This window comes from Agelaius phoeniceus, chromosome 35 (assembly GCF_051311805.1).
Source record: "Agelaius phoeniceus isolate bAgePho1 chromosome 35, bAgePho1.hap1, whole genome shotgun sequence".
NCBI lineage: Eukaryota > Metazoa > Chordata > Aves > Passeriformes > Icteridae > Agelaius > Agelaius phoeniceus.
In genome coordinates, this window is record NC_135299.1 from 3101063 (window position 1) to 3162010 (window position 60948).

The following is a 60948-nucleotide window of genomic DNA, read 5'->3' on the forward strand; positions in this document are numbered from 1 at the left end:
AAGAAATAACTGGAATGTGTGAAACTAAGGCTTGAAATTCCTTTGTACTCTTCAAACAAACCCTGTGCCCCTGCTTTCCCATGGAAGTCGTGGTCTTACCTGGGAGCAGCTGCAGAGGTGGGAACATTCTGGGGCTGGGAGTGGGTTTCAACAGCAGGCTCGGAATGGGGGGGTTCGGCTCCGGGGCAGGAAGCAGCTCCAGCGGGAGGTTTGTGTCTAAAAGCACCACCCAGGAAAGCCCCCGGAGCTGAGCCACTCAGCTGGAGCACGGCAAGGCAAGCAGCGCCTTCCCCTGCCAGCACAAAGCCTTGGAATCATCTCGGCATCCCTGCTTGTCGCTTTGCCATTGAGGGAAAACCTTCCCAGCGCTGTTTCTCAGCTTGGGAGTGCTCCCTCTCCCCGTCCAAACAATTCCCTGCATATCCCTCCCCCAGCTGGCGAGTGCAGCTTGTCAGTGAATAATCAGCTGTCTCATTAACGAGTCTCATTAACGTCAAAACTCAGCGAGCACCTTCCCAGTGCCGCGGTGCCAATCCAGAGGAGGGGCAAGAATTATGTTTACCTCTGGAAGCAGAGCCTGTTCTTTCACCTGCCCAGGAATCCAGGAGAGTTGAGCCCGTGGTGCTCCCTCCCACCTACTCCTCCCTCACTCCCCAGATTCTTATGAAATGGAAAACAAAACGTCTTCCCACAGGCAGTTTCCCCATTCCCCAATTCCTCTGTCATTGTGGCTCACTCCAGGGCTCTCCTACATCCTAAAATTCAACCTTAATTTTCCATAGGTGAAAGGGCTCTCTCTAATGTCCAATTAATTCCTCACCCACCCAGAAGGGATCATTTTAAACCCAAAGCCCACATAATGCACAGGTGTCCTGTGTCCCAGCAGAAAATCCTTAAATCATTCCCCTTTTGAGAAGCTGGAGAGGTTAGAAAAAGGGGGAAAAGGGAGTTAGAAAACCATAAATTTTAAATTTTACATAACTTGGGAAAACATCTCTGGTTAAACACCTTCAGGTGTAGTTTGTTTGGTTTTGGTTGGTTTTTTTTTTTTGGGTGTTTTTTTGTTTTGGTTTGGTTTTTTTTTGGGGGGGGGTTTGTTGTTGTTGTTTGTTTGTTTGTTTGTTTTTATGAGGAGGGGAGAGAGGCAAAGAAAAGGGTTGGGAAATTCTGTGCCAAAATGCAACCAGCTCATTCCTCCCATATTCTGCTCCTGATGAACTTTTTATATGAATTTTATGAAATTTCTTCGATAAACTGCAATCAAACAACGAGCAGTGCAGGGTTTCTGTGCCACCACGAAATCCCCCTGCAAGAGTCAGTTTAGAGTAATTTTAGAAGATTTGGCCTTGTCAATGTCTGCTGCTCAGAGCCTTCCCATCTCCCACTCCTCCCTGTCTCAGTTTGAGAAGAGGGGGAGCACTGGAGCATTGGGAGAGATCCCAAAGCAACACCTTGGGAGGTTTCCCATGATTAACAGCCAACAGAGACCAGAAGGTGGGGCTGGTTTCACCTGGCCATGCACACCACCATCCCAACCAGCTAAAGAGCAGAAAGACAATTTGGGGTCAAAAGTGGTTCCCCAGGAGCATCTCCCCCCACTCCATGTACTGAGAGCATTTTAGGCAGTCCCTGGAGATGCCAGAAGAGCAGGAATGCTCCAAGAGGTTTTTAAAACCAAGGAAGATGGATCCCAAGGATCAGAGCTAAACTTTTGGAAAGGCTCATTCCAGATGAGGGCAAGCAGTCAGGCTTTATCTATAACCCCTGTCTGGAGCAGCTGGCAGAGCCACCAGGCCAGGAGTCACCAAGGATGTGATTGGAGAAGCTCCCAAGCCAAGGTTTGGGCTGGGTCAGCCCAAGAGATGGGAGTGCCCCACTTTTGGGGAGGTCCTGTGCCTGCACCTTGACGCTGTCCATGTCTGAGTGGAGCTGCTGGAGCAGGTGGTTCATCTCTGAGATCCCCACCCTGGTGTTCTGGAGGTCACCCCCGTGCCAGCCGGCCGAGAGCTGCAGCTCCTGGTACTGGGTGGGCAGGGAGGTGGCACAGGGGACAGGCAGAGACTGACCCTGCTCTGATCCTCTCTTCACCAGGACTTGCCACACTCATCCCCTTGAGCTTCCTCCTTCTGTGTCCTTCTGCTCCTCCATCTCTCATTATCAAAGCAGCATTTTCCCAGAGAGCCTTGAAGAATCGTGGAAGGTTGGAGAAGACCTTTAAGATCATGAAGTCCAACTGCCAAACATCTCCAAGGAACTATCTGAACTCTTCTCCGAATCCACTTCATTTTACACCTTTCTCCCCTGTCCTTGCTGTTTGCTGTCTCCAGTATAACTCAGCCTTTGGGAAATGCTAAACAAAAATCTCCCTGTTTGTTTGCACCTCCTCCCCCTGCTCTGGTACCAGGACTGAGCCTCAGCACGGCTCCAGTTGGTGATGTCCTCATACTGTGCCTTGACCTTGCTGATGATGCTGGTCAGGTCCAAGCTCTGGCTGCTGTCCAAGGACAGCACCAGCGAGGGGTCAGAGATCTGGGTCTGCATCTGGGACAGCTGCTGGAAGTCAAACAAATTCATTTTCTGTCCCAAATGTTTTGCTGTTTGTTTGTCCTGAGCTGAGGTGTAGAAGAGAGTTGGGGAGGAGCTGCAGCACTGATGTGAGAGATGCTACTCGCTTCCAAACATTTAGCAAGATTTATTAAACCTTTTCAAAAATACAACAGAAGACTGACTAGAGAAAATATAATGGAGCCAGGAGCAGCAGAGGATTTTCCCCACCATGTGCTCACCCACACAATGGAGGTTTCAACTTTTAACCCTTTAGCCCCTCCCAAAGTTCTGTCCCTCGACTCCTTCTTCGCTGTCCAGTGGTGGAGTTCACGTCCTTAAATCTTGATTGGAGGTCAGCTGTTGCCATGGTAACAACCTGACCCTCCCAAATGTCCCAAACCCAGGCTGTCCCCTGAGACCAATGCAAGGGGGGTAAAACATAACCATAAATCTATAAAACTTCTCTTAACATATATACATGATATTTAACCTTTAATTGTGAGAGTCAACCATTGCATTACTCATCTATCACACTGACCAGCTCTTGGGCTCTTTGAGCCTCTGGAGACTGGGAAAATGGGGCAACTGGGAAATTGGGGATACTCTTACTGCTTCGTAGAGGGCTCACAGGAAGTTTATCTCATCTGCCAGGGCATCCACCTTGGTCCCCTGATCCACCTTGTTCACACAGGCAGCATCCATATCCTGGAATGGTGACAACGAAGGTTGGACCAGACCTTCTCTGGGTCACTGGGTGAAGTCTTTGTATCTAACACAAACCTTTGGAGTTTCAGATTAAATTAAGATCTGAAATTTCATATTAAATCAGAAATGGAGTATTTCTTGATCTCTGAGCCATTAAGCAGAGCCAAGAGTGAAGTGATTTCTCATCTCCACCTTTTTTTTGGGAGGGGAAGAGGGAGGGTGTCCATGGATCCAAACAATGTCACACCACTGAATTTCCCTTTTCCTGCCAGACAGATATTTTGTACAATACTTGAAACAGCAGAAGCTTCTTACTGTGTCTCCTGCGGGTGAAACCAGAGGGCTGTGGATGCTGGGATTGGACACAGAATGGCTGAGGACTGGCAGAGCATCTGGTGAAGGGACAAGGTCTGAATGACCCAGAGCTGATCTGGGGGACACTCCTGAGTTTGGGATGAGGGACCTGAAACAAGGAGGAATTACAGCCCAGCACTGCTACACAGGTGCTTCTGCTTCCTGGGATGACTCCACCTGTGCCCTGTGCCCTGGGCCTGGCATTGCTGGATACAAAGGGTGATTTGAATGTGCTTTGCCTTTCCAAAGCTGTCCCTGCTTTGGTGGTGGTGCCTCCTCACCTTGAACACAACAAAGTTGTTCTCTGCTGTCGTGTGCTTGTTGATCTTCTGGCAGCTCTGGGGAGGGAGAGCTCAGAATCCCTTCAGAGCCTCCACCCTGTGCAAACCCCCTCTTCACACAAGGAGAGACCAAAGGGTCTCATTCTGCAGGCGTTTACCAACAATCCACAGATTTTTGGAGGGAGCAGTGCTGGAACAGAGTCCTTGATGGAGCTTCATTGTTTCTACTTCTATGTCACTGATTATGATGGAAAAGGCAGCACCCCTGGGCTGGAGGGTGGGAGGGGCTGTCTAGAAAAGCTGAAGGTCCTCATCAAAGGCACCTTTTATGCCATGAATGGGAGCCTTGTGCTCCCGAAATGTTCTGGGTGGAGCCGGGGGTGAGCTCATTGCCACACCTGGTTAGTCAGGAGAGCCGGGATCTGCGGGATGGCCGGGGCTGGGAGAGTCCAGGCCACACTCTTGGGAAAGGTCAAAACCCAGCGGGAGCCTGGACCCATGCCCAGATCCCATGGAATGCTTAAATGGAGGAGATGAAAGAGAGAAAGAGAGGAGTTCAAAGGAAGGAGGCTGTGCAGGTAATAAACCATTGGCCTCTCCTGGCCCTTTCATGGGGGAAGATTTATTCCCATCAGGAATATCCATCCCTGAAAATAATTTCCATAAGCAGAGCCCCAGCTTTGCATCCATTTGTGGGTCTCGAAGCTCTTGGCCACGTAGAAGAGAAAATTTAATGTCTGTTTTCCAGTTGCTGGATTAATGTTTGGCCCAGAGGAATCAGAGGTTTGGGTTGGAAGGGACCTTAAAGATCATGTCATTCCAATTCCCATATTAGGAAGAAAATTTGGGATTCAAAAGTTTAAAATTGTTAAAGGTGGGAAGAACAAATTCCTTGGAATCGGGGCAGGAGCCCAAAGTCCTTTTGTAGGTGTAGATGCAAGAGGATGGTCCCTGCCAGCAATGTGTGTGATATCATTGAGCTTCAGCCCAGAATCCACTGATCCCAAAGGAATATTTCCCACTTTGTCAGACACAAGCAGAGCTCTAAAGTCTAAACTGCTTCTCTGATGTGACCATTGACTGGCCAAGGATTTCATGTGCGTGCTGATTTCCCTCCCCAGGGCAGTCAAGGATGTTTCAATGCTGCTTTGGGGCTGGAAGGAACCTTTCCTGTTGGGAAAGGTGGCACAGAGTGGCAGGCACATGATCTCCTGGGAAAGGAGATCAGAGGGTTCAGGCAGGATGCATGTGCCCTTGTTGGGAGCTGGGATGAGCACCTCAGTCCCACATCTCATTTTTCTGGTTCCACACTGACAGTTTAAGCTTCTCATTTATTCACATCCATGCCCAGCAGATCCCTCATGGCCATGGGAGCAGACACAAATACTGGATGGATGTTTTCCTGAAGTGCAAAGAGTGGAGGAGAGAGAGGGAACTCCTGCTCCCAAGAACCCAAAGAGTTGCTGAGCTGAAACTCGGGCCCAGGATCCTGATGACTTTCCATGGGGTGGGAGGTAACTCCTCACTTTCCAAAGTGCTCAAACTATCCAATACATTGAACAAAATTTGATTTAATTTTAAACTAAAAGAGGAGAGATTTAGATGGGATATTGGGAAGAAATTCCTCCCTCTGAGGGTGGGGAGGCCCTGGAATGGATTTCCCAGAGCAGCTGTGGCTGCCCCTGCATCCCTGGAACTGTCCAAGCCCAGTTGGATGGGGCTTAGAGCAGCCTGGGAGAGTGGAAGGTGTCCCTGCCATTGGCAGGGGTGGGATGGGATGAGCTTTGAGGTCCCTTCAACCCAAACCATTCTGGGATCTTGTGATTCCATGGATGCTGCTGGCTGGGGTGGCTCCACACTGGGCTTCTCAGCTGACAAGCACTGAGATGCAGCTCCAAGCAATTCAAACAAAACACAGAGCTCCAGGGAGAGCTTGGAGCCCCTTTCAGTGCCCAAAGGGGCAAAGGGATAGGGGGACAGGACACAGGGAATGGCTTCCCACCTAGAGGGAGGGATAGATGGTATATTGGGAAGGGATTCCTCCACGTGAGGGTGGGGAGGCCCTGGAATGGATTTCCCTAGGAGCTGTTGCTGCCCCATCCTTGTTACTGTCCAAGGCCAGGTTGGATGGGACTTGGAGCAGCCTGGGATAGTGGGAGGTGTCCCTGCCCATGGCAGGGGGTGGGATGAGATGATTTTTCATGCCTCTTCCCACCCAAACCTTTCCATGATTCGGAGGTCACGTTTTTTGGGCTGTCTTGGGCCTTTTTACTGACGCAGGAAGAACAGAGTGAAGTAAAACTGGACAGATCTTGCTGTGGGTGTTGCCTACCTGACCTTGAAGTCCTCCCCCATGTCCTGCATGGCCTTGAGCTCAGAGCTGAGTTGCAGCCTCTTCCCTCCCAGAGCCTCCAGCTGCTGCCTCGTACTGCGGATGTACAACTCAAACATGGGCTCCAGATTATTCTACACAATTTTCTGGCCTTTCAAGAGGCTCCATTTGGTCTCCAGAACTTTGTTCTGTTACTCCAGGAACGTGAAAGCCATCAGAACAATATAAATATAAATATAAATATAAATATAAATATAAATATAAATATAAATATAAATATAAATATAAATATAAATATAAATAATTCAGGATCCTCAACTCAAAACTTGCCTTGCTTTTCATGAAATGGAAGTTTAATATGGTGGGGGTTGTAAATGTTTTCTGTAATTTAAAGCATGATTTGATGGGCATGTCACCAAAAGATCATTGGTGAGAAGATTTGGGAGCCAGGAGAAATACTCAGCTGCAAGGAAACCTGGAGAAATAATTTGTTCCACACTCGGGTTGTCAAAAAGATCTATATGGACAGTCTGCATATGGAACAAAGTCCTGCACAACTTTGTTTAATGATTTAGAATTAAATTAACTGTGTTAATGATTTAGAATTAAATTTCTAATGTTAAGAGCTTCTTGACTCCATCTCCAGGTAATGCCAGAGCTGGAGGAGAACATGCCTCACCTTGTTGATGAAGGAGGCAAATTAGCTTTTGAAGGATTTAATTTGGTCCTTGTCCTCCTGCTGCACCTGCTGCACATTGGGGTCAATCTTGGTTCAGGGGCACCAAGAGGCACTGGTCGACCATTGTAGCCACAGTTCTCTTCACAGAGAAAAGCAAGGCACAATTCTTCCCAAGAATATTTCTGGGTTTCACATTCTCTGAACCTCAGAGAAAGGGAAAAAAATTCTTATCATTTGCTGTGCCTGTATTTGTGCAAAAGTAGAATGCAATATGGAGATTGTTCACCCAAAGTGATGGTGTTTTGTTTCCTTGGCCTGTCAGTGTGTGTGTGTGTCAGGACTGTTGGATGACAGTCATGAAATTCAGTGCAGTGTGTGCAGTTGGGTGCAGAGTTAAGTGCTTGGCAGAATCAGTTTTAGATGTATAGAATACTATAGTATAAGAAAATAATTAATTAGCCTTCTGATAAGATGGAGTCCTCCTCATCATTCCTCCTTTGTTGGGGTTCCCAATGCAGCTATAGACCATGACCTTCTGGATCCCTCCAGGGCCACATCCAAGCCCTGCTCCTCCAGCTCTGCCTCCTGCCCTGGGGCTGTATCCTGGTCTGGCAGTCCCAGGCCCTCCCCTCATGGCCATCCTCATGCTCACCCAAGGCTGTGAGGGCTCCTCTGGCCCTTCCCGTGCCTCCAGCAGGGCTGTGGGACACGTGGGACTCACGGAGCTGCAGCTGCTCCGCTGGACAGGCACCGTGGAGGAGCAGCACCAACTCCAAGAGACCCAGCACTGAAAGAGGACAGTGAGGTGAGGTAGCAGAGGAGCAGGAATATTTGGGAGTTGGGATCAGGAGTCTTCTCAGCCTTTTATGCTTTTGGAGAGCTGAGCTTGACCACAGCTCAAAGGAGTGAGCTCATGGCTTTGGTATCTGGCACCCAGTCACCCCCACAGCTCTAATGCCACAGGCTGGCAGAGACAGCTCGTAAAACTTTCTAACCCGTATTTTCTAAGCTGTTTTTCAAAGAGAATATTACTGGTGGGGAAAAAAAAAAAAAAATCCATTTCCATTCCACAAGTTGCCTTTGGGCTTGGTTAAAATGGTTCCTGTTTAGTTTAAAGCTGATAAGACTGAAATTGCTGCAAGAGGGAATCCAGAGATGGGGAAAATGCCAGTTTGATGTGCTTTGCTAAAGAAAAATCCTGACTCTGCCCCCAGATTTCCAGCCATTGTGGGGTAGTGATAACCTGTGCTGATCCAGGCAAGAACTTCCTGTCTTGGTCTGTACTCCTGAGCTTTCCAGGTAGAACTTCACCTGCACTAAGGTGTTGCTGGTAAAGGTAGGGATTTCAGAGACACCAGTGCCTTTCTGGGACCCCAGAATTCTGAAATGAGAATTCTGAAAGTCCAGAGTCCCCTGAGAGAAAACAGCCTGAGGTGTGAAAGTCCTGTTCATCAGATGAGTCACAGAATGTCCTGGGCTGGAAGGCACCCACAGGGACCATAAAATCCAACCTCTGTCCCTGCACAGACACCCCAAAATCCCACCCTATGCCAAAGGGCATTGTCTAAATGCTTCTGGAGCTCTAGCAGCCTTAAAGCTGTGACCATTTGTAGTGGTTTTCTTTCACCAATTTGAGATTTCCTGGCCAATGCACCAATTAATGTGGTGGGTCTAGCACTGGCCAGTGGACCTACTGAATATACTCATTCATTTCCTTCTGCAAGAGAGATTAGGAGGAAGGCAAAGCAAGCTCATAACTTTAAAAGGGCATAAAGAAAGCTTTATTAACAGTAATTAAAAGAAAGAATAATAAGAATCAGAGTAAAATCTTTAGAACACTTCTCCTCCCCCCTACAACTTTTTCTTTCCTACTAACAATGTACAGAAACAATTTAGTCAGTTTATCACTTCTAGAACAGGATTTATCACTTCTAGAACAGTCTTTCTTCAGTTCACTTAGGGAGAGAAGTTCCTCTTGGTAATGTTGTGGAGACTTCTCCACAAGGAAACAGTTCTCTCATGACCTTTAATTTCCACAGATAGCAGCCCTTTGGGAATCTGCAATCGTGAAGTCCCTCCCATCTTTCACGGCTTTCACACTCTGTGTTTATGGGTCATGTCAACTTACCGGGTTCTATTTCAAGGATGAGCTGTTCAAGAGCAAAGGTTCTCTCTATCTATCTCTGAGATCATCTTCATCACTGAGAACAGAGGTCTTCTTCTTTCCATGGGGCAGAGGGTCTTCATCACTCTTCCCTCTCTCTCTGTTCAGACTTCTCATGGAATCACAGATACTTCAACATCTGCTTACTTTAGCATTGAGGCTTTTGTTCATATCTACAATTTGAACACTTTATGTCATCATACTTTTTCAATGAGTTACAGGGAAGAAGAGTCTGATGTATCAATTACATATTTCTCCATAGCTTTACAAAGGATTTCAGCTCCAAGATCAAGGCATCTCCTCATCCCTCCTATCTGGGGCTTGACTCTTTTTTCACTGACCTTAGTGTCTTCATGTTGTTCCTTTACATGTTCTCACTCTGTTCTTTTCTCTCACCCAAGGGAGGATCGATGTCTGTACGTCTCATCTGTGTACTGAAAGAGTTAATATCTCACCCAGGCCTGCAGATGGCTGTGTGATTTCTGCTGGATAGCGGTGGAGCTGTTTAAGGTAGAGGATTTCTTTGGTGGCCATGCTGGGGAGAGGGCCAGGATCTCAGCAGCCAGGCCAGAACACAGCAGCAGCACAGCCAGGGGCTGAGGGCTTCTCCCCATGCCCAGGGGTTGCAGATGAACCCCAGTGATGGTAGAATCCTGGTCGAGCTGGCCCGGCCCAGGGCTGCTCCTGGGGCCCAGGGACCCCAGCTCAGCCTGGGCTGGTGGCAGGGCAGGGCTTAGTAGCAACCAGATGTCAGCAACCACAGCCATGGCCCAGCCTGGCCTCCCCTCCCCTGCCCGGTGGTTGCAGGTGAACCCCAACGGTGGTAGAATCTTGGCCAGCCAGCTGGGCCTGGGGCTGCTCCTGGGATCTGCTGGATCCAGCTCAGCCTGGGCTGGCAACAAGGCAGGGCTTAGTAGCACCACATGTTAGGAACCTCAGCCATGGCCCGGCCTCAGCCCTGCAGCCTCCCCTCCCCTGCCTGGTGGTTGCAGGTGAAACTCAATGCAGCAGAATCTTGGCCGAGCTGGCCCAGCCCAGGGCTGCTCCTGGGGCTCAGTGGACCCCAGCTCAGGCTGGCCTGGCAGCAGGGCAGGGTTTAGTAGCACCACATTAGGAACCTCAGCCATGGCCCGGCCTCAGCCCTGCAGCCTCCCCTCCCCTGCCTGGTGGTTGCAGGTGAATCTCAATGGCAGCAGAATCTTGGCTGAGCCAGCCCAGCCTGGGGCTCAGCAGACCCCAGGTCAGCCTGGGCTGGCAGCAGGGCCGGGCTTAGTAGCGGCAAGATGTTCGCAACCGCAGCCATGGCCTGGCCCAGCCTCAGCCCCACAGCCTCCCCTCTCTGCCTGGCTCCGTGGGCTCCCCAGGAAGGGGTCCAGCCCCACGGCAGAGCCCGCTCAGCCCAGCCCGGTCGAGACAAGGGTCTGGGCTGGCCTTGTTACCTGTTCTCAGGCTGGAAGAGAAAAGAGAATTCTGAGGATTTTTCATTTTCAACCTGTGTGTTTACAGAGGCATGGTCAGCTTTCTAGCAATTTAACAAAGTGTCAATATCCAGAACGACCCACTGATTGATTTTATCAGGCACAGAGGAAGCTCTCAGCAGGTCTTCTCAAAAAACCCCACTTCCGTAGTAGTTCCAATGATAAAACCAGCACACCATTCCCTGGGGAGCCTGTTCAGTGCCCCACCACCCTCTGGGGACAAGCCTTTCCTGATATCCAGCCTAGACCTCCACTGGCACAGCTCCAACCGTTCCCTGCATCCTGTCTCTAGTCCCCAGAGCAGAGATCGGAGCTGTCCCTCAGGATGAAGCTGCAGCCCCCGCGGTCTCCTCTTTTCCAAGGCAGACAAGCCAACCCTCAGCTGCTCCTTATGTGCCCCTGCAGACCCTTCCCCATTCATGTAGCTCTGGATGGAGCTTTGATGCTGGACAGTGCTTAAATAACAAACCAAACTCCAGCTCTGCTGCTGCCAGTGGGATGTGGACTGGAGAGCCTGGAGAAAGATGGGCAGGTACTGAAGAGGACAAGCCACTTCCTTTCCAGTGCCCTGAGGGTCTTTCACTGTCTCACAACCTGCTCTGGGTACATTATTCCTCCCAAAAGGGGTTACTTTGGGGGTTTAATGGGTGTTTTCCATTTCTAATTATGGTAATGGCAGTGGAGGTGTTTTATCAGTCCCTGCAGATGTGTGTGCAGATCAGATGAGCTGCAGCAATCTTCTTGGGAAAACCAGATTTTTATCCCTCCATGAGTCATCCCATTTGATTACAGAGGTTTGGGCACAACTACTGTGACATAAAGGGCTGAGATATCATAATGTAGGAATTAAGACAGAAGAACTTTCTCTTGTGCCAAGTAGGAAGTGTACATATCTTCCCATCCTCATGGAAATAGAACATCCAAATGTTTTATTCCGTTGGATATGAGGTCCATGGACTTGGAGAGGAAGGAGGTGTCTCAACTTCCATGTGCCTTTTTTACCTTCAAAGCAGCAAAGTTACTGTGCTGCACTAGCCACAAAGCCACCCTTTGCCACAAGGTAAGTGAAAAGAATTGGAATTGAAAAGAGGATGCGACATAGTTAATTCCACATGCCTTTTATTAGACAAACCCTGGGAAATGAGGAATGTTGAGGGTCACAGGACAAACAGGAGCACAGCATCTTTTATATAACTAATGACACATGGGTTTGATTCCTAAATCTTTTGAAGGAGCTGGATGAGGACTGGACCCAAGAGAAGCCTCAGCGCTGGTGGCACTGGGGCCTGGAGTCAGTGCCTCAGTAATATCCCCTGGTGGAAGAGCCGGTGGAGATGGACTTGAAGCTGGAGCCGCTGCCTCCAACCATGCAAGAGCCACCGGTGCCGTATCCACTTCCAGAGATGGAGCCTACTCCCATTCCAGCACAGACCACACCTCCAGGCCCACCACTGGAGCTCAGGCAGTTCATGCCTCCATATCCCGTTCCTGAAGTGCTTCTGGTCACAGCTGCCAGGGGAAAACACCATCATGAGAGGAATCCACAGGCAGTGGATGAGTGGGATAGGTTCTGAGCAGGGGTGGGAGGTAGATATAGAAAGTGCCAAATGTCTCTAAAAGTTACTTACAGATGTTCACTGAGCCAGCACCTTCCCCAGAGAGCCTGTCAGGGAGCAAAAGAGAGCCAGTGAGACTTCAAAGGGAACCCGTGAGCAGGACCTGCTCACAAAGGCAGGAAAATTTCCTTTGAATATTTTTGAAAGGTGTGAAGTTCGTATGAAAGGCTGCTGTTCCCAAACAGCTTCTCTTCACAGGCACTCACTGGCCTTTAAGCAGTTTCAGGTCTGAATGTGGATCTAAACCTGACCAGGGTCTTTAACTCCATTGCACCTCTGAAAACTGGGATATAAAATCTCACCCACCTGCACTCCTCACCCTCCAGCAGCTTCTTATAAGTCACGATCTCAATATCCAGGGCCAGCTTGACATTCATGAGCTCCTGGTATTCCCGGAGCTGCCGGGCCAGGTCAGCCTTGGCTTTCTGCAGAGCTGTCTCCAAGTCCTCCAGTTTGTCCCTGGCATCCTTGAGGGCCAACTCCCCACGATGTTCTGCATCACTGATGGCTGTCTGCAATCCAGTGACCTGCAGGGGAAAATCCAGATTTTCAATCCTTATCAAGAGTATAATCTAGCTCTTTGTATCCTGAGGTCCCAATCCCACGTCTGATGTTTGGGTTAACATCAATAGGGTGTGATCTTAACCATCACTGATCCATGAATTGAATTCAATTCATTGAACTGATCCATGTTCTGAGTCAGGTCACAACCTGGATTTACCTCCACAACTCTCAGAATCTCCTTGCGGTGATTGATACTACACTGAGTAACTCTTGGTGATGTCACTGCTCTCATATAAATCCAGTCATGTTCATTCCTGATCCAGCAGAACTCCCTTGGTTGATTTTATTCCCTGGGCAACTCATAGGTGGGGTCACAGCCAGGGTTATGTTTGCTGCCCTTTACCTGTTTTTTCACGCTGTCAATTTCGTGTCGGAGCCGCTGGATGTGGCGGTTGAGCTCTGAGATCTCCTGCTTGGTGTTCCGGAGGTCGTCCCCATGCCTGCCGGCCGTGGCCTGCAGCTCCTCATACTGTCACAGAGAGGGACAACCAGTCAAAGGAAAATAAGCTGGATTTAGAGCCCAAGAGTGTAGGTTTGGGGCTGTTTGCATGTTCAAAAATGTGTGCGTGTTATCAATCCCAAATTAACACTTCTGAATTTCATAGGGTTATTAGATCTGAAGACATTCTGCATTTCAAAATTACAGTGGGACCCTGCTCCCTTGGGGAATTTGGGGATGGGAGAATGGTTTTCCCTTTGCAGAAGCCTCCTGAGGCGCTTACCCTGGACTGGTACCAGGACTCGGCCTCGGCGCGGCTGCGGTTGGCGATCTCCTCGTACTGCGCCTTCACCTCGGCGATGATGCTGTCCATGTCAAGGCTCCGGTTGTTGTCCATGGTCAGGATAACAGAGGTGTCAGAGATCTGGCTCTGTATCTGGGACAACTCCTGCAAAAGCAGCAAATACTCCTGAGAGTCGCAACACAAATGTTGCTTGGAGGATGGAAAGCCCCAGGGTTAGAGGGGAGAGCTGGATGAACAAAAGGATTTTTCCAAGACAGTTTCATGCAGAAATGTGAAATGGAAAAACCATTGAATTATTTAGTGCAACAGAGGGGAAAATAATCAGCCCTGAGGCTCTGGAATGGGAAAGGAAGGCAAGGAGAAGGAGATACGCTCTGGTGCTCACAGCTTCGTAGAGGGCTCTGAGGAAGTCGATCTCCTCTGTGAGCGAATCCAGCCTGGCCTGCAGCTCTGCCTTGTCCAGGTAGGCAGTGTCCACCTCCTAGGAGAGGAAGCACATCATCAGAATGAGGTGAGTTTCAGAGAAGCAGGGGAAAAGCTGGAGAAGGGGTTTCTTGCAGGGCTGGGAGGCCATGCGGGCAGGCACCCACCTTCTTCAGGGTCACAAACTCGATCTCGACATCCGTGCGCTTGTTGAGCTCGTCTTCATATCTGTGGAATGGAGGTGGAGGGGTGGTCTAGGCTTGTTTTAAAATTATTTCATGTTTTCAGGACTAGTCTCTAATTTTTTTTGTACGTACAGCTCAGCACCTTGGTCTTTTTGCTCTGTAATTTTCTGTCTGTTACTTTTCAGCCATATCTTGTATTAACCTCGGACTTTTCTCAGAGGATTAAGTCAGCAAAAAGGATTTTTTCCCTCATTTTCTGCATCTGTTGCAGCCCACCCAGGCCCAGGCAGACCATGAACAGACTCACTTGTTCCTGAAGTCCTCAGCAATGGTCTGCATCTTGCTCAGCTCCCCTCTCAGGTTCTCCTTGTCTGTCGTTAGGCTGCTCAGGTGCCTCCTGAGGTTGTTCAGGTAGGTCTCAAAGAGGGGCTCAATGTTCTTTCTCACCGTTTTGTTCCCCTGTTCTTGCAGAAGGGCCCACTTGGTCTCCAGGACCTTGTTTTGTTGTTCAAGGAATCGGACCTGGAGAGAGAAGGATGTTTTAGGATGGTTTTCCTTGGAGATGTGAGGCACATCCTGCAAGGATTTACTTGCTGGAAGGTGGGAGGTCTCAGCCCTTCAGTTGACAAATTAAAACTCCTGCTCTCTCCCAACTCTGCTTCCTTACATCCAGCACCACCCCTTTGTCCCTGTTTTCTGGTCTCACTGCAGCATTCCTGAAACATGTAAATGGTCTCAAAGCTGGAAATCCTCAGGATTTGTTCCCAGGCTGCTGGGACTTTAGAATGCTGGCAGTACAAGAGAAGCAAAATTGTGGCTAAAGATATAATTCACCCTTGTTTGTGCTTCCCCACCAACGAATCACCACAGCATAACCAGGAATCTCAGGTCTCACCTTGTCGATGAAGGAGGCAAATTTATTGTTGAGGGTTTGAATCTGATCCTTCTCATTCTTACGGATACTCTGGATATGGGGGTCAATCTGCAGGTTGAGTGGCTTCAGAAGGCTCTGGTTGACTGACACTTCATGGATGCCCCCAGCTGGGACAGCAGGGAATCCAGGGCCACCACCAAACCCAAAAGGACCAGCAGCTGCCCCACCAAACCCCCAGGAGATCCCAGAGCCAGCACCAAAACCTGCGGGTCCGTAGGAGACACCACCTCTTCCAGCTATGGAGATCCTCTGGCATTCACCAAGGTTGTAGAGGCTCCTGCTTCCAAAGCCTCCAGTGAGCCTTCCATAGGCAGTGGTGGGCCCACAGCTCCCAGCTTGGAGTGCAGGGCGCAGGCAGAGGCTGGAGCTGCTGGCGTTTGGGATGAAGGCAGAAGCAGTGCTGAAGTTCCTTCTGGCCTGGCTCCTCACGGTGCACTGGCGGGACATGGCTGCCAGGAGTGATCCAAGGAATAAAGGAATGAGAGGAAGTGGCTGGAGGTGAAGCTGTGCTCCCCCAGCCTGGGACTGGCCCTTTATACCCTCCTGAGGTGGGGATGGCTCCGGTGTGGTGCTTATCCCACTGATTAACTGGGCCCGGCACACCCACAGTGAGTTCACCATGAGCATCTACAGAGCTTTCAAAAAAGGGCAGAGGTTGCATTTTTTTTGTGTTGAAATATCTGAGAAAACCTCAATAGTGGCTTCTCATCTCCTCTTTGCAGCCACCCCTTTCCCACTCCCTCCTTCCACGGCTGCAGGAGATGGTTCCTTGTTGGGCAAATGCTTGCTCATCTCCAGTCCATGGATGAATCAACTCAGGTTGTGTAAGGTTAATTTATTTGATTTTGGAACACTGGTTCCTGGTGGAGGGTCTGAGCTCTGAGAAGTCTCTGATCATGGGTTGTGGTGCTGAGCAAACTCCAGAGGGGCAACAGCACTTCAGTTCCCAACCTGATGGGAACTGTTCTCTTGTTCTCGTGCCTAAAGAAGAATTCTTTAAAGCACAACTGGTACAGGAGGGAAAGAGGTGATGGAGGGAGGGCCAGGAGGGTGATGGGGGAGTCTTGGAAAACCCACCCCCAAAAAACAGCTGGGGAATGGGAAGGATGTGGAGGGAATTTTATGAACGGTGTTCTCAGACCTTTTCTTTCTGTGAAAACTGTCCACATTCCACAGAATCATCAGGGTTGGAAGAGACCTTCAGGAAGACCCAGTCCAGCTGCCAGCCCAGCACTACCATGGTCACCCTAAACCATGTGCCCAAATGTGCCAAATCACCCTGATTTGGACTGACAATAGATGGTGACATATCAGAACCTGCTCCAGAAGGGAGTTTCCATCATCTGTGATGCCACAAACCCTGACTCGGCAATTTCTCAGGGCTTCACCTGTGCAGATTTTTGATCTGTTTCCTGACTCATGGGACGACCTTGTCTCTACATGGAGCTACCAGGCTGCCCTCCCCACGCCTGTTGTTTTTCCCCTCTTACTCACCAGGGAATTCAGTGCTGAGGACGTTGCTCACAGAGGCCTCTCTTCACTCCTACCCCCTGTGGCTTCCAGGAAAAGCCAAACAGGACATTTCCCTGGTGAAGGACACGGCGGCGTCTCGGCTCTGGCACACAGGGGATTGTCCTAGAGCAGGCGAGATGCCCCCAAGGATCTGCAGCCTTGTCTGGAGGGTATTGCTCCTTCCCTGGTGCCTTGTCTGGGTGCCCAGGGGTGGGCATGCTTTTCCCAGCCCCTGCAGCCCCTGGGGCTTGTCAGGGGCTCAGCTGAGCACCCACTCCTTGGAGGAGGTGGCAGCCCTCCCATGGAGCATTTCTGGGAATCCATTGTGGATGTGACAGCCTGGTCAGAGAGTGAGAAAACTAAGTAAGTTTCCCAGAATCAGCCAGAAAGACTTAAGGAAGTTGAAAATAAACACATGATAACTTATTATTATAAATAACCTGCAGGTTATTTTCCTACACTCTGTTTTCTTGTTTTTCTCAAAGATTATTTATAAGAAGGGCATCTTGTTCATTAACCAGCCAAGTGAAATATATTAATTAAATAACCAATCAAGTCCACCTAAATCAAAATTTATTTTAAAAAGCAGTCCAAAATAAACCACACGTTATACCAATCAGCCTTCTGGTGAGCCTGTGTCATTTCTTACTCAACAGTGACAATCCATAGCTTTCCTCAGTCATGTCCAGGCACAGGGATGTGCCACAGGTGTTTGCAGGTGCATCTTTCAGGAGCTTGTCCTGGCACATGTGGCAGCTGAACAAAAGAGTCAATGTGACCAGAAGGTCTCAGGAGGGAAATGGGAAGTTTTCCATCATCTCTTTTTGCCTTTCAGCCAAACTTTTTTATTTTTATTTCTATTTTTCTTTCTGTTCTTGTAACATTTGCATTACACACCCTGGAATGACAATAACTGTCTTGGGAGTGTTTCAGCTCCTGTGTGTTACAACAAGCAGCCGTTTTTAAGAGAGAGGAGCTCCTGTGATTGAGCCTCAGGCTGTCCTAAAGAACTCTGTAAAATCCTTATGGGCACCAACCTGCAATCAGCTCCCTCCATACACTGCAAATCCAGGCCCCTGAGTGCCAGCACCATCCATGTCATTATGACTAAGGCTTTAATCTGGGCTGGGCTGAAATTACTGGGGATCATCTTCTCCTGCTGGAATACCAGCCCCAGGTCATGGCTGCAATCTGATGGGATGCAGGAGGTGACAGCCTGGAGACCAGGGCCCTGCTCTTCAGCAAGGACAGCTGTAGGTTGGTTGAGTATCCAGAAGTGTGATGCCCTGGAAGAACAAATATTCTGACCCTGGAATTTCCTGGACTGGATGACAGGCTTTGTACTCTCTGTGCTGTGACCCAGGTGTGGATGCAGTGGGCAGCAGCTCCTGATGTCCCTGTTGAACGTGAGACCAAATGTTGGTGCCACAGGTGATGGAAACTCCCTCCTGGGCCAGATTCTGATATTTCCTGATTAGGGTGGTTTGGCACATTTGGGTTTAGGGTGGTCATGGTAGTGCTGGGCTGGCAGCTGGACTGGGTCCTCCTGAAGGTCTCTTCCAACCTTGATGATGCTGTGGAACATGGACACAGTTTTCACAGAAAGAAAGGTCTGGGAAATTCCCTCCACATCCTTCCCACTCCCGATGTTTTTTGGTGGTGGGTTCTCCAAGACTCCTGCTAATGCCCCATGTAGTGACCCCTCACAACATGAGGGACTGGAGCATGTCCAGAGGTGGGAATGGAGCTGGGGCTGGAACACCAGGGAAGGGTCTGGAGAGCTCCTGAGGGAGCTGAGGGGGCTCAGCCTGGAGAAAAGGAGGCTCAGGGGGACCTTGTGGCTCTGCACAACCCCTGACAGGAGGGGGCAGCCAGGGCAGAGTCAGGCTCTGCTCCAAGGGAACAACAGGACAAGAGAGAGGAGCCTCAGACTGTGCCAGGGGAGGTTTAGGTTGGACATCAGGGGAAATTTCTCCATGGGCATTGGCAGGGGCTGCCTAGGGAGGTTTGGAGTCCCCATCCTGGAGGTGTCCAAGGAAGAACTGGATGTGGCACTTGGTGCTCTGGGCTGGGTTACAAGGTGGGGATTGCACAGGTTGGATTCCATGATCTGGGAGGGCTTTTCCAACCTCAGCGATTCTGGGATTACACAGCCCCATATCCTTGTGGTTAGAGAGGGTGTGTTTGGGCAGCAGAAGGAAAGCCATTGGCTGACCTGGCCCAGGCTGCTGTTCTGAGGGAGGGAGGATATTGCTCCTTCCCTGGAGGCTGCTCAGGGAGGTGGTAGAGCAGGAGTGGGGACCCACAACCAAGCCTGCAAGATTTCAGGAAGGAGATTTCTTCAGGGATACACATGCAGAGCACAGGGCATCCTAGAAAATTATGGGAAACTACTGGTCCTGAAGGAAACTCTGAATCAGTCTGTCATTCCAGCACTGCCAGTTCCCTTCTATTTCCCCAAATCCATGAGTATTTTCTTAGGAGGGCCCCTCTACTCATTACTTGAACCTATTAAAATCCTGGGAGTGAGGGCTGGCACCTTTTTTCCAGTCAAAACTGTTAATTCAAGTGACCTTCCAGCAGTGAGATCTGTCACTGTAGATGTTTCTCTGCTTTTACTTCTCCATTAATTTCTCCCAATTAGTCAGAACCACATCTGAAAGCCCTACACCTCCCCAGTTTTTTCCTCCACCTTCTCAAAGCAAGACCTTGTCTCCAACATATCCTATGAACCTGAAGAAACACTGGATCTTGAAGACTTTCACTTTTCAACAGTGAAATAAATCCCTTTCTTGGGTTTTTTAATAGCTGCTGGATTAGTGATATTTAATTCCGTGTAGGGCCATATCTGGTTCATAATTCTTACTGACCAGAGTGTGGACCTGATCCTGCCCCTCTGTGTGGTATGGGGGGAAGGAACATCAGCACCAGGACCCTGAGCCAAGGAGGGCTCTCAGCCTGCTCAGGCAGATGTTGGCACTGCTGGCTCCAAGGCGTGGGTGACACCAGGGGTTTGGGATGGATGATTCACCTGAACAGGCCAGGGGGTTGCTCTGGCTCCCCTGGGAGTTAATTCCCTCTTGTTTGAGGTTTGTGCAAGTACATCACACACCTGGCACTGGGATCCCACCCCCAGGATCCAGGCTCTTGGATGCTTGATGGGCTGGGAGCTGGAAGTAAATGAAGCTCAGACCTTTTCCCCTATGCCTGACTCCTGCCTTGGCGTGTCCTGGTGTTTGGCTTCCAGGTGTTTTCCTTGCACAGTGGGGAGGGAATGTCGAAATCAGCACCAAACCTCCCTCTGAGGTTCTGCTGGGCTGGGATGTTCTGGCTGCTGACAGTGAAATTCAGTAAATCTGAGTGAGGAGCAAAAATCTGAGCCTTTAACTGGTCAGGGCCTGAGGGAAAGTTCTTGTTACCTGTGTTTGCATGTGCTCTTGCACCTCTTTAATTAATAGGACTACAAAATAGAATAAATTACATGTGCATTTTTATTAGACAAACTCCAGAAAGTGAAGAGAGACAAACAGTCATGGGACACATTTTATATACAAAATCCGGCCAAAAAATTGCTGAGCTGGAGCAAGCGAGCTGCAAATTTAACCCAGTGAGACTCAGGTTCAGGGCTGAGCCCAACAGGATGTGTGCAAGACAACACAGCTGAGAGAGAGTTCCTAAAGTAAGGCTCCTGTGGGACAGGACTTGGGGTGCAGGTGGCCCTGGTTGTGCTCACCCCACCACGCTCCAGTAAAGGACCAGTTTTGGTGTTTTATGGTGCGTGGCGGTGACTGGAGGGAGAATTTTAGCTCCTGTAACTTCTTCTGGTGGAGGAGCTGGAGACAAACTTCATGCTGGAGCTGCTGCCAGCTCCGAGGGTGGTGCTGCTCACCCCGGGAACGCCCCCACAGTTGAAGCTGTTCCCCAAATTGCAGATCCCCCCTCCCATGCTGAGGTTGCTCCCTCCTCCATATCCCGATCCCACTGTTGTTCTGGTGACGGCTGCAAAGAGGAGAAGGAAATGTTTCAGTATCTCCAGGCATTGGCTTCTTGGTGTAGAGACACAGGTATGTTTAAATAAGGTAATTCTTATATTTTAGAGACTTACAGATATTCACTGGGACCCCATCTCCAGCCAGCCTGTTCAGGGATAGAACACAAGGAAGAGGATTAGAAGTCTGTTGATACTGGGTGGGGGGGATCAATAAGATACCTTTCCCAGAGGCCTTTGGGGTGAAAAATAAAATCACAGCATAATTCACGGATTATTGTTATTTCCTTTATCTGGGAAAATCCCCCCACTCTGTGCCCCCTGTTTAGCATTCCAGAAATGCTGAGCTTCTCCTGTGCCATTCCCAGACCCAGGGCTGGATGTTTCCCACCCACCTGCACTCCTCGCCCTCCAGCAGCTTCCTGTAGGTCGCAATCTCAATGTCCAGGGCCAGCTTGACGTTCATGAGCTCCTGGTACTCCCGGAGCTGCCGGGCCAGGTCAGCCTTGGCCTGTTGCAGAGCATCCTCCAGCTCGGCCAGTTTGGCCCTGGCGTCCTTGAGGGTCAGCTCCCCACGCTCCTCAGCATCGGCGATGGCAGCTTTCAGGTTTGCACACTATGGAACAGAAAGCTCTGCTCAAAGTCCCCACCCCAGACCCAGGTTTTTCTTTACCTCCCCTGCAATCACAAGGTTTTATCCCAGCACCATCAGCTCCACCAGTTTTAGTGACAGTTTTCTTTTTGAATGAAAAAGGGTCAAACTGAGCAGAACTGCTCAGGTTGCTCCAACCCTTTCCTTCCTTTCCCTTGTAAGTCTGGGGGTAAATTGGTTAAAAGTAGGGTTTGCTGCCCTTTACCTGTTTTTTCACGCTGTCAATCTCAGATCGGAGCCTCTGGACGTGGCGGTTGAGCTCTGAGATCTCCTGCTTGGTGTTCCGGAGGTCGTCCCCATGCCTGCCAGCTGTGGCCTGCAGCTCCTCATACTGTCACAGAGAGAAACAACCAATCAAAGGAAAATTCACCATTTTTGGAGTTACCAGGAGCCTGAGAGTCCCTCCTCCAGCCCAGATCAACAGCTGGGAAGGTTTTCTTGGAAGAGCTGGTCTTTATCTGTTCCAGACAAGATATGAAGATAAGAGCATGGAAACCCCAGATCGTTCACCTTGGTCTGGTACCAGGACTCGGCCTCGGCGCGGCTCCGGTTGGCGATGTCCTCATACTGAGCCTTGACCTCAGAGATGATGCTGTCCAGGTCCAGGTTCCGGTTGTTGTCCATGGTGAGAACCACAGAGGTGTCGGAGATCTGGGTCTGCATCTGGGATAGCTCCTGCAAAGACAACAGGGAATGAGGTAATCCCCTTGGGAGATGCCTTTTCACCCTTCCAGGTGAGCTGCAGACCTGGGAGAGGCTGTTACAGATTGTTATCTGAACAGCTCAGGTGTTGGTGCAACTCAACAGAGGGGAAGGATTTAGCATCTCCCGGAGGGAGAGAAGTCTTCACTGAGGGCCGGGATGTTTTGGAGATGGTTGTACTCACTGCTTCATAAAGTGCTCTCAGGAAATTAATTTCTTCACTCAGTGCATCTGCCCTGGCTTGGAGTTCCACCTTGTTCATGTAGGAAGCATCTACATCCTGGGGGATGAGAGATTCTTGGGTGGTTTACACCCCTATCAGTAAATCAGGAACATGCATTGTGATAACAGTCCAGGGGAGAAACCATAAAAAGTGAAGGGGTTGGAATTGTAATGAGTGGATTTGTGACTGAGTGGGTGATCAGACCTCTACAGTGAGCCATCCCACAGTGCCCTGGAATTTGCTCTCACCTTCTTCAGCGTCACAAATTCGTTCTCTGCAATGGTCCTTCTGTTGATCTCATCTTCATACCTAAAGGAGGACGGCACAGGGAGTTTTTGTTTGGGCAGGTAACAGAAAGATTTGAGTTTGCTGAAATGAATTTCCTTCAGAGCATTTTGCATACAATGCTCTTTTCCCTCAATGAGACACCAGGAGCTGAACCAGTTAAAACAAGTACATCAAAACAATTCTAACAAATCCATTATTTTTTACTTATTTCTGGCCATTAGTCATCCTCCTTCTGCTGTTTTAAGCAAATGAAATGTGCTGCTCTGAAACTTTCAGACCTACTGTGTAATTTTTCCCTCTCAGTAGGTAATTTAGTTAATAAGTCTTTGATCATGCTCCAAATTATTCCCCAAATGTTGGCGTACTCAAATCTGTTACTCCGTTACTGAGAAAATTTCTCTTTGAGAAAATATCATTGCCCAGAATTCCAGGATCCCAGACTCTCCTGGATCCCCCAGTTGGTTTAAGGATGTTGAGAGGAGAAAGGCTGCACCTGCCCAGGTGAGTAGAGCATTAGCTCAAGACTTACTTCTTCTTGAAGTCCTCGACCAGGTACTGGGTGTTGACAAGTTCTCCCTCCAGCCTCCCCTTGTCGCTCAGCAAGGAGTTCAGCTGCACCCGTAGGTTGTTGATGTAGGTCTCGAAAAGCGGCTCCAGGTTGTTCCTCACTGTTTTCATTCCCTGCTCCTGCAGCAAACTCCACTTCGTTTCCAGCACTTTGTTTTGTTGCTCAAGGAATCGAACCTGGAAGGAGAAATATCCTGAAGGGGCTTTGAAAGAACAGAGACGGGGGAGAATTTCCCTGCAAATGGGAGGGTCTCAGAACTGGCAGAGAGGGTAAAATGCTCCTTCCAGCTGGTTTTCAGAGCCAAATTCTCATCTCTTGGGAGATTTGCCTGCAGGGACCCTGTTCAGTGTTAGAAACTCTGGAACAACCCTTGATTTTCTGGCTTCTCATTCATTGTTTAAATTGAGACCAGGTACAGGGATTTTGTGTGAAAAATGTGAGCAAAATCAAATAAGGAGCAAAGCAGGGCTTGCTCTTTAATTAAAATAACACTGTTAAGGTGCTGCTTCTCCTTCCCTTCTGTAGAGCTCCCCTACCCCACTAAATGTCCAAAATATTGCAGTGTTTTCCTTGCAACCACAGAGGAGCAGCTTGACCAGAGTAGGAGCTGAGCAGATGTTCTTGTGCATCAGTGAAATGTGGTAGACAGACAGATTTGGATGAGATTTTGGTATTTTGAACTAAAAATCCAAACATTTTGGTGACAGATTTAAATGCCTTTGAGAAAATTCAAGCATTGAGAAGCTGCTTCTCCCTTGTGCCAATTACTTGGTCATTTTAGGTGGGTTTCTGGAATTCATTTGATCATCTACAAAGCTGTTCCCAAAGCTCCTGAAATGCTCAGCCTAAAGTCTCCAGAAGGGTGGGATTCTCCTCTGGAGATTTCTTTCCCCACTGCCTGTGAGATGTGGGAGCAGCAAATGAGGAGGAACTCAAACACTGGATGATTAATTCATGGCAACCGCTATGGAACAGGTGCCATTCCCTGGAGCTTCTAGGGCAACTTCCAGTCTTATTTCTCACTTGTATTCCTCCTTGATCAGCTTTTCTCCTCATCAAGCAGAAAAGTGTCCCTGTCAAAAAAATCAGATATTTAGGAAAGCTCAGATCTCACCTTGTCAATGAAGGAGGCGAATTTGTTGTTGAGGGTTTTGATTTGTTCCTTCTCCTCTTTTCGGATCCTTTGGATGTTAGGGTCAATCTCCAAGTTGAGCGGTTTCAGAAGGCTCTGATTGATGGAGACTTCATGGATGCCCCCAGCTGGGAATCCAGGGCCACCCCCAAAGGCCCCGTATCCGTAGCCAAGGTTGGCTGGAACACCAAAGCCGCCCCCGTACACACTCCCGGCGCCACCACCAAACCCTGCCGAGCCATAGAAGCTGCCACCCCTTCCAGCCACGGAGATCTTCTTGCAGCCACCAACATTGTAGAGGCTTTTGCTTCCAAAGCCCCCCCCGACCCTGGCAAAGCCACTGCCAGCATTGCAGCTGCCCAGGCGGGTGACGGAGCAGGAGCTGAAGCTGGTCCGGCACGTGTTGGGGACCATGGCCGAAGCAGCGCTGAAGCCGCTTCTCCCCCTCTGAATCCTCACGGTGGACTGGCGAGACATTGCTGGGGCTTTTTGGATTGGGGTGGATGCTGCAGCTAGAATAAAGGAGCAAAGGTGCTGGCCTGGAGCAAGGAGTAGGAGGGAAAGGAGAGAGGTGAACCTGTGCTCTGCAAGGGCTGGGGAGAGCCCTTTTATGCATGTATGAGCCTGGGATGGGTTGGATGAGGTGGATCATCTTTCTGATGAATTAGGCTTGGCATGTCCAACAGCATTCTGGAGAGTGAACTCACTCTGCACACACGCCCTGCTGAAATAATACAGCCCAGGTTCTCAGCAACAGGGAATTGTTTGGGAATAACTGTCGCCGGTCTTTGTAGACAGCCAGACTCGTCCCCATTTCAAAGCTGGAAAGTGGCGATGAGTCACGCTGGGCACTGGCAGCAAAACACCGCTCAAGTGCCTGTCACTCAACACCTCTGTCATCGGAAAACTTCATCCCTCGGGATTGCTTTCGCCCCTTTTGTTCACAAGCAGGGCTTGGGAAAGTTTCTATCCTTGTGCCTTAGGAGTGGGACCGGTGCCAGTTCCACAGCCAGCCCTGTGGTCAACTGTTTTATCCTGGAGTTTTGGGATATCTTTGTGATAAGATTCTTGTGAAATTTGCCCAGAGAGGTTGTGGACTCCCCATCCCTGGAAGTGTCCAAGGTTGGGTTAGATGGTATTTGGAGCAACCTGGTCTATGGAAGGTGTCCCTGTCCATGGGACTCGATCTTTAAGGTCCCTTCCCATCCAAACTACCCTGTGATTCCATGGACCACGTGCAGCCACCACAGAAATCAGCAGAGTTTTGCTCTCATCCCTAAAAAGCTCAGGTCCCTCTGGAAATCCTGCTTCTCCAGGCTTATCCCACTGTCTTAAAAAATATAATTATGTGAATAAAAATGGAATATTTTGACAACATCTTTTTGTTCCTGTCTGGATTTTGACAGCTGCCACTGAGCTCTGTCACAAACATGTGCTGCCACCTCAGGTTTGTGGGTTTGGACTTTATTTTAGCAAGATGAAAACAAACAAGCAAACAACTCAGAAATATATACATAGGAGGAAAGATTGTGGGAATGGGAACTGCCTTGACTCCACTGGCTCTGTGGAAATGGAGCGCTCCAGGGCTGTTCCCAATGCACACTTAATAAACACAATGCCATTTCCCAAGGATTTAATCAGCTCTTTCAGCACATCTGGAAGTATGATCCTTCCTGCTGAAATCCACTGGAAAGCACAGGATTCCCTCTGACCAGGACCACTCTAGGACATCCTGGGTCTTTTCCACCACAGGTACCAGCACAGCCCTTTGCATTTAACAGGTGGTTTGAGTAAAAAAAAGGGTAAAAATGTAAAAATTAATTCATTTTGATGGACAAAAAGTGCTTGTGGTGTTTTGTGTTGTTCAGGAAAATAGAATTTGTATATAATCTATTTAAACAAAAGGCTGAAGTTGTAAATGGATACCCCTGAGCTGCTTCCCCTTGTGTTGGCTGCAGGCCAGAGCAGCTGCTGCTGCAGCACAGGAAGAATGGAATAATAAGAAATCAATGGAATAATGAGGAATCACCATGGTGGGGGCAATTGTGCTTCCATCTGCCCCTGCTTGGTCACATATCCAGGTGCAGGAAACTCCCAGAAATTTTTTGTGTCCCCGTTGTTTCCCAGCTGAGAGGTGATGTTTGCAATGGAGGTTTTAAATTCAATGTTATTCTTAGGCAGGGCTTGTCAGGTTGGTTATGTGTTTATTGCAAAACTGATATTTTATTGCAAGGAAGGGCTGAATCCTGCAGGTTTTGCACAGTGAGGCCGCATCACTGTGTCTGACTCTGCAGCCCTGGGAGCTGGAGGCAAGCAGATTAGAAGCAAAGTCTGTATCCAAAGGGCATTTTTGAAAGGATTATTGATCAGTCTGGGGGCTTTTCCCACCAACAGACAGATATCAGGACTTGAGGTCATGCAATTCATTCCCACATGCTGGATTCCAGTCCCAGGCAGAAAGATCTCCAACTGAAAGAGGGGAAAATTAGGTTGGTTACTGGGAAGAAATTCCTCCCTGTTAGGGTGGCGAGGGCCTGGCACAGGGTGCCCAGAGAAGCTGTGGCTGCCCCATTCCTGGAAGTGTCCAGGGCCAGGCTGGAGCAGGCTGGGACAGTGGAAGGTGTCCCTGCCCATGGCAGGAGTGGGATGGGCTCTCAAGTCCCTTCCCACCCAAACCACTCCATGACCATAAGACATTCAAAAGCAGCTGGAAGTTGCCAGCACATGGTTCCTTTGGGAATACTCTCTCAGCTCTCTCCATCTCTCCTAGTTCTGAGTACATGAAAGGAGTTTTATTCTAATTTTTCCAGTGGAGATCAGCACCAAAGGGCAGATCCTTCCTCCCCAGGGAGATACACAACGTGGGGAGTCTGGGTGTGCAAGGCAGAGCTCCCCCAGTTCTCCCAGTGGGATGTGTCAGTGCTTTCCCTTTTCCCCTCAGGCTCCCTTTGCATCTGAAACTTGTCTTTTTTTTGGCTAAGGAATCCACTGAGTGCGTTGGAGCCCATGGTTAATAACAGTAGTAATAATGCAGCTCCTCCAAGCAACTGAGAAGGACTTAATTTCTTTCCATTCCATGTTCTGCCAGGGTGGAGGTGATGTGGTCGTCACTCATCTGGAAGGAATTTCAGAGGTAATTACAAAAGGCAGAACTGGGAGCACAAGGAGCTGTAGCTACAGGTTTGGGGTATGGGCTGATGGAAAGGGGGGTCCCCACCCTGCTCTGTTGATGAAACACAGAGTTTCCAGGTAGCTCCTGGGGGTGTGTCTCCCATGCTCCTGCAGCTCCAGACATGGAATGGATTTGCTGCTCTGGTGCAGGGACCTCCTGATACAGAGGTTCCAGAGGATGGTGCTGGAGCTCGCCCGCTGCTCGGGAGCTTTTCCTCCTGATCCCACCTCAGGAGCTGTGTCTGGGCAGGTGCCTCTGGGCCAGAGTCCCTCTGGTGTGAGAGAGGCTGGGCAGGCTCTGGAGCTCCCTTCCCTTCCCCTCCTCATTTCCTTCCACCAGGATGAGCAGTCGCTGCAAGCCCAGAGCAAGAGGCAGGAGAACACTGTACAAAGGCTGTAAACCTGGGAGTAAAGTCTTGGCTGAATTTGCATCTGGCACCATGCTGCTGTCAAGGTAAAAACTTCTCCTTTGAGATTAGGGAGTTCTGCCTCTGTCAGGGCAATAAATGCAACTCCAGCCCCTTTAGTGAGAAATTAGAGCCATTTTCCTGTGGTTTAGTGAGCAGGGATGTCTCCAACAGCTTTTCATCACCTCCTATCCATCCCTCCACTCCCCTGCTCCTGTTCAGAATCCATCTCAGAATCCTTCATCTGATGCAACTTCTCAGGCTGAAATTTTTTGGATGTTCCTCTCTGTGTTTTGTTTGCAAAAATAACTATATTTGTAAAACAAGAGCGTGTCAAAGTACCTTGCATTGGTTCACCTGTGCTACCTAATCTCAGTTTAATTATCAGCAAAGTCAAGGCTGTAATTTAGGTTAATTTCTTAAATTAAAGCCTTTGGGTTAAACTTGGGCTTCCAAGCTAAATTCAAACCCGACTCATTTCGGGCGTAATTTACTATTTCATCCCATGTTAATGAAGACCAGCAAGACTGAGGTTTTTCCACAGGAGACCACTGAACGCACAGCATCCCTGTGCTGTGGGGCCAGGCCCTCTGAGACCTCCTGGGTGGGAGGTGAGTGTCCATGAATCCCATTTCCCGAAGGGATGAATTAGGACGAGCTCCTCAGAAGTTTTCCCATAGGTGTTTCCCTGTGCTGGGTCCTTTGAGCCTGTTCCCAGCAGTATCTGGAGGCCAGTCAGCTCCAACTCCTGGGTGACTTTGAAGTGTAGGTGTGACCTGCTTTCCCCAGATAATTGTTTTCTGTGCCAGCACAGAGACTCTGGGTGTACTCCAGGCTTTGCAGAGAACTTCAGCTCCATCACTGCTGCCTGGCACATGCCTGGGAGGGCTTGTTCTCCCTGGGTCTGCTGCATCTTGAAGGACCTTCAGACTTTTGGAGGGGTCTGGTGCCTCCTTTATCCTGTTCTGGTGCCTGGCTAGTGGCCCCTGAAGGAACCTGGATCCTCCGCGTCTCCTTGTAATGCCTTTGGAGAGTCCCCTGCCCTGGGCTGGGCTCCTGGGGCTGTGACCCCACATGAAAACATGAACTCCAAAGGCTGATGGTGGTCACAGGGTATTTGTCCTATCCCATCCTTTCTCCTGGCCCTGGGGCACATCTTTTCTCTCAGTAAAGAACACAGAGCCCTGGAAATGGTGTTGCTGGGGAGTCCCACAGTTTTGGCAAGCTCTGTGCACATTCCACGTCCCTCAGCTCCATCCTGCTCCTGGCTTGGTTTTCCTTCTGAAGATCCACAGTGCTGGTGTGGAGTTTAATTTCTCCGTGTTAAAACCAACCTGGATCAGCACAAGGAGCTGGGAAGACAAACAAGGATTGTCCATGTGTCCTGTAAAGTGGATCCAGTCACAGGGCAGCGATTCCAGGGGGCCTCATGTTTATTTAACATTCAGTTGTCCCAAGGGATTGGTTCCATTCCTGACCTCCAACTGCTTTGGGCAGTGGGATGTTGCTCCAACTGAGCAGATGGCAGCTGGGAATATTGTTCCACTCTGGATTTGCTGTACCCTGTGTTGCCTTCCCTGCAGGCATTTTGTGTCTTGTTTCATTTACAGCCTGTGCAAATAAACAATTTGCAAATTAAAATAATTTTCTTTGATGGAAATTCGGCTTTTGAGTCAAAAAAGCTGCAAAGTTTCATTTTGGAATTGTTAAGGGGAGTTGGTTCAGTGTTTCAGGACAGGATCATTCCCATAGGAAACACTGAAATTAAATGCTGGGTTTCAGAAAATGTTTCACCTGGTGTTTTGGTGGCAGTTAAAATCACGTGTCACATTTGAATTGTGTGTGTCAAATTTTTCAGGTCTCCGCAAATCAGGAGGATGGAAGTCGAATACAGCTTTTTGCATCTGCTCTGCGAATTCACAAGGAAGATGTGCCAGGATGGGCTCTTAGAACACGTCACTGGAAACAGAAAACACACAGAGCTGCTCAGGGCTTTTTTGGCTGCATCCTCACCCTCAGCGTGCAGGAGACAGACCCAGCACTGGCTCATGGAGGCTCAGGAGCTGTCTGGTGCCATGGGGATGAGTAAGGATTTGGCAAAGATGTTTCATGGAGGGTTCATTGGTGGTGGACTCATGTGTTGACATGGCCAATGGTCCAACGTGTTGTGCAACTTGGGTTAAAACAGAAACCATCAGATTTGACATTTTCAATAATAAAACCCAACAAATTGGGCTGCTCTGCCTCCAACCACCACCTCAGCTCTGGGAGTTTGTCCTCATTCCCTCAAATCATTCTAAGGAACAAGGCCAGTTGCTTGAAAAGTGGATAAAACTCTTCAGTTCATGGAGCCCAACCATTCACCCACCACAGAACCTCCTCTGGTGCAAATGGGCTGTCCCAGCTTTCCCAAGACATCGTTCCATGGCCCTTCCCAGCTGCTGGAGTGGAGCCTCGGGATGTTCATCCCCCCATAGGACCATTGGGCGGGACCATCCCTTTTCCTGCTCTGGGTCCCCACCTGCTGGAGATGCTCGGCGGGCTTGGCCAGGACTCTCACACCTGCACCAGGTGATGGATGAGAGGGTCCCATTGGTGTGAGACCTTGGAGGCTTTTCCCTGGAAAGCGGCTCTGGAATGTTGCATGAGGAGCTTTTTCTGGCAGACCTGGATTACGGCCCCTCTCCTCTCCACCCCTGGCTGGAGGTTGCAGGGATTGAGGGATGGGTTGATGGGCACTGACCATCTCCTTTTGGGACCAGCATTCCCGAAGGGCTGTGGGTCCTTCCTCATCTGCCCCCCTTCTGCCCTGGCTCTTACCTTGACCAAGGTTCTTGTTTGGCCATGGGGGCTGGATTCCCACCTTGCCTGGTGCTGCCCCATTCCTGCCGGGATCCACACCAGGTACTGGTGGGAAGTGGAATCAGGATATGACCATGGAGCCACAGGAGGGAGCCTGGGGCTGGTATGAGATCTCAGCTGAAACTCCCAAACCAGGCAGGTCATGGAAACCTCCCGGGAAGCTGGGTGGGAATTGGGAGACTGAAGTGCAGTGGGCACCTTGGCAGACCTTGGGTTCACTCCAAATGAACCTGAGGCCCTGAAACTGCCCTTGCAGAGGAGCAGCCAGGATGTTTCATGGGATATTTGCACATCCCAGAGAAACTTCAGTGTGCAAACAGTGTGTGTGTGTGTGTGTGTGTGTGTGCAGATTTTGGGTGCCTTGCCCTATGCCTGCCCCTGCAGCTGCTCTTCCCAACTAGGGCAATGCCCACCTGCTCCAAGCCCTTCCTGCTGTGTGCAAGCCTCTCTGTGTCCTTGCCATAGTGCTGATGCCAGAGGTGGGCTCCTCTGATGTACAATTTACTCCTGCTTCTACAAAATAATGGCTGAGCCATGCCCTGCATGAGCCAGCCCATGAATTCCAAATAAACCCTTGGAATCACCTTCCTTTTCCCCACTTCCCTGCACTTCCTCCTCCTGCAGTGACAGGCAGAAAGGGAAACTTTGCAGGTAACCACTGCAGTGAGCTTCATCCAGCTTTTGGCTCTGTTCTGAGACAGCTTTTCCTTCCTGTGCCTCTGTTCTCCATCCATGGAATCATGGAATAGTTTGGGTTGGAAGGGACCTTAAAGTCCATCCAGTTCCACCCACATGCCATGGGCAGGGGCACCTTCCATAGGCCAGGTTGCTCATCTCACCCTCCTTTCTATTTGCCCAACTTGTCCTAGAGCCCAATTCCTAAAACTGAGTTTTGTTTCCTCAAGGAGCCAATCCTGTCTCAGGAGCTGCCCTCAGGGTGTCCCCAGTGCAACACTCACAGCAGGAGGAGGGAAGAACAGCCAAAACCCAGCAGAGTTTAAAAATGACAAATGCTCTTTTATTGGACCTTACAGTAGGTTAGGCAGGGAAGTGAGGAGGCTGCAGCCACAAGGACGAGTAGTTAGAAATCTTATACACACAAAGCAAAAACCTTTCCCACAAGTGCCGGAGAAAACAGAAGGGGCTGGAAGAAACCTTGAATTGCAGACAAAACCTTTGGAGGTTGTAACATGTTTTAGGGGGCAGAGGCTTTTAGAGCCTTTTGGAGATGTTTTCACTGCTGAGGACCTGGGACTGTGGTTCCACAAGGCTGTGATTCACCCTTGGAATGGGATGAACGAAATGGTTGTCCCTGTTGCATAGCACTTCCATTTCCCTTTGAACGCCTGACTTTGAGGAGAGACCAAGGGCTTGCTGACAGAGGGGCACCACGGGGTCCATGCCAGCCAGTGACCTGTTACAACCTGTGCTTCAGCCAAAGGTGCTCCAGATTCTCACAGAGGGGTCCTGGTCCCCCCGCTGCCCCAGAGGTGAAGGACGGAGGAAGGAGAGGCTCTAGCGCAGCTATTTACACCATGATCTGCAGGGCAGGAGGCCGGAATTGCGACAGCCGTGTGCTTGCCAGCCTTATCTGATGGTCTTTTTGCTGGTGGTGGTCTTGGAAACGATCCTGACGCTGCCTCCCGTGCTGGAGCTGACGCCACGGCTGCTCCCAGAGCTGAAGGAGCTGCCTCCGCCATAGCTGAGCCCCCCGCCGAAGCCTCCGCTGCCTCCGAAGCCGCCGCTGCCGCCTCCAAAGCCGCTGCTGCTCATGGTGTAGCTGCTGCTGCCGCCGCCGCCGCCCATGCCGAGCCCCCCGCCCAGGCCCAGGCAGCTCCCGCCGCCGTAGCCCATCCCGCTGGAGCTGCTGACCACAGCTGGAAGGAAGCAGGAACAGCCATGTGAGGGAACAGCTGGGCTCCCGAGGTGGGGAGATCTGCAGTGTCACCCCCTTGGGGAGCAGTGGGTGGGAAGACGTGGAAGGGACACAGATACAAAGAGGTGGAAGGAGGGGGATAGGAAGAGGTGGAAGGGAGGTGATACTCACAGACACTGACAGCTCCGACTCCTTCTCCAGCAAGCCTGTTGGGAAAGGGGAAAGTGAGCAATAATGCCAAAACCTTGTCCATGGGACCATCTAATTAGGAGTGTTACAGGTGAAAGGTGACAGTGCTCATTTTTATCATTATCAGGCACCAATAGCTGGAGAAACAAAACTTTGCCTACCAAGTTCACAATTTCAACCATCTGTCTGTCTGCCCTGGTGCTCCAGCCCCTCGGGAAGAGCTGTTTGACGCCAAGGAGATGGTCCCTGGTCAGCACACAGGAGGTCCACATGTCCTCACCTGCTCTCCTCGCCCTCCAGCAGCTTCCTGTAGGTTGCAATCTCGATGTCCAGGGCCAGCTTGACGTTCATGAGCTCCTGGTACTCCCGGAGCTGCCGGGCCAGGTCAGCCTTGGCTTTCTGCAGAGCATCCTCCAGCTCGGTCAGCTTGGCCTTGGCGTCCTTGAGGGCCATCTCCCCACGCTCCTCAGCCTCAGCAATGGCTGCTTGGAGGTTGGCACACTGGGAGTGGGGAGAACAGGCAGTTGTTTCATTTGGGCTCCCCAAACCACTCTCTCTGTTGCTGGGGGGTTGTGGGCAGTGGCTGGTGGCTCCCAGGATGGCACTGAGGGCTCCTGATGGGATCTGGCTCTTCCTGCTGAGCCTGGCCACCATCACCTCCCACCCACCTCCTCCTGCTCTGCAGGACCATCACTCTCCCACCTGTTTCTTCACACTGTCGATCTCGTTCCGCAGCCTCTGGACCATCCGGTTGATCTCTGAAATCTCAATCTTGGTGTTCCTCAGGTCATCCCCGTGTCTCCCTGCAGAGACCTGGAGCTCCTCGTACTGGAGCAGGGAAAGGAAGAGAGGACTGGTGAGCACTCAGAGATCAAGGAGGGGTGAGGGGACTTCAGGGGACAAAGTGCAGGTCTGGATGAGGATTAAGGGGACAAGATTCCTCTGAAATCTGCTCATGGAATAATGGCACTTGCCCTTAACTCTCAATATCTGCTCAGAAGGCAGTGCCTCATGGCATTGGGGACCTAGGTGTTGTCACCTACAAGAACTTGGAAGGGGAAGTGTTTAAGGCCAGTTCTGCCAGTGACTCTGTGAGCCCAAAGTCAAAACTTTTGAACATCTTGTCCCTGTCTCCCCTCAGCTGATGGGAAATAATTTCTGATCATTTCTGACCACAGAAATCAGTCTGTCACCCCGGTGACCCACCTTGTTCTGGTACCAAGCCTCGGCCTCGGCACGGCTGCGGTTGGCGATGTCCTCGTATTGCGCCTTGACCTCGGCGATGATGCTGTTGAGGTCCAGGTTCCGGTTATTGTCCATGGACAGAACCACGGAGGTGTCGGACACTTGCTGCTGCATCTGGGACAACTCCTGCAGGAGATGCAAAAAATTAATTTAATGGTCTGGTGTCCATGGTGGAAACCGGAGATGAGGTGATTTGGGAGTCCTCCCCGCTAAGATGTTTTCTTGCATTTCCCTTGCTCTGTCTCCATTTTGTAACTTATTTCTGCATTATCATTTCCAAAAGGCTGGGACCACCTTCTCCTCTAGTCCTGTAGAGCCCTGGGTGTGGGACCCACAGGGCAGGACCTGGGGGATCCTCTCCAGGAGCCACTCACCGCCTCATACAAAGCTCTCAGGAAGTTGATTTCCTCTGCCAGCGCATCCGCCTTGCCCTGGAGCTCAACCTTGTTCATGTAGGCACCATCCACGTCCTAAAGAGAAGATACCAATGGTTTCTGATGAAACCAGAACACAAAGGGGCTTCAGGACACCAGTGGGACTGTGTCTGCTTCCAGGTCTATTATTCATGGAATCGTGGAATCATGGAATGATTTGGGTTGGAAGGGACCTGAAAGCTCATCCAATTCTCACCCCTGCCATGGGCAGAGACACTTTCCACAGACCATACTGCTTTGGACTCTTCCAAGCATGGGGCAGCCACAGCTTCCCTGGGCTACCTGTGCCACTGCCAGCAGTTCCTTAGGCTCATTTTTATGTCCCTGTGATCAAGGTATTTTTTAAATGTAATGTTGGACATTGACTGTGAGCCAGAACCAGGTTCTTGGGCAGAAGGCAAAGCTCTGACTCACAAGGATGTGACCAGAGACTGAGTTGAGCTGAGCCACAAGAGACCAGAAAACAGGGCAGCTCTGTTGGCACAGAGAAGGTTGTGCCCATTCCTGGCCTCGGGAGGACCCAACCCAGGATGTGCTGATCTCCCAGCTTGACCCAGCCATGATGGTGCAGGACCCCAGCTCCCACCAAGTCTTGCTTGAACTCTGCAAGGTGTGTTAATTCCCTTTTCTGGCCCGTAATTCCCAACCCAGTCACCTTCTTGAGGACCACGAACTCGTTCTCAGCACCTGTGCGCCGGTTGATCTCATCTTCATATCTGCCAGGATAAAAGAGTGAGGTGGGTTGGTTGGAATGAAGAGGTGGGAGCACCCCATTCCCAAATCATCAGTTGTGGCTCATGGATATATTCCCTACTCCCACATGTTTATCCAGAGCAGACGCAGAGCAAATATTACTGTCTTTGAACTGTGGGACTCCATGGTGTGAGTAGTCTCAGTTAAATTAATATATTTTAATCACTGCCCATAAAGTCAAGCTCATACATAAATGTGCAGATTCAGAGCCCGTTTTGGCAGGAAGCAGGAGCAGCCATTCCCGGTGACCTTCGCTCCAAGCAAAGTTATGCAAAAGACTTTCAACAAAGCTGCACTGCAATGCCTACAAATGTATAATAAAGCAATCATTTGGTATTTGATATTATAATAATGCTAATGGCTCTGAGGAACCCACTGCAGCATTTAATTAAAACAAAAAACTCCATGGTTGTGCAAGAGGGGATCATTACAGCTCTGACAGTGGTTCTGTGGAACTTTCTATGGCTCTGAGCAACATTCTCTCATCAGATAATCAGGGCAGGGCTTGGCTAGAAAGTAGACAAAACATGCAGGCTGTTGAGGCAAAACCTGGCTTTCAAAGGCAGATTTGTGCCAGTCCTCTCACCAATATTGGCAGAGTTTTCCCTGCAGCCGGATCTGTAAGTGGACAAGGGAAGAGGTGGGAATAAGCCAGTGGATGGGGAAAAACTCTAGACTTAAACTGTGTTCTCTTTTCCAAGAGGTAGCTCTGAAATCCAGACTGTAGAATTTATTTGGGGCCTAACCAGTATTTCCAAAAATCCTACAACACATTTCAAGACCTCAAAAGCACCCAAAACCACACTAGCAGCTCTGCCAGTCCCTCCTGTTGGATCTAAGTGTTGTCTTCTCAGCTCCCCTCCCAAAAAATCTGTCTCTTCCCATGCTTAACTACCTAATATTAACATATTCCAGCCCTGCAGGATGATTCTCAAATTTGCAGGCAGGACTGGTTGAAGAAGGGACATATTGTTCTCAGCCAAATAAAAGTCAATGGCCTCACCTAAAAATCCCCCCCAAAAAATCCCTTCCAGGCAGCAGGTGCTGACTGGTGTGTCCTGAGAATGATCCATCCCCCCTGCACTGGATCCCAGCAGGGGGTTAATGCTCTCCCCAGGGAAATTTTCGGTAAAGGGCTGATCATCTTCCAGGTGATGGGAGCTGAGTGAGCCTGAGCACTCCCAGATCACCTGGGACCTCTAGAAAAGCTGGAATTTCCTTCACAGAATGGGAAATGGGGGATTTTGGAGCTGGAAGTTTATTGGCTACATTTCATTCTGGTTTTGCCTGTCTATTATCCTCACAATTTACTAATTTTTCTGTCTCCTGGTATATTATGTCAGGAGACTTCAGGGATCAGACTGTGACCTCTGTTGTGCTGGAGCACCATTCCCCAGGAATTCACTGACCTTGCCTGTGATAAATGTAAAGTAGCACGGGGTAATTCTGGGAACACGTTTTATGCTGGGAAGAGGAACCTGGATCAAACACCAAGTGTGCACTAGCAGGAATGAGCACCGGCCCAGAATTTCCTGGCTGGGATGACTCACTCTGCAGAGCGGGATCCCTTACTTGTTCTTGAAGTCTTCCACCATGTCCTGCATGCTCCGGAGCTCGGAGTCCAGCCGGCCCCTCTCTCCCACCAGGCTGTCGAGCTGCCGCCGGAGGTTGTTGATGTAGGCTTCGAAAATGGGCTCCAGGGACTTCCTGGTGACAGTGTGACCCTGCTCTTGGAGGAGGGTCCACTTGGTCTCCAGCACCTTGTTCTGCTGCTCCAAAAAGCGCACCTGGGGAGAAACAAAACCAGGGACATGTGTGGAAAAACCTCACAATGGCCAGGAAAAGGTGGGATCACCAACAGAAAAGGTCCAGAGATATTGGGACAAACAGAAGGGAATTATTAGCAATGTCCCAGTTTAGGGCTTCTACTTCTTAAAAGTATTAGAAGCTTCTGGAGGCGTTTAGCAAGACTTTTTCAGGAGTTTTAATCAGGCCAAACACCTGTACTTGCAAGTTTAATGTTTCTCCCCCCCAGTAGATGTTCAGCCCACCTTACTGGTTTAAACTGGTTGCATCCCATTGTAGAGGAGAAGAGCCATCCACCCCAGAATTGTTTTTACAGGGAAGAGAGAGAATTACTTTGTCAATAATATGAAGATGCTGAAAAACTCATCCTTGCTAAGAGGAAACATAAAACAGTTCTTAGTTTTCAGCCAAGCCCACGTTGTTTGTCGGCTGGGATCAGTTCAGGCAAGTCCCTAAATCCAAATGAAGTTTCTTCCTGAAGGTTTTATCCCGAGGCAACTGATAGCATGCGTGGCTTGATGGTTCAGACCAAACTCTCACCTTGTCAATGAAGGAGGCAAATTTGTTGTTGAGGGTCTTGATCTGCTCCCTCTCCTGTGTTCGCACCTTCTGGATTTCCGGATCGATATCCAGCTTGAGGGGTGCCAGGAGGCTCTGGTTGACAGTCACTTCATGGATGCCACCAGGCGGGCAAACAGGGAACCCGGGGCCACCTCGGCCACCAAATCCGGGCCCTCCCAGCCCAAATCCACTTCCCAGCCCATAGCCACCACCACCACCGGCTCCTCCTAAGCCAAAGCCAGCGCCTGCTCCGCCACCATAGCCAAGACCGAAGCCGTATCCGCCCCCGGCTCCGCTCCGTAGACCTCCACCGACCGAGCTGTAGGAAATTCTTTTGCTTCCACCCAAGTTATAGAGACTTCTGCTGCCAAAGCCACCGCCAGCTCCAAAGCCTCCTCCACCTCCAGCTCTTCCTCCTCCAACTCTGGAGACAGACACAGAGCTAAAACTGCTTCTGGTCCCACCACCGCCACCTCCTACAATAGCAGAGCCTGAGCTAAAGCCCCTCATGCCCCCTCCAGTAGATGATCTGAAAGAGATACGGCTCATGGCTGGTTCAGTTGGGAAGACAAAGAGTAGGAGAGGAAAACAAAAAAAGGCTGCGCAGCAGGAAAAGAGCAGAGGGCAATGGAGACAGAAACCCCTGTAATGGGAGAGCTTGGGAGCCTCCTCTTTTATCTGCTTGGAAAACTTGGCACGGGAATTCAGAACTTGACGTGCCTTGCAGCAACTTGCCTTGTCAAACACACCTCGGCTACGGCGAGGCGCTGAAAAATGCATTGTTTGCAGGCAGGAAAGTAACGGCGAGAGGAGCTCCCCCCTCCACCAAAGCCGCCGCTCTGAGTCATGGAATTAGCATTGAATGGGACGAGGTCTGCACTCAGGGCAGGATGCAACATGATTCCCGAGACCCTGGGAGCCGCTTTCCCTCAGGCGAGACAAGGACTCGCTCGCTTGAGCAAAGCGAAGATTTTGCAAGTCGCATTTTCAGGTTTAACACGTTGCATAGGCAAGAAAAGTAGGGGCTTTTCCAAGATTTCCAGCTCTGCAACTGGCCATGCGTGTCCTGTTGTCGGCTTGGGAAAGTTGGGTCTGAAGGTGGTTTTAATGATCACTGCTGACATTGTTTTTTTAACATTCAAGTTTGATTTATTTTTTTTCTGGATCTAAATGGTCATGGGCTTGAGGAGATGAGCTGAATGGAAGTTGTGTCATGGCAGTATTTCCTGGGATCTTACCAAAAATCATCTCCCCTAATTCCAGGGGAGAACTGAGGAATTAGTTAACATGATTTTGAAAGACAGCTTGTAAATGCTTTTTCCAAAATCATGTCAAAATAGATTAAATAGTACTTTCCTTAATAGGAAATAGATTAAATAGTTCTTTCCTTAATAGGAAATAAATTAAATAATACTTTCCTTAGACTTAAAAAACACTACTAAAAATCTGCTCGAAATTATTGTGGTTCTATCGTACCTCCTTGTCAGGCTCAGGGTTCAAAAGCTCCATCTGAAGTGATATTTTTATCGCTTTTTCTGCCTCCCTCCACCCCCCCCTTATATTTATCCAACAGTTTCCACGTCATTGCTGGCTCTAAAAGATGTTCTGTGGAGGGGAATTCACCCACTTTCCTCCGCAGCCCCTCCTTCTCTCCGCTGAGATCACACAGTTGGAAAAACTTTCTAAAATAGCTTTTGCCTCTTGATGTTGCTTCTGGGTGAACCCTTGTGCAGGAGTTTCAACCCCCACAAATGAGTCTGGGTTGTGTAAAGGCTTGAGAGCCAGGGATCCTTCTCTTGTGTCTATGAAGAGCTTGACATGAGATACAGGAGAGGAAATCCACTCATTCCCACTCAAAATGCCTCCCCAAATACTTTTGTGAACTGATTCTGCCCACTGGCCAAGGCTGCCCACCTTGGCCAGGGGAAGTAATAGTGAAAGACAGAGAGATGAGACCCTGAGCAGCTCAAACAAAAAAAATTCCCAAATTCATCTACATGAGCAGAAAGTGCAGGAGCTCAATCCAAAAGGAGGAGTTTAGGCGGATCGGCTGCGTCTCAGAGCTTGTTTGTGTTGATGTGTTTCCAACCGCTGCTTTTTTTTCTGTCTGGGAACTTGAAAGAGCCTGAGCAGGAGGGGTTTGGTTGGGTTGGGTTTGCTTTGGTTGGGTTTTGTCTCCTTGCAATCAGAAAACAGCAGCGCTCCCAACTCCCATCTCCTTGGAGCGCTCCTGATTCCGATAGTGAGTCACCGCGGGCGCAATCGGAGCTGATCCCCAATGGGCTGATCCAAAATCCCTCCCGCGACTGGGAGGCGGCTGGGCTGTAGCAAGGGGGTGCTCTCACCCCAGGAGTGGAGATGTGGGAATATCCTGCTGGAAACGCAGCATTTTGCTGGGAAAACTTCTCCCCTCACTCCACCCAAACCCAGCGGCTCCCGATTTCACAGCGGCAGCAACCTCAGCCATGAGACCTCTGGGCACTGAAAATAACACAGTGATACTGAAAATAGATAAACTCTGCTCCAAGCATGGCAGATCCATGGGGATTTGCTTTCCTATGCCTGCCCATGTGAACTGGCACAAGTGTGCCAGGAGCCTGCGGATGGGGGCCAGGCACGGAACTTGCCTTTGACTCCCAAATTGCTTATGCAAAGTCACACCTGGGAACAGGAGCACAGGTTTTAATTAAAGCAGAGGGAAAGGATTCATGTGGAAGGGAATCATTACTTCCCCAGCTCTTCTAGGAAAGCCTGTTGCTGCAGACAATGGCAATTAAGTTGACTATTACAAAGGATTTGAAAGAGCAAAGCAAAGGATGGCTTAGGCACCAAAACAAGGAAAATTCTTGTGGAATCTCTCGGTCCCTCACGCTTTCCTTTCTCGGTTTGTGTCACTCACATGCAGTGGTGTCCCACTGAAGGTGCTCGGGGCTGCAGGGGGGCTGTGCTGTCCTCTCAGGTGGGACAGTTCCAGGACATTTCATGGGGGGCTGTCTGGGGGGTGAGGGCACTGCAGAGAAAGGGGAGGAGGAACAGGGCTCCTGTCTGCAGGAGCTCAGCTGCCTCTGAGCTCTGATTTGCTCTTTTTTTCAGAAGGGACTAGAAAAAAAGATGTTAAAAACTCTCCTTGGTTAAGGTTGGGTTGTCAAAAGCTGTGTTAAATCCTTGCACCCAACTGTGCAATTTGGCGAGGTCAGAAATTGAGGTGACTCAGAGTTTATTTTTCACCTTCGCTGGTTTTTTGGCCTGTTTGCAACATCCTCTGGACAGCAGAGACTGAGGAGTCTTGGTGGATGACAGGCAAGGATGACATGAGCCAGCAGTGCTCATGATCAGAAGGAATGGAATTCCAATGGAATCCTGGGATGCCTCAGGAAAAGCATGGCCAGTGGGTCAGGGAGGGGATCCTGTCCCTCTGCTTGGCCCTGGTGGGGCCACGTCTGGAGTTCTGTGTTTTGCTCTGGACTCTGCAGTTACAGAAGGACAAGCAACTCCTGGAGAGGGTCCAGTGGAAGCCACAAAGGTGATGAGAGATCTGGAGCATCTTTTTGATGAAGCGAAATGGCAGGAGCTGGGCGTGGTCAGTCTGGAGAAGAGGAGGCTGAGAGGGGATCCCAACAATCATAAGAATACCCAAATATCCATAAAAATATCTCATTTGAGAGGGTTTCTCATCAATCCATGTGAACTTCTCCAAGGGGTGGAAAGAGGATGGTGTCAGACTGTTCAGTGGTGCCCAGCGACAGGACAAGGATCTCAGAATCCCCAAGGTGGGAAAAGACCTCTAGGATCATCAAATCCCATCTGTGCCCAATCCCCACCTCATACCAGCCCAGAGCATCCCCTGGACACCTTTAGGGATGGCAATCCTACCACCTCCCTGGGCAGGGAGGAATCATGGCCATAAACCAGAACACCAGAAATTCCACCCTAATGTTAGGAAGAACTTCTTTCCATGGAGGTAGCAGAGTCCTGGAAGAGCTGCCCTGGGAGGGCATGGATTGTCCCTCTCTGGAGACATTCCAAGACCACCTGGACACCCTCCAGTGTCACCTGCTCCAGGTATCTGTGCCTTGGCAGGGGGTTGGACTGTATGAGCTCCAGAGGGCCCTTCCAACCCCAACTATTCTGGGGTTCTGGGACTCTGAGTCTGGTTTTGTCTCTGGATTTAATCTTTCACTGAGGCTCCTTTGATTTCCTGGGCAAATGGGATGAGATGTTGCTGTGTTTTGGTGCACCTGGGTTTGAGCAAGGTTTTGCTGAAGCATCTCCTTTGAACTTGCCAGGACACGCTGGCATGCCTGCTCCTGCTCCTTCCCCTGTTCCTGCTCCTTTCCCTGCTCCTGCTCCTTCCCAAGTTCTGCCCGGAGTTATGCAGGGCCAGGATGTTGCAAGGTCAGGGCAGAGCAAAGCATCTGAACCTTTGAAATTCAATAAGGGCTTTGCAATAATGTTTGGCTGAGGGTTTTTCCTCCACTATTTCTTTGTTTTATTCTCCTTTTGCAATGACTGACTGAAATATCTGCATCAGTGGTGTTGTTGTGCTCCAGCACCCATCCCCACCCCAGATCTTCCAGATAAGGCCTCCCCAAGAGCCCTGCAGACACTTGGACTTGCCCTGGCTTTTTAAGAAAGCAAAAATTGAATCCTGAGGTTTTGCCTGGATGCCCCAAATCCTCCCTTCCATGGAAGAAAATATTTTGGATTAACCCAAATACGTTAATAAATGAATGATGATTAATTTTCTTGTCGCTTATGGATAAAACTCAACCCTCCTTCTCTTCCTCCCCTTCCTCCCCCAGTTTTCTCCAATTCTTGAATTTATTTTGGGACAACCAATTTCAAGATTTTCATTATAATTTAATCAGAATTTCAAAGCTTTTCCCTGGAAGTAAAGAAAATATGCCTCCAGCTCTGTCTGATGAAGGTTGGAAATATTTTCTATTGCTGGTTCTGGTTTAGAATAAAAAGATAAATAAAAAGAACAAATAAATTACAATCTGGTTTTATTGGACACATTCCAAACAGAGAGAGGAAGGGAAACACGGAGTCGCATCACTATTATGGAAGTATAAAAAGCTGCAATTTTCTTTTTTAATGGTGCTTTCCAAAAATAAAAAGACACAGTGGAAGGCTAGAGGGGTAAATTCTACCAGAAAAGGGGAAAATAGATTTGGGATCCTGGAGTTCCTCAGGGATCCTGCTCTTGACTGCCTTGCTTCCCACACACTGGGCTGGAACCGGCTGCACTTCCCAGTTTCCCAAAGATCTTTCTTGTGGCAGAGGAACCCACACAGAGAAGAGATGCTGGAATTCCCCCAGGAGCTGTGGACATGGCCCTTCAGGAAGCTTTTCCAACGTGATTTTCACAATCTCAGACTTTCCCCATCTGCTGTGACCAAGGCCACAGGGAAAGACAGCAAGACTTGGATGCTGGAGGATTTGGGAATTTTTGAAGACATTCCAGCAACACCTTGCATGGGACAGGACAGAAACCCCATTTAACAGCAAGCATTGATCTTGCTTTAGAAGAACTCATTGTGTCAGACATTATTTAGAATTTTAAAACCCTATTATTTAGAAAACAAGCCCTTTTTCATAGGTTCTGGATCAGTCACTGGTGAATCCTCTGACAAAAACCACCCCCAAAGTTACATGTAAGGGCCACTGTGGGCAAACTCATTTAGGAAGAGAAAGGGCAGGAAGGGGAGAGTGATTTGGGAAAAGATTTTTGACAAGCTCGTGGCACACTGAATTCTCATCTGTGGGTGGAGGGGTCTCAGGTTGCTGCTCCAACATTAGTGCTCCGAATCCCTGGTCAGGCTCAAGTGCCTGAGCTGACTCAGCAGCAAAACTTGACAATATCTGGAAGAATCATATCTTTCAAAACTTGGCTGTGAATGGAGGAAAGAGGGATTTTCTATCTCACCAGAGTGACTCAGAATGAAGAAAATGTTAAGAGGGACATTACAAGCCACTGCCTGGGATCTTTGAGTAGCCTCCAGGGGTAATTCTAGACAGCAGAAAAATAACCCAGACCTCTGATGCAGACGAGCTTGTCTTGTGAAGGAGTGAGTTGGGCTCATTCCAGCAGTGAAGGCAAAGCAGGGTGAGCTAAATACACATTCCCAGCCCATCCCTGGGCTTCTGGGCTGAAGAATCCAGAACTGAGCTAAAACTTTCCCTGCTATTTGCTCTGTTTCAGCTGATGGCTGTGGGTAGCCACAATCATAAATTGTTTGGCCTTACTAAACACAAATGGAAAACCAAACCAATTCCCCATTCAGAACAATCACTTAGGCCCATGTTTTCCTTTAACTCCTGTTCCAGGGACTTGGAGAGCTCTGATTTCTGTGTGTTCCACTGCTTTTCTTGACCCAAGATCCAAATGCGTGAGAACTACAGAGCAGGAGCAGGGCAGGGGCAGCTGGAAGGGTGGAGGTGGGGGAGAACAGTGGGCAGGAGGAACAGAGGAGGGTCTGGGCTTGGCTTTACTCAGGCTCTGTGGCATTCTTCAGGCTTTGGCTTTTTATGCTCTTTTTGCTGGAGGAGGTTTTGGAGACGATTTTCACACCTGGGTTGGTGCCTTTTGCACTTCCAGAGCTGAAATTCCCTCCACTGGTGCTCAGGGCGCTGCTGCCACCCCCAGCATGGCTGTAGCTGCCAGCAGTGCCCAGACCACTCCCTCCTCCAAATCCACCTCCAAGACCACCTCCAGCCCCAAGTCCGAGTCCTCCTCCACTTCCAAAACTGTAGCTTCCTCCTCCTCCTCCTCCTCCTCCGCCAGCTCCAAGACCGAAACTGCTCCCGCTGCCTCCTCCAAGGCCAAAACCATTTCCAACACCTCCTCCAAGACCAAAGCTGCTTCCACCACCTCCTCCAAGGCCAAAACCACTTCCACCGCCTCCTCCACTCAGGCTCAGTCCACCAAATCCTCCTCCTAAGCCAGCTCCACCAGAAATGCCGGAGCTGGAGCTGATGACAGCTGCAAGGAAAAGCAATCAGAGGGTTGGACATCTGCTTGGCAGCCGTGGAATAACGGGATGGGCTGGGCTGGAAGGGGCCATAAAAGTCATCCCATCCCTGCCTCTGCCATGGGCAGGGACTCCTTCCCTTATCCCAGGTTGGTCCCCCACCACCCTCCAACCTGGCCTTGGACACTTCCAGGGAAGGGGCAGCCACAGCTTCTCTGGGAAGTCACCCAGTCCCAGGAAGCACCATCATCAGGACCTTGACCCACAGGACTTGAACCCAACTTCCATCCCCTGCACAAGCCCGTAATGACAGAGGAAGGCTCCAAAAGTCTTATGTGGGGCAAAATTTCCCTTTTCCCATGGTTTCTCCCAGGCCTTGCTCCCAAAGCCAGACTTTGGGATCCAGAACTGTGATACTTACAGTAGCTGATGGGGTTCAGTCCCTCCCCGCTGAGCCTGTTGGGGGATTAGACAAGATTGGAGTAAAATTATGGATACAGGCAGAGGAACCAATCTCTGACGGGAAAAGTGACAGTCACTATTATCCCCACAAGGATTTTGCTCCCACCTGCTCTCCTCGCCCTCCAGCAGCTTCCTGTAGGTCGCGATCTCAATGTCCAGGGCCAGCTTGACGTTCATGAGCTCCTGGTACTCCCGGAGCTGCCGGGCCATATCAGCCTTGGCTTTCTGCAGGGCGTCTTCCAGGTCAATCATCTTTGCCTTGGCGTCCTTGAGGGCCATCTCCCCGCGCTCCTCTGAGTCTCCAATGGCCGTCTGCAGGGTGGCACACTGCAAGGGATGGGGGGGCTTGGAAAGCTGCTCTTGCCTTTGGGTGAGAGTCACCCAAGGAAGAAACCCATTCTGGCTGGGATGTTCATGGAAAATGTTCCAGCTGAGCTAATACGGCTGGAGTTGAAACGCCAGGCTGGCAAGATCGACTTAATAGTTAAGCTTTACAGTGTTAAGCCCTTTCCAGGCGGGAATTCAACACCTTTAACGAGGCTGGAAAAGTCCCTGATCAGCAAAGCTGAGCTGTGGTGTTAAGGGACAACAGAATGGGGCTCTGTTGGCTCCTTTTGCCATGCCTACCTGGTTTCTCGTGTTCTCTATCTCGGAGCGGATCCTCTGGATGAGCCGGTTGAGCTCTGAGATTTCACCCTTCGTGTTGCGCAGGTCATCACCGTGTTTCCCAGCCGTGGCCTGCAGCTCCTCAAACTGAGGTGAGAAGGAAGATGTAACCTGAACCATCTGAGGTGTCTGGCTGGAGGAGACGTGGCTCAAACATCCCCTCTTAGGGGCAGCAGGGATTTCGTGTGGCAATGATGGGTCAGCTCACCTTGGTTTGGTACCAAGCCTCGGCCTCGGCGCGGCTCCGGTTGGCGATGTCCTCGTACTGAGCTTTGACTTCAGCAATGATGCTGCTCAGGTCCAGGTCCCGGTTGTTGTCCATGGACAGGATGACAGCAGTGTCAGACACTTGGGCGCTGAGCTGGGCCAACTCCTGTGGGAAGCACATGTGAGCTGCACTTACCTCTCCCAACCCTCAGAATGGTGGCATTCCCCAGCCAAGGACAACGGCAGGGCAGGAATCGGGGATTTGTCTGTACCGCCTCGTAGAGGGCTCGAAGGAAGTTGAGTTCATCACTCAGGGCATCCACCTTGGCCTCCAGCTCCACCTTGTTCATGTAAGCAGCATCCACATCCTGGAAAAGAGCAGCTGTGGGGACACCTGTGGCACCTGGATCCTCTTCTCAGCCAGAAAGAAACTCCTAGCCACAGCCAAGAAACTGCCAAGCCTGGAGACAAGGCTGCCCCTGTCCCTGCTGCCTGGTAGAGAAGCTGTGCTTGGCACATCCCACTGGATAAGCACCAAGACAGCCTCTCATGCCCCAAAAAAGTGCTCTGTGTAATTTGGAAGTGGATAAGGCGAAGGTCCTGGCTCTTTGGCCTTGGTACCTGGGATTCCCAAGAATGACTGACCCCCTTTGTCTCTACCTGGTCTGTTTTGCACCTCTGTGTATTGTGGGACCAGAGTGGGAGGAGATTTTGCTTCCTTCCTACAAGCCACTCCATTCCTTTCCCACAATACCATGAACAAATGGTGATTTAAAACCCTTCTAAAGGATGAGGATGCAGCTCCATGAGATCTCCCATCCCTCAGGATATTCCCAGCCTGTGCAATGCTGGGGCTGGCTCAGCATCTGCAGCACCTCCTGTCTCACCCACCTTCTTGAGCACCACAAATTCGTTCTCTGCTGCCGTGCGCCGGTTGATTTCCTCTTCATATCTACAGAGATAAGGGGAAAGAGGTGCTGGATCAGACCTCGAGAAGCAGAACAGGTGTCCAGGTAGGACTACAAAGTGATCTGGACTGGGAGTGGCATCTCCAAATCAGCCTCCTGGGAACTGTCCAGCTCCAATGAGTGAGATTCCCCTTTCTCAGAAGGCTGAAAGGACATTTTTGATTTAATGCAGATGGAACAAGGAAGGTAAAGCTGGTTTAGAGGATTTTTCTTTGCAAGAGCCATCACAAGGTGCTGTGTCCTGGCTTAATCTCCATTTTTTGATGGGGAAAAATGTCGATGAACCCTTTTTGGTGCTGTTGAGGAAAATGGGTCCCACAGGGAGAGATAGGGGGTATTGGAGGTGATTAGAGATGTTCTATATTATGGGTTGGAGCACGAACTGGAGACACTTTTCCCCCTTTCCTAGAGAAATTTCCGTTAATATTTCAGTCTGGATGTTTGACTTTCAGAAATTGAAATTTTTGACATGAGTCATAGAATCATGGAATTACAGAATCATAGAACCATAGAATCAGCTGAGTTGGAAGGGACCCATGAGGATCCTTGAGTCCAACTCCTGGCCCTGCACAGGACACCCCCACCAACCCCAGCCTGTGCCTGAGAGCATTGTCCAAACACTCCTGGAGCTCTGGTAGCCATGGGACCATGACCCTGGGGAGCCTGTTCAGTGCCTGACCACCCTCTGGGTGAAAACCCCTGCTGCTCAATGCTCAGCTGAACCATTTACAGCCCATTTCACACTCACTTGTTTTTGAAGTCCTCCACGAGGTCCTGCATGTTCTTCAGCTCCCCATCCATGCGTCCCCGCTCATTGAGCAGGTTGGCCAGCTGCCGTCGCAGGTTGTTGATGTAGGCCTCGAACAGCGGGTCCAGGTTGCTCTTGCCAGAATTGTTTTTTTGGCCCTGCTCCTGCAGAAGGGTCCATTTTGTCTCCAGCACCTTGTTCTGCTGCTCCAGGAAGCGAACCTGAGCATTGGGAAGCAGAAGAGGCTTAGGCAGAAGATACCTGCGAGCTGACAGCCAATATTCAACACTGGCAGTGATGCACGGCAGGACCCAAGGGATTCCCGAACTAAGAGTTTCCGAACTGAGAATATCCTCTAGATTATCCAGGGCTATGCCAGCCAACCTGTAGCTGAGCAAATCCACCCTTAGTGGACAGTTCTCTTCAGAGGCAATTTGGTTAGGAAGCCAACAAGCAATGGTAAGAAAATTTGGGTTCAGGTCTTTCTTCATCAGACAGTGAAGTTCTTCTTTCACACCCTCTGGGGTTTCTTTCTTTGTAAGATACATATCTTTCTTCATTAAAGCCAAGGTCTGAGTACTAATGCTAAAATTGCTTAATTGCCCTTCCTTTTGCTCACACATACAACACACTTATCTAATTAAAGCTGAGGAAGGACTTGAGTGGTTGAGTCAATTGAGTCAATAAAAAAAGGATTTTATCCTGCAGGCATAAACAACAAAGAGCAAGACATCTGCTGTGATTGCCCAAGAGTGAGTTGGGTTGAGCCACTAGACCTGGACCCAAAAGTGACTTATGCCATTTCAACTAATCTGTGTTGTTTCTCGGGCACAAACCCTGGATCTATTCCCATAACTACAATTTTCTTGTCTTGTTTTCTGCCCTGTCAATGTTCAGAAGGACATTATTGTTTGAGAGACTTAACGAAGACACACAGGGAGGAAACGTGTGAAAGACTGGAGATCTCTAAAGTCGCATTTTGGTACCTACTAGATCCTCACTCCCCCTCTACCACAGATCCACAGCACCCAACAAAGTCTCACCTTGTCAATGAAAGAAGCAAATTTGTTGTTGAGAGTCTTGATCTGCTCCTTCTCATCTTTCCGCACCTGTTGGATGTTTGGATCTATCTCCAGGTTCAGCGGTGCCAGGAGGCTCTGGTTTACTGTCACTTCTTGGATTGTACCCACTCCAGGTGGGCTCCCAGAAAATCCTGAGGGGCTCCTGCCACCTCCCAGCCCTGCAGGGAATCCTCCCAGCCCCCCCAGTCCACCAAAGCCAAACCCTCCACCACCTCCGTGACCACCACCATAGCCAAGCCCACCAGCACCTCCACCAAAGCCAAGGCCACCACCTCCACCACCAAGCCCCAGCCCAAGGCCACCACCAGCTCCACCACCACCAAACCCACCTCCTCCACCACCAAGCCCCAGCCCAAGGCCACCACCAGCTCCACCACTACCAAACCCACCTCCCAGGCCAGAGCCACCAGCAGCTCCACTTCCAAAAGCAGCTCGGAAGCTGCTTCCAACCCCGATGGAAATCCTCTTGCTGCCACCAAGGTTGTAGAGGCTCCTGCTGCCAAAACCTGCACCACCGCCAGAACTGCCGCCACCACCTCCTCCAATGAGCCTCCCAAAGCCTCCTCCTCCTCCTCCTCCTCCTCCTCGTGCTACAGACACAGAGCTAAAGCCAGCCCTGTTGCTGCTGGGAATTATGGCCGAGGCAGCGCTGTAGGATCGGCCTCCCCCTCCTGCCCTCATGCTGAGTGCCCGGTTCATCGTGGCGGCAGAGAAGGGCCCCACACAGCCAGAGAGACTCTGCAGCTCTCTGAGGAAAGGGAACCAGGGTGCCCCTTTTATCCCCCAGGGATCTGGGCTTGGCTGCATGGAAGTCCAGTGATCAATTTAGTGCCTTCATGGTTTTGACGTGCCAGGAGGCAGCTGTCTCCCTGAGACTTGTTAAACCCTGATTGCACCCAAACACGCCTCCTGGGGCTGGATCTGCTCAGCTGGAAGAGTTATCTAACACCCAGATTTCTATCTCTTCACAGAGATGGGTTATTTCATTTTGTATTATTTTGCTTAACCCTGGAGGTGTCCAAGGCCAGGTTGTGAGAGCTTGGAGCAACCTGGGTTAATGCAAGGTGTCGCTGTCTGGGAGGGGGATGGAATGAGATGGCCTTTGAGATTCCTTCCAACCCAAACCATTCTGGGATTCCATGACTCTATAATTTCCTTACTGTGAAAAAAAATATTAAAATGCTATAAAGCCAGAAATAATGCCTTGGATTCCCAATTCTGCTTAAAGGATGCAGCACATCAACACAGAGATCAGTGGAGAATCCTCTGGACTAACTCAAGTGAAAGACAGTGAGAACAAAATGGTTAAATCTGAACAAAAATAATTCATGGGGTTTCTTCACCTGAAGGCAGAAGGTGGCTTGATGTTCATGAAACCTGACATCCCTTTTGGGGCCCTAATTTATCCAGTTTGCTGTTCCTACTCCCTGGGCAGTGACCATCTCTTTGGGATGACTTGACAAAGAGATCCTGATCAAGTTTTCCTCTTTCTCCTTTCCAGATGTAAATACCACCTCAAATTTTGCCCATTTATATTCATTACTTAGCCTATGGCAGTCTTTCTAGGCTATTCCTCTGGATATTTGCATTTCCAGAGAACAACTCAATTCCACACAGAGGCTGTGTTGTGATTTCTCCATCTAGCTGATGATGTGACTAAAAACCATTTCATCTTGACTAAAAACCATTTCAAAAAAAGCGGCAGATTTTCTGAAAAACTCTTTGCCCATCTCTGTAGAACAATGTCATTTGCCCACTTTAGGATGTAGTCAGTCCTGAGTTTCTGGCTCTCTCTAGCTCTGATTTCTTTTAAGGACCTTTGAATCTTCCATCCAAAATGCTGCCAAAAGCAGATTTAACCAGCATGAAAAATACTCCCACAAATTCTCCTTATTTTACTTCCTGGAGTCCTTGGGAAAAAAGAAAAATTCAACAGGGTGTGGTGACAATTTCTGGTATCTCAGACTTTGTGGAACTGCAGTGTTGAGAGTATTTTATCCCTTGCATGTCAGAGCTCAGCTGTTTTTTGGCATGGGGCTGCCCTGGTGGCTTTACCTGAATTCTGCAGGACTGGAGCTTAAATATATTTACAGGACAGGACTCTACTTGCCTTTCAAAACACATCCCTGTGCCCCAGAGCTACAAAACCATTAAGGAACTAAAATCCCACTGGCATCTCTAGAAGAACACTTAAACAGGTGCTGCTGAATACAGAAGACCAAATATCTGATTATCCCCAGAGAAATGCTGCTGGGCAGGCTCAAATGGAGAGCTGGGGCACTGAAAGAGATTTCCCTTTGCAGTGAGAAATTATTCCAAGATAGTACATGTCAGCTTGTTTCTTTTTGGAAAATGTGGGTCTGAACCTGGAATGTCACTTGAAATTCATGAGCATCCATTGCCTCCGTGATTTGCATAAAATTCAAAGCCAGGGTGCGATGGGAAAATGAGATTTTGTCTTCATGGTTCCTTGACCCCAGAAAAGGCAGCTTGTCCTGAAGCTGAAGAACGGGTTCAGATCTGATGTTAAAGCTGAATGAATGTAATGGGATTAAAGGTGGGGCTGCCAAAAAGAAAGAGGGAATTGTCACTTCAGGCTCCCACACTCTTCTCCCCTCGGCTCGTTATCCACAGGGTATGTGAGAGATGCAAAGGCCACCTGAAAAATGCTCCTTTCCCTTCTGGGGTGCTTGGTGGTGTGGAGGAGCCAAGGGTTGGGGCTCCAAACCCGGAGGCAGATGTGGCATTTTCATGTCTCTTTGCATCAACTCTGCCAGGCTCTGGGCTCAAGCTGAGAGAGGGAAAGTCAAAGTTAAATATAGGGAAGAAATTTCTCGCTGTGAGGGTGGGGAGACCCTGCAGTGGATTTCCCAGAGAAGCTGTGGTTGCCCCATCCCTCAAAGGGTCCAAGGCCAGGCTGAATGGGGCTTGGAGCAACCTGGGACAGAGAAGTTGTCCCTGGCCACAGCAGGGGGTGGAATAAGACAGTTTATAAGATCCTTCTAATCCAACCATTCCGTGAATCCATAGTTTTGGACTCTATCAATTTACAAAAGGGTCTGTCCAGATTTACACTGTGCGGGATTTGACCTCCATCCACCCCAAACCCACATTCCTGACTTTTTTCTCTCCAAAATACCCTGATCTACGTGAAAATCTTCAAGCAGGCAGCAGCAAACATGGCTTTTGCAATAGCTGGGAGTTGAGGACAGGGATGATTAAAGGTTTTTTCCCAGAAATGCAAGAGCTGCCAGACTGCTTTTGCCCCCTGGGGAGCTGGCTGGTGTTTGGTGTTCAGGTATTGCTTTGCAGGAAGATGATCAACATAAATTATGAGCTGCTGGGGCACTGGAAGCTTCTTGTTTTGGGTGTTTCTGCTTGGTATTTACATAGAAATGAGATGGAGCCTGAGTCGTGTTCATGGAGCAGAAAAGATGAAGAAAACATTTCCAAAAACATCTTTAGCAGAGTAAGTTTTGCTTTCTCACCAAGGGCTGACCCACTTGGCTTTCACCACCCCCCAGCCAACTGTGGCATTTATTAAAACAGAATTAGTGCTCTGCTCCCTGTTGATCACATCCAATACACCACGAGGGGAGCCAGAATGCCCCATGTGGGAGAGCAGCAGAGGCCAGAGCTCATCCCACACTGGGTTCATCCCCGTCCCACCCACGAGGACAGAGTCTGGGATGGGGGCTGAGCTTATCCTTCAGCCCTGCAGAGGTCGAGGGAAAGAAGCTGTGGGTCAGCAGGGAAGTCTTGGAAGCAGAGTGGGACATGGGGGGATAATTTCCAGCCCCTGTTTCTTGGTGAGCCTTCCATGGGCACATGAACCTGCCCACACCGTGTGCTGCTCCAGGCTGGGCACAGGGATTTCTCCAAAGGTGATGCAGAGCTGGCTCAGGGGCCGTTGGCCCTACCATGGGGAGCTGTGGGAAGGGAGGAGCTGCAGGGCTGGTTTGTTTTCCTGTGATTCCAGCTGTCCATCCAGCTGGGCTGAGTTGCCACCATGGCAAGATCCTCCCAGCCAAGTTATAGAGACCCATCAGGGGGTCACTGTCCAGGGGAACTGGGAGCCCTGCAGAAGTCCAGGAGCATTGGGACAACACTCAAGCATCTGGTAGGACTTTTGGGGTGTCCTGTGCAGGGCCAGGACTGGGATTTGATGATCCTTGTGGGTCCCTTCCCAGCCAGGATATTCCATGATTCTATAAACCTCACAGAGGAAAAGGAGAGGACGATGTGATTTCTCCTAATCCCAGTTTCCTAAAACTGTGAGAGAGGGTTTTCCCTCCCCGGAAGGGATGATGGAGGAGCGTGTCCAGCCACATCTCCAGACCCTCTCCTCTTTCTGTGAGTTCACATCTTTTAAGGAAGGTGGTGGTTGAGGAAGGAGCCCCTGGTGCTGCATTTTGGGAAACTGCACTTTGCTCTTACCTTCTTCTAAAATCAACCCACTCTTGTGAGAGGGTTTCACAGGTGTGGTGGGGATTATTTTCCTGTTCCTCCCTGAGCTGGTTCTCACTGATTTCCTTAAACAAGGGCCTCGCTGCCTTTTTGTTCCATCTCCAGAGATCCCAGACACTTTGAGAGATCCCAAGCAAACTGCATACCCATGGATGGTAAACAGCCTCCTTTCCAGACTTCCTTGTGGCCACACTAATCAGTGGATGAAATAAAGGTATGCAAAGGTGCTTGAGGAAAGAGAGCAGACAAAACCTTCTTGAAGCTCCAAACTCCACCCATTTGGAGGCTCAGGTTTGAGGAAATTTCTATGATTTGCAATATGAGGGAGGGAAATAAAGCCCAGGCAGTGCAGCATGAATTATGCATGGAGTTTATTGAAGGTACAGCTGAAAGTCTGGAGTAAGCGAAGGGAAATAACTCTGTTCACTTACACATGAAAAGCTTTAACTCCGTCTATTGCACACAGGAAAAACAACACATGCATTTAACTACAGAAATATAAGGTGCTCGTTGGGGTGTAATTAAAATCTGCTCTACCAAACGCAGTGTAGCAACCTGGACCAATTTGCATAAGCACTCCCAGCCCTCTTGTAAACAGGAAAAATTGGATTTTCTGCTGTCATTAAAGAAGTAAATTACAGATGCTGCTTTGTCTTGGACAATTAAATTGTGGCTTCTCTCTCTGAAGTTGGGATGACCAAATTTTTCATCCTTTTGCAATAGCTGCATTAGAAGTCTCTGCTGGAAAGGGGTCAAGCAGGGCAAGGTGAGCGAAAAGCCAAGATGATGAGTGGAGACAGGGATGGTCTCTGAAATTAAAATCTCACCTGGCTGGGGGGGGCAGGGGGGAGTTTCCCCCAAGAAAAACATCAGGGAGAGGGTGGGTTTTGTCAGGCTAAGGGTTTAGGCAGAGCGATGTCCTAGCGCATGGTTGTGTGATCCCTGTGGCTGTCAGAGGGAGGGGGAATACTGTTTTATTGCAGAAATGCTGATTATTATAAAATCTGCCGTCTCGGGCCCCGCCGCTCTCTACCGGGTCGTCCTGACGACGCGCACGGCTGTGCTGAACCTGTTCCCGCAGACGGCCGGGGCCCCGGGGATCAGCACGGGCCCGGGCCCGCACTGCTCCACCCCCGCGCACACCACGCTGCCCAGGTTGCCCAGGGTGCCCAGGGTGCCCAGGTTGCCCATCCCGGCGGCGCACTGGACCCCGTCCACCCCGGTGAGCACCTCCCTCCCCACGCAGCTGACCGCGCTCCTGGCCCCGAATCCCGCCCCGACCTTGGGGACACAATCCACGCTGCGGGTGCTGAACCCGGCGTTGCCGAAGGACGAGACCATGCCCAGCCCCGCGCCGGCCCCTCCGCTCTTCACGGTGCATTTGCCTCCGATTCCAGACAGGGATCGGCACTCCCCGACCGTGCCCCCGCCGCTGACCACGGCTGCGGGAGAGAAACACGCTCGGTCACGCCCGGAGCAGCCAAAACCCGGCTTAAAAGGAGCTTGGCAAACTTAAAAGGAGCTTGTAAGAAAATCAAGACCGGGTTCATTAACTCACCTACGCTCACAGGGTTGCCGGTGCATATCCTGTCAAGGAAAGAAACGTGTCAGAGATGTATTTAGGGACATATTCCTCAAATTCACAGGCAAATAGAGCCCAGCCACTGCCTCCTTAGAAACCTGACATGTCCTTCGGCTCGTTAGAGGCACCCTGCTGACAGGGGCTTGCCCACCAAAGCACTGCAGGGTTGAGTCCCTAATTCCATGGTCATACTAATATCTCATCCTCTGTTTGGATGGCAGTGTGATCCCCTCTGCACCCAGTGGGAGGGAAAAGGGACTCTGCTCCCCTCTGCAGCCCTGGGTGCAGCATTTCTTTCTCCTCCCGTTGTCTTTTGCTGATCATCCTTACAAGGTGCATCCAGGGCTGCTCCTACCTGCTCTCTTCTCCCTCCAGCAGCGTCCTGTATGTGGCAATCTCAATATCCAGAGCCAGCTTGACATTGAGCAGCTCCTGGTAGTCCCTGAGCAGACAGGCCATCTTGTCCTTGGCCTGCTGGAGAGCTGTCTGCAGGTCAACCAGCTTCTGCCGGGCGTCCTTGAGGGCGCAGTCTCCTCGTTGCTCAGCATCACAGATGGCTGTCTGCAGGGCTGAGATCTGGGGACAGCCACAGGAGGACATTCCCACAAAGCTTCAGTCAAGTAAGGTAAAGCCCATCCAGTCCCATCTCCTGCCATGGGCAGGGACACCTTCCACTAGCCTGGGCTGCTCCAAACCACATCCAACCCGGCCTTGGACACTTCCAGGCACAATTCCTCTGGGCAAGAGGGCAGCCAAGGGTGATATTAAGGGGTATCTCCACGGTGTTGCTCATATATTCCTCAGCCAGGAAATGCCAGAGAGACAAGATTTAGGCTGGATTTGTGGTGGCCAAGCTATTTGGGATGAAGAAAATGGGATCTGTTGGCTGCAGCCTGGTGGGATGTTGGCTGCAACCTGGTGGGAGCTCAGGGGCAAACACATATTCTGGTACTGCCAAAGCCATGAACTTCTTATTTGTAAAGTGAGAAATAAATCTGCTTTTTTGTGTGCATGAGCAGCAGATGAGAAGTTAAAATAGACCTAATCTGGGGCAGGGGGTTCTTTGCAGCCCCACAGGGTGGGAGCTGGTAGGACAATGCCCTTTGATGGAGGAGCTGCACTCCCAGGTGGATCCATCCCGTGGTCCTACCTGTTTCTTCACATTGTCCGACTCACACTGCAGCTTCTGGATCATCCTGTTGAGCTCAGCAATCTCACTCTGGTTGTTTTTCAGGTCATCACAGAACTTGCCCCGGCTGCTGTGGAGTTCCTCCAGCTGTTGCACAGGAAGGGGATGATGTCAATGCACCCAAAAACCCCTTCCAGGCCCCCCACCTCCCAGAGAAGTTGGAAATCTCTGAAGCTGCACCAGGGTCGGTGTTCCCGGGCACCACCCAGACATGGCCTCAGCCTGGATAAGGTGAGAGTCTCAGGGGAGTCCTAGACTTGCTGATCTTGGAGGTCTTTTCCAGCCGTAGTGTTCTATGGTTTGCCCTTTGGGAAGTAATGATGCTCCTCAGAGTGCATGAAGGGGACATCTCTAAACACTCTGATCTGCACTGCGTGTACCAAAATGTCTCAAACCACACTTTTAATGTTGGTTTGTGTTTGGGGGTTTTTTTGGTACAACTTTCTTAAGCAAACTGAAGCTAATACACAGCATGGGGTGGGTTAAAGTTGCATCATGGAGGATGGGAATGGTCTCAGGAATGGTCTCAGAAATGGTCTGTCACATAAATTGGTGGAATACTCACCCTGGTTTGGTAGAAAGCCTCCACCTCGGCCTTGCTCTTCTGGGCAATCTCCTCATAGCAGCACTCCACGCTTTTGATGATGCCCTCCATGTCCAGGTCCCGGCTGTTGTCCATTTGCACGATGACAGAGGTGTCACACAGCTGACAGTCCAGCTGAGCCCTCTCCTGCAGGACCAGAGCATCAGCTCCATTCCCTCAACCAGCCCCAGCCAGGCCAGCAGCAACCCCAGCAAGGGGGGTCTGGTTGGAGGAGGTTCTCCCCTGAACTCCCAACATGGGGTTTTCCAGTTGGGCAACTCGTGTCCAGCAAGACCTGGCAGCTGGGACCTGTTTTTGTGGCACAACATGGGATGGCTGCATGCAGTTCCCTAAGGGAGGGTGGGGAGTCCTGGTGAAACAAGCCACTTCTGCATTCCTGGCTGTGCCAGTGCTTTCCTGGATTGGGAATTCTCACGTTCTTTGAGCCCCACTGACCCCTGCTGAGGGGGTTTAGCTCAAAAAGGTGTCTATGCAAATTGTCCCCTGTGTATTTTGTTAAAAATGGTGGAATTTTAAACGGAAGTGTTATTTTCATAAAAATATTTGACTACTGTAAAAAAAAAGTGCTAGAAACATTTGGCCAACCCAGGGATGGTTTGGATTAGAATTTGAGAGGTTTTCAGGCAAAAGATCCCTCCCCTGGTGGGCAGCAACATAGCAAGCATGACTAATGCCTTCCCAAAGCAGGTGTGACAGCATTGTTATCAAATACATCTAAAAGACAGAGTTTTGGGCTGCAATTCCAGGATTTTCGGAAAAGACACTTTTCCCTGCACTCTTGGTGTAAGACTCGGGTGGGGAGGGCAGGAGATGATGCCTCAGCCCAGGGAGCAGATTGGGCCAGGAGCTCTTACCTCGGCATAGATGCACTTCAGGAACTCCAGCTGCTGTCTCAGGAGACCCACCCTCACCTCCAGCTCCTCCTTGGTCAGGTAGAGACAATCCACATCCTAGAGAGATACCAGGAATTTGGTGAAAGAGGTGAAGGATCGACTGTGGCAAATCCCAGGTTTTCTTTAGACTGGGAGAAAACTCCACTATTTCCAGCCCTTAGCACTACATGGGTTTGGGCTTCACGTGCTGAAAACCTCAGGGAGGCCCTCCAGATTCCTTGGGCTGCCTCACTTTTGGGGCATCATGCTGTGCCATGGTGCCAGGACCCCCCACTTCTCCCACTGACCCCACACCCAGGGTTTTGCCCACCCTTATCTGGCCCTGGCTCACCTTCTTGAGCACCACAAACTCGTTCTCCGCTGCCGTGCGCTTGTTGATCTCATCCTCGTACCTGCAGGAAAGCAGAGCAGGGGGATGCTGAGCCCTGGGGGTCCCATCTCCGTCACCCAACCATCCATTGCAGACCATAGGAAATGAGATTTCACTTTGCACCTCATTTTTATCTTTTTTTTGTTGTTGTTTCATTGCTGTTTCTTACCCCCTCACTGGGTTTTACTCAGCAGTTCTAGCCATGCCAGTGCTTTGGGTGGCTGGAGTCAGAGGACAGAAAATCCAGCCAAACCACCAGAAATGCAAAGCTGGACGCTTGGGTTGCTGCTTCTAGCCCTTCTGCTTTGTGAGATGTTTTTCCAGAGCATCCAGGACTGTGCTCAGAGTGTTTATGGAGAGACTGGCCAAAATGCTCCAGGGGAAGTTCAGGAGCTTGAGCAACCTGTGAAACTCCAGGGTGCAGTGGGGAGCACAGTCAGGGCATAATGAATCAGAAATTGGGACCTGCAAGAACTTTCACAAGATGCTGATTCTGTGAGTTGGACCCGCTCGGTAGTGGCTCAGCAAGAAAAAAAACCTGAGATGGTGAACTCTGGGGAAAGTTGATCCAGTGACCTTGTTTGTGGCTTAGCAGAGCACACGGGGAGATATTAAGGAGTATCTACACCTTAGATTTAAAAAAAATAAATTCCCACATTCCCTCTGGGAAGAGAGAGTGAATCCCAGCATGATGTGGGTAAAAGAGTGGGGTGGAGAAAATTGGCTGAGGGTTTTGTTTGTTTTGTGGTAATGGATGGCACTGGGGAAAACACAGGAACAGGTGGTGGGGGAGATGTGATATGGCAAACCACAGGGGTTTGCAGGAGGCAGAGTGGTTTCCAATCCTGCTCCCTAAGGCAACTGGGCTTGAAAACGTCTCCCAGTCCATCTCCAGTGCAGCACTGGATGCCCAGTGCAGGAAATCCGCCCAGTACTGCAGTGCCTTGCCCTGTGCCCCAGTTTGTTGATCCATCCAGTGCAATTTCCTTAGATTCACACTCAGGGACACCACCCAGGCCAGCAACATCCTCCTCTGCAGCTTCCCTGTGTGTGACTTACTTGCACTTGAACTCCTGAACCAGGTCCCGCAGGCACCGCTCCTCATTCTCCAGCCTCTCTCGCTCCCCCATCACACACTCCAGCTGCTTCCTCAGGTTGCAGATGAAGTTCTCAAACACAGGCTCCAAGTTTCTCCGGGATGCTGGGAGCACATACTGCTGCAGCAGCTCCCACTTGGTGGTCAGCACCTTGTTCTGCTGCTCCAGCAGCCGCACCTGGGCAGGGAAGAGATGGGAGGGTCAGGCTCTCCTGTCCCAGGGTTTCTGCACTTCCCAAAGGCAAAAGTGAAAATCAAATCAGAATTGCAAATGGTCAGGTGCTGCTGTCTCAGGGGGTTGAGTGGGACCAGCATCTTCTCTGAGCTAAACTGGTCCCACCCAGGACTCGAATCTCAGGCTGAGCAACATCAGTGCCTTCACTCTGTGTGGAAGCCAAGCCTGGGTTCAACCAATGCTTGCTCAGCCAGACACTTCCACTCCTCTCCCAGAACTGGATCCTCGGCCTCCCCATGGAGCCAGGGCAGTAACAAGTCTTTCTCAGCACTAAAAACTCCATCCAGGACCTCATTTGGATGTATCTGATTTAAACTCCAATCCTGGATACTTATCATGCCTTTACACTTCTAGATTAAAGGGCTCTCTAGGAGCTTGATGGGTCATGAATAAGTCATTTTCCAAATGGGAAGAAGCAGGAGTTGCTGCTGCTGGGTGGATTCAGTTTTTCCGGTTGCAGAACAACTCTCCAGGAAAATCAAGATCAAATCAGACAGAGGAGATTTTTTTTGCTGTTTGAAAAATTCTTTCCCATAATAGCTCTCTAAACAGTCATGAAAACTCTTAAATGTAGCCAAGAAAACAATGATAATTTACATCTTTTTAGGAAATCACTAAATAATTTTGTTCACAGAGTGGAGGGACAAAGAAATTAAAATAGTTCCTTCCATTTTAACTAAATTCATCCTTCTGCATCACCTTCATGAAACACAAACTATTTTAAGAATGCAGAAGTCCTTTGGAGTTTATAGAGTTGTGAGAGAAACATCAGATTATACACTTGAAATAAAATTTCCTATCCTTCATATCCTTCAGTGCTTCTGATCTCATCACTCACAGGTTTGGATTTACTATATCCCTGGAGCTGGTCCTGACCCCTTTAGCAGGCTGGTGACCATCCAAAGGTACAACACTGTGGTGTTGCCTTGGTGAAAGGCTAAAATCCAGAGGGTGTCCAGGCCAGGACCACCATGGCTCATAAGAAACGTTAAATACCAGGGCACCATGAGAAATAGCTCCCCATGTTGTCTCTAGGCACATGCACCCTTTGGAGCCGAGGGACACGGGGTGGGGAAAGCGGGGTCTCACCTTGTCGATGAAACAGGCGAACTGGTTGTTGAGGTTCTTGATCTGCTCCTTCTCGTGGGTCCGCACTTGGCACTCCTCGGGGTCCACGCCCACGCACAGGGGCTTGAGGAGCTCCGGGTGGATGCTGACGCCGCGAATCCCCTCGGACCTCCCTCCGCCGAGGCCGATGCCGATGCCGCCGCCGTAGCTCCCCATGGCCACGCCATCCCCCAGGCCTCTGTAGCTGCCCAGGCCCCCGAAGCTCGCACAGTTCCCAAAGCCCACGACGGTGCCAAAGCGGCCCCCGCCGTACGCAACGCCGCAGCGCCCGACGCCAGCACCGCCGTAGACGCCGCTGCGGCAGCTGCCACCGAAGGAAATCCTCTGCCCTCGGCCCAGGTCACAGACGCTGCGGCTGCTGAAGCCACCGATCCCACACCTCCGTCCCACGGGCTGGCACACGGAGGCCGAGCTGCTGTTGGCCCTGCCCAGGCCGCAGACGGCGGATGCCGAGGAAAAGCCTCGTCTTCCCAGGATGGAGCCGGAGGTGTAGCACTGTCGGCTCATGGTGGCTGGGGTGGGTGGGCAGTGACGGCGACGCGGAGGAGCAAGAGAGGAGCAGGGCCTGGAAGAAGGAGATCTCCTTTAGCTCCTCTGAGGCAGAGCCCTTCTCCTTATATACATTTCAGGAGGTGCCTCAGATGCAAAAATTTAATTTATCCACTGGGTTTGGTCTGCCTGGCAGCAAGGAATGGCTTCCAACATTTTAAACCCACAGCAAACACTTCTATCTCATATGAAATAATGTGGAAATTAAAATAAACTGCTTTGCTTGCAAGCTTCAGTTTCAGGACTTATATTTTACTTAATTAATCTGCTTCCTTATTGTGTAATTATAGTTTAGCAAAATAATTCAAGGGGTTTTTATTCATGGCTTGTTTACGGTTTGGTTTCACCACAGCG

The 60948-nt window shown here is 50.1% G+C and overlaps 5 protein-coding genes across 5 annotated transcripts; all 5 read right to left on the reverse strand.

The window, feature by feature from the left end:
- Positions 1-11840: 11840 nt before the first annotated feature.
- Positions 11841-15452, reverse strand: LOC129130590 (keratin, type II cytoskeletal 75-like). The gene is made up of 9 exons (XM_054649096.2): positions 14967-15452; positions 14379-14593; positions 14054-14114; positions 13849-13944; positions 13443-13607; positions 13064-13189; positions 12463-12683; positions 12169-12203; positions 11841-12049 (listed from the first exon to the last, which is right to left on the reverse strand). The coding sequence occupies exons 1-9, from the start codon at positions 15450-15452 to the stop codon at positions 11841-11843; spliced, it is 1614 nt and encodes a 537-aa protein (XP_054505071.2).
- Positions 15453-20319: 4867 nt separating this feature from the next.
- On the reverse strand, positions 20320-24547 carry LOC129130521 (keratin, type II cytoskeletal 75-like). Its single transcript, XM_054649007.2, has 9 exons — positions 24053-24547; positions 22900-23114; positions 22331-22391; positions 22044-22139; positions 21668-21832; positions 21363-21488; positions 20901-21121; positions 20623-20654; positions 20320-20516 (listed from the first exon to the last, which is right to left on the reverse strand). Exons 1-9 carry the CDS (start codon positions 24545-24547, stop codon positions 20320-20322), a joined length of 1608 nt encoding a protein of 535 aa, XP_054504982.2.
- A 7550-nt stretch (positions 24548-32097) lies between these two features.
- LOC129130601 (keratin, type II cytoskeletal 5-like) lies at positions 32098-37923 on the reverse strand. The gene is made up of 9 exons (XM_054649116.2): positions 37354-37923; positions 36580-36794; positions 34910-34970; positions 34195-34290; positions 33782-33946; positions 33278-33403; positions 32856-33076; positions 32558-32592; positions 32098-32387 (listed from the first exon to the last, which is right to left on the reverse strand). Exons 1-9 carry the CDS (start codon positions 37921-37923, stop codon positions 32098-32100), a joined length of 1779 nt encoding a protein of 592 aa, XP_054505091.1.
- Positions 37924-43865: 5942 nt separating this feature from the next.
- Positions 43866-49288, reverse strand: LOC129130766 (keratin, type II cytoskeletal 75-like). The gene is made up of 9 exons (XM_054649368.2): positions 48443-49288; positions 47400-47620; positions 46575-46635; positions 45956-46051; positions 45685-45849; positions 45438-45563; positions 44917-45137; positions 44770-44804; positions 43866-44359 (listed from the first exon to the last, which is right to left on the reverse strand). The coding sequence occupies exons 1-9, from the start codon at positions 49286-49288 to the stop codon at positions 43866-43868; spliced, it is 2265 nt and encodes a 754-aa protein (XP_054505343.2).
- Positions 49289-53468: 4180 nt separating this feature from the next.
- Positions 53469-60552, reverse strand: LOC129130767 (keratin, type II cytoskeletal 4-like). The gene is made up of 9 exons (XM_054649369.2): positions 60007-60552; positions 58646-58860; positions 57548-57608; positions 57178-57273; positions 56285-56449; positions 55681-55806; positions 54886-55106; positions 54507-54535; positions 53469-54390 (listed from the first exon to the last, which is right to left on the reverse strand). The coding sequence occupies exons 1-9, from the start codon at positions 60550-60552 to the stop codon at positions 53978-53980; spliced, it is 1872 nt and encodes a 623-aa protein (XP_054505344.1). The 3' UTR covers positions 53469-53977.
- Between the last annotated feature and the right edge of the window lie 396 nt (positions 60553-60948).

Bases quoted from the DNA above. Each gene is read 5' to 3' on its own strand.
- LOC129130521 (XM_054649007.2), bottom strand. From the start codon at position 24,547: ATGTCTCGCCAGTCCACCGTGAGGATTCAGAGGGGGAGAAGCGGCTTC. The intron at 22,392-22,899 runs GTAAGTCTTGAG...GTCCTCCTTTAG, and splicing joins GTCGAGGACTTCAAGAAGAA to GTATGAAGATGAGATCAACA. The intron at 21,489-21,667 runs GTGAACGATCTG...TCTCTGTGACAG, and splicing joins AGTCCTGGTACCAGACCAAG to TATGAGGAGCTGCAGGCCAC.
- LOC129130601 (XM_054649116.2), bottom strand. From the start codon at position 37,923: ATGAGCCGTATCTCTTTCAGATCATCTACTGGAGGGGGCATGAGGGGC. The intron at 33,404-33,781 runs GTGGGTCACCGG...TCCCTGCTCCAG, and splicing joins AGGCTTGGTACCAGAACAAG to TACGAGGAGCTCCAGGTCTC. The intron at 32,593-32,855 runs GTGAGGACATGT...CTTTCCCAACAG, and splicing joins CTGGAGGGCGAGGAGAGCAG to GCTTGCTGGAGAAGGAGTCG.
- LOC129130766 (XM_054649368.2), bottom strand. From the start codon at position 49,288: ATGCAGCCAAGCCCAGATCCCTGGGGGATAAAAGGGGCACCCTGGTTC. The intron at 45,564-45,684 runs GTGAGCTGACCC...TTCTCACCTCAG, and splicing joins AGGCTTGGTACCAAACCAAG to TTTGAGGAGCTGCAGGCCAC. The intron at 44,360-44,769 runs GTAAGTATCACA...TTTTCCTTGCAG, and splicing joins ACTGAACCCCATCAGCTACT to CTGTCATCAGCTCCAGCTCC.
- LOC129130590 (XM_054649096.2), bottom strand. From the start codon at position 15,452: ATGTCCCGCCAGTGCACCGTGAGGAGCCAGGCCAGAAGGAACTTCAGC. The intron at 14,594-14,966 runs GTGAGACCTGAG...TTCTCTCTCCAG, and splicing joins TTGCCTCCTTCATCGACAAG to GTCCGATTCCTTGAACAACA. The intron at 12,204-12,462 runs GTGGGTGAGATT...GCTCCCTGACAG, and splicing joins CTGGAGGGTGAGGAGTGCAG to GCTCTCTGGGGAAGGTGCTG.
- LOC129130767 (XM_054649369.2), bottom strand. From the start codon at position 60,552: ATGAGCCGACAGTGCTACACCTCCGGCTCCATCCTGGGAAGACGAGGC. The intron at 57,609-58,645 runs GTAAGTCACACA...GCTTTCCTGCAG, and splicing joins GTTCAGGAGTTCAAGTGCAA to GTACGAGGATGAGATCAACA. The intron at 54,391-54,506 runs GTGAGTTAATGA...TCTCTCCCGCAG, and splicing joins CGGCAACCCTGTGAGCGTAG to CCGTGGTCAGCGGCGGGGGC.